At 41.6% G+C, this 72,089-nt stretch overlaps 1 protein-coding gene across 1 annotated transcript; it reads left to right on the top strand.

Annotated features, from left to right (window-relative positions):
- The first annotated feature begins 28,428 nt into the window (after positions 1 to 28,428).
- LOC147460156 (cell division protein FtsZ homolog 2-2, chloroplastic-like) lies at positions 28,429 to 43,646 on the top strand. Its single transcript, XM_086511265.1, has 7 exons — positions 28,429 to 29,366; positions 29,832 to 30,131; positions 30,237 to 30,327; positions 42,396 to 42,520; positions 42,601 to 42,693; positions 43,062 to 43,115; positions 43,200 to 43,646. The coding sequence occupies exons 1-7, from the start codon at positions 28,689 to 28,691 to the stop codon at positions 43,305 to 43,307; spliced, it is 1,449 nt and encodes a 482-aa protein (XP_086367391.1). The 5' UTR covers positions 28,429 to 28,688; the 3' UTR covers positions 43,308 to 43,646.
- Positions 43,647 to 72,089: the final 28,443 nt, after the last annotated feature.

Below are 72,089 nucleotides of genomic sequence, written 5' to 3'. Positions count from 1 at the left end.
TGTAGCCGCCCTTGTGCGAATAAGTCCAAATTGGACCCTCCAATCCGCCCATGTGTGGCCGCCCTTGAGAAGACAAGTCCGCTTTTGAATTCAGCCACCGGCCACCGGCCATTGACTTCCGACCACCGGCCATCGGCCATTGACTACCGGCCACTGGCCAACCGACCGGTTGTTTTCCGACTACTTTTCGGCCGCCGGCCGGCCATAATATTCCGGCGAAAAAAAGTCTCGGGGGCCTCGGGGGAGGCCCCCGAGGCCTTTAAAGTTTCCCCTGATTCTTGTCCGTGAAAATTTTGGTTTCCGGTGAGTGATTTTCCTTCACGCACGATGGCTTCTCCTCATAATGGGGGCCTTACAAATGTGCGCTTTTACCACAGAAAATTACAAGGGTAAATCAGGCTCCATACTTAACAATCTCCCACTTGGAAACTGATCTCCAAACCAAACCTGTGACTGCTTTCCATTCTGGCTTCTTATCCTTGAATGCCGATTGAAGATGAGCAAAAGCTCAACTTCTCCTTGTTGACCACCTTTGTAAACATGTATGCAGGATTTTCACTTGTATGCACCTTTCCTAGCTTTAGTTGTCCCTCTTCCAAAAGAGTGCGTATGAAGTGATATCTCACCTCAATGTGCTTTGTCCTTGAATGAAAGGCTGAGTTCTTCGCAAGATGGATAGCGCTTTGGCTATCACTGTACAAGACACAATTGTCTTGTTTGAATCCAAGATCTTCTAAGAATCTGTGAAGCCACAGAATTTCTTTGCTTGCCTCCGTCATTGCTACATACTCTGCTTCCGTGGTAGAAAGTGAAACCACTTTCTGCAGCTTTGAAGCCCAGCTTACTGCTGTGCCTCCAACCGTGAACACATAGCTAGTAGTGCTCCTTCGAGTATCTTTGTCACCTGCCATATCTGCATCAGCATACCCTTCTAGAAAAATATCAGTTCCTCCAAAATACAAAGCATTTGTTGTTGTCCCTTTTAGATACCTAAGTATCCACTTCACAGCTTGCCAGTTCTCTTTACCTGGGTTGTCCATGAACCTATTCACAACTCCCACTGCATGTGCAAAGTCTGGCCTTGTCCAGACCATAGCATACATTAGAGAACCTACCGCTGCAGCATATGGAACTTTAGACATATAGGCTATCTCCTCTTGTGTCTTTGGACACATATCCTTCGTTAGTTTAAAATGACCAGCCAAAGATGTAGAAACTGGTTTTGCATTTTGCATTGCAAACCTTTTTAGTACCTTCTTGATGTAATCTTCTTGAGATAGCTTTATTGTCTTCTTCGTCCTGTCCCTTGATATTTTCATACCAAGTATCCTCTTTGCAGCACCTAAATCTTTCATTGAAAAAGATTTGGACAGCTCCTCTTTTAGGTCTTTGATGTCCTGCATGTTAGCACTTGCAATCAACATGTCATCAACATACAACATTAGGATGATGAATTTCCCATCTCCCAAATTCTCCGTGTAGACGCAGTGATCCGAGTTGCATCTTGTGAATCCATGATCCAACATCCATCGATCAAACTTCAAGTACCATTGTCTTGATGCTTGCTTTAAACCATACAAGATCTTCTTTAATCTGCAAACCATTTTCTCCTTACCTTTTACTTCATACCCCTTTGGTTGAAGCATGTAGATTTCCTCCTCTAAGTCACCGTGAGGGAATGCCGTATTTACATCCATTTGCTCGAGATTTAGATCATGAGCAGCCACAAGGCTTAAGACAAGCCTAATTGAGTTCATTTTTACAACAGGAGAAAATATTTCATTGAAGTCAATACCTTTCTTTTGAGAAAAACCTTTTACCACAAGCCTAGACTTGTACCTTTTCTTCCCACCTTCTTCTTCCTTTAGGTTGTACACCCATTTGTTTTGAAGTGCCCGCTTACCTTTAGGCAACTCAACCAACTCCCATGTTTGGTTGCGATGTAGTGAGTCCATCTCCACTTGCATGCTCTTCGTCCATTCTTCTTTGGATTCATGTTGCATAGCTTCTTCATATGATTCCGGCTCTCCAGAATCTGAGATCAAGATATGGTTGAAGGAAGGAACAAACCTTTCTGGAGGTCTACTTGCTCTTGTAGATCTTCGGGGAATAGATTGAGGCTCCTCATTTGGTTGACGTTGTTGCACATTGTCACCGTTTGCAGTCCTTGAGTCTTCACCGTCCTCAAGCTCCATGTACTCATCACCTGTTTCTTTTGTTTGTTTTCTTTCCAAGTAATCTTTGTACATATTTTGTTCGTTAAAAATTACATCCCTACTCCTTAAGATTTTACCATCTTCAGGATTCCATAGGCGATACCCAAAGTCTCCTTCTCCATAGCCAATGAAGAAACACTTTTTGGATTTTGCATCTAGCTTTGATCTTAGGCTTCTATCTATGTGCATGAAAGCCTCACACCCAAACACTTTGAGAAATGCATAATTCACCGGTTTACCTGTCCATGCCTCTTCTGGAACTCCCCCATCCAATGCCGTTGAGGGTGACCGGTTGATTAAGTACACAGAGGTACTTACAGCTTCCGCCCAAAGCTCAAGCGGTAGGCCTGCATGTAGCCGCATGCTTCGTGCTCGTTCCATGATTGTCCTGTTCATCCTTTCCAAAATCCCATTTTGTTGAGGTGTCCTTGGGGTTGTCCTTTGCCTCCGAATGCCATTGCTAGCACAAAAGCTTTCAAAAGCTTGGCTGCAATATTCGCCTCCATTGTCAGATCTGAGGCATTTAACCTTGGTACCTGTTTCATTCTCCACAAAGGCTTTCCACCTTTGAAATATGAAAAATACATCGGATTTATTCTTCATGACATAAACCCATGTTTTTCTAGTCGCATCGTCTATGAATGTTACATAGTACAATGAGCCACCAAGTGATGGTGTACTTGCAAGACCCCAAACATCAGAATGAACCAACTCAAGTTTTTTAATTTTTTCTTTAATTTCCTGATTTTTGAAATTTTACCCTCTTTTGTTTACCATAAACACAATCTTCACAGAACTCTAAGTCCACTTCTTTCAAACCTGGTAGAAGCTTCTTTGTTTGAAGGATTTGCATTCCTTTGGCACTCATATGTCCAAGTCGGTAGTGCTACACCGCATTGTCAACTTCTGTAGTTGCTGCACAAGCTGAAGGTTGCGTGCTAACACTACACAAGTAAAGTGTACCGACTTTTTCTCCCTTGGCAACCACCAAAGATCCCTTTGAGATCTTCCACCGTTTGTTTCCGAATGCAATGTTGTGACCTTCATCGTCCAATTGTCCTGTAGAGATCAAATTTTTGCGAAGAGAAGGAACATGCCTAACATCTTTAAGCTTCCATTCATTTCCGTTAGCAGTTTTGACAGAAACTGTACCTTTGCCGACAATCTCACAAGCTTCATCATCTCCCAAGTATACATACCCAAAATTACCTTTGGTGTAGTCTTGGAAATGCTGCTTGTGTGGTGTCGCATGGAATGAAGCCCCGGAATCTACTATCCAGGAATTAGACACATTGTCTAATGAGAGAATTAGAGCATCTTGCTCTACTTTACCTGCCACATTGGCCTCCGATGTTGGCTTGTTGTCTTGAGACTCTGTCTCCTTCTTCTTCTTGGACCAGCAATCCTTCTTGACGTGGCCCTTCTTGCTGCAGTTCCAACATTCAAGAAATGACTTTGTGCGTGACTTGCTCCGCCTTGAGCGATCACGACCCTTTTGGTTTTTGAACCTCTCCTTAGGCCTTCCTCTTGTTTCCACTGATAGTGCAGCACTTGATGATTCTCCTGTGCTTCTCCTTCGCATTTCCTCGCTTAGGAGAACACCCACAACATCATCAAACTTAAGAGTATTTGTGCCAGAGATAGAATTACTTACAGCCATCACAAGGCTGTCCCAACTATCCGGTAGAGATGATAGTATAAGGAGAGCTCGCACTTCGTCATCGAAATTGATTTTCACTGATCGAAGTTGACTTATGTTTGTGTTAAATTCATTTAGGTGTTCTGCAACTGAACCATTCTCTGTCATCTTTAGATTGAACAAGCGCTTCATAAGAAATACCTTATTGGATGCCGATGGTTTCTCGTAGAAGTCGTCAAGTGACTTCATCAAGTCCTCCGTGGTCTTCATCTCCGAAACATTGAAGGCCACCGTTGACGCCAAGCTTAACTGGATTGTTCCCAGTGCTTTTCGATCAAGGACAATCCATGCTTCATCTGCCATTGTTGCGGGCTTCTTCACAAGACCGCCTAGTGGCAAATAGAGGTCCTTCTGGGAGAGATAGTCTTCAATCTGCATCTTCCAATGTTGGTAGTTTTTGCCGTTGAACTTCTCAATCTTGAGCTTCCCTTCCTCCGCCATAACTCCCACTCAATTCAAGGAATCCTTTCCTTGAGATAATTTAGCTACGAGCAAACCTTGCTCTGAAACCAGTTGTTAGGAAATAAGACGTAGCTAAATAGATTTTTGAGTATATTACTTAATGGAGAGAGATAGATTTATATACACGAGAGATTATAGAGTAGAGAGAGAGAGAGAGAGTACACACGATATACGTGGTTCACCCAATGTGGGCTACGTCCACGGGAAAGCAGCCACTCAATGGCTTTAGCACTTCAAAAGAAGAAGTAGTTTACAAAGGGATTAAACCCTTGATAGAGCTCCCGCCTTGCTTCACTCTCACCACCTCACACTCACCTTGTTGCATCAACTTCACACTATGAAATGTGTGTAGAAATGGCCTCCTTTTATAGGCCAAAAGGGCTGCCCTCTCTTATGAGAGACAGCCATGTGTAGCCGCCCTTGTGCGAATAAGTCCAAATCGGACCCTCCAATCCGCCCATGTGTGGCCGCCCTTGAGAAGACAAGTCCGCTTTTGAATTCGACCACCGGCCACCGGCCATTGACTTCCGACCACCAGCCACCGGCCATTGACTTTCGACCACCGACCATCGGCCATTGACTACCGGCCACCGGCCAACCAACCGGTTGTTTTCCGACTACTTTTCGGCCGCCGTCCGGCCATAATATTCCGGCGAAAAAAAAGTCTCGGGGGCCTCCGCCCCCGAGGCCTTTAAAGTTTCCCCTGATTCTTGTCCGTGAAAATTTTGGTTTCCGGTGAGTGATTTTCCTTCACGCACGATGGCTTCTCCTCATAATGGGGGCCTTACAAATGTGCGCTTTTACCACAGAAAATTACAAGGGTAAATCAGGCTCCATACTTAACAAGAAGTGGGAGAAACATAAATTTGCTTGGAAGGCCAAGAGAAATGCCCAAGAAGTGGATGAGTGGTAGGACCAGAGGGAACTAATAGTTTAGATCACTCATAATCTTTGATCACTTAGAGTCTTTAATCACTCAAAATCTAGAGAAAAGAATGTATGAAAATCCAAAATGCTTAAATGCTAAAACCATTCAAAGGATTTTTCCAAAATCTTCAGAAACTCTAGATGAGGAAATCCCAGTTCGTGAATCTGGTAAGAATAGTGCCAAAGTAGAAACCAAACCAACATAAGTCTCAAAGGAATTTCGTGAGAAAAAGGTACGGCATGTAAAGATGGACTTGGCTGAGGCTAATAGACATTATCTAAAGACAAGAAAGGTTCAAAATAACAATCTAAATCTCCACAAAAGGATCCATCAGCTAAGAGATGCAGGAGGCCAATTGAGGCATGCCATTGCGAAGAAATTTTTCGAGATTTTAGATCATCCAACTCAGATAGTAGTTCTAGAAACGAACAAGATTAGATAATTGTCAAAGTGTGTGAGAGAATCCAAAAGCTGACTATTGAACTCGATGACATCAAAAGGACGTTACCTGGAGCTACTAGTGTCATTAGAAGGTAGAGAAAGAGAGAGTCATACAAAATGGCAATTGGACTTTTTGAAATTAAGGATGACAAAGCATTAATCATTCAGATCAATTGCAAGGTCAAAAAAATAGTAGGAACCATTGTCAGGGTCATTCTAAATGGCAATGTTGGAGTCAATATTCTCGGGGAGCATGTCAGAGATAGAGACTAGGGATTCCTGAGATGAAACCTACTCCTTTTTAAATCAAGATGGTAGACAAAAGGATTGTCCAAGCCAGTGGTCTGATTGAGAACCTTTAGATTAGAGTTGGATTAGAAAATTTTGATGTTACCCAAGGATGCACTTGGAGCAGATGTAGCTGCAATGAACATGGAGAAAGCTAGACTCTAGCATAGCAAGGACAAAGGGTCCATGAGAGGCCGATGTGGGGTGAGGATGTTTTCTCGTAGAGTAGTAGAACTCTCTCTCTCTCTCTCTCTCTCTCTCTCTCTCTCTCTCTCTCTCTCTCTCTCTCTCTCTCTCTCTCTCTCTCTCTCTCAGAGAGAGAGAGAGAGAGAGAGAGAGAGAGAATGAATGAAATGAAAAATCTACTCAGAAAGAGCATATTCAATCCAAGCTCTGAGTGGTGCAAGTTGACTTCTAGCTGCACACACACAGAATGAAATAAAATGTTATATTAACATCTTTTCTAAGTGGACTTCCAACTGAGAGAGAGAGAGAGAGAGAGAGAGAGTAAAATGAAATGTTATATTAACATCTTCTAATGATAAACACTTATTATTCTCTCTTATTGCACGATATTGCAGGTGCAGCGACACGTAAGTTGAGGTGAGTGCGCTGGCAATAACCGAGGTGTGCGTGAGGTAACTTTTTTAAAAATTGGGTATATTTTTAATTCATTTACTTTATTGTAATTTATTCAATGAACTATTATATTAACATCCACTTACCATTCTCTTGTTGCAGGCAATGAGTGGTGCAGTGAGTGCACAAGGTGAGGCGAGTGCAGCTATAGTAGTCAAGATGTGCATGCAGCAGCTCAACCCAAGTAGCTTTTTTAAAGTTTGGTTATATATCTAATTCATTTAATTTATTTGATCATTTAACTTAATTTAAAAAGTTACACACACACACGCACACGCGCACACACACACACACACACAGAATGAAATGAAATGTTGCCTTAACATCTTCAAAAGGCCAAATTAACCTATAAGACCAAAAGATTACATCCATGAGTGACCATAAAGGGAAAATACGAGAGAGAGAGAGAGAGAGAGAGAGAGAGAGAGAGAGAGAGAGAGAGAGAGAGAGAGAGAGAGAGAGAGAGAATAAAACACACACACACACACACACACACAAAAGTACACACAGAGAGAAGAGATGAAAATGCAATGAATTTGAAAGGCACATACACACACATACAAGCGTGTGAGAGATGGAAACGGAAAGAGACAGAGAGAGAGAGAGAGAGAGAGAGAGAGAGAGAGAGAGAGACGAAAACAAAAGGAGATAAATCGGTAATAATAAAAATTTAATTATCAAACAAAGTCAAGCTATGATGGTGGTATCAACTTTCACACCTACTTTGCCAAGAATTTGACCTATGAGTCCATAAGGTTATCAACATGTGTGGCCCATATATCTATATATATATATATATATATATATATATATATATAGACAGAGAGAATTAAAAGAGGAGAAACACAACCAATGAGAGAGAGTGTTAAAAAGAGAAACTTCAAAGAAAATAAATAAATGAATATAAAAAATAACCTCAAAGATGTGTGTGTGTGTGTGTGTGTGAAAGACAAAGAGAGAGAGAGAGAGAGAAAGAGAGAGATTTCGACCTTTTTTAAAATTGTTCATCTATTTGAATCATTTTTTTCAATTCAGATCAAGGAAGAGAAAGAGAGAAAATGGATGACCATAAACTTATTAAGCAAATACTCGATTACCTCATTGAGGAAATGAGTTCCCCGATCACTGACAATTTCTATTGGCAATCCATATCTCGTGATATACATACACATATAAGAATGCAACAGTGGTTCTTGCATCATTCTTTCGAGTTGCTTTAGCCTTGGCTCATTTGGTCAAATAGTCCGTAGCTACAATGATATATTGAGCTTGGGAAAGAGCTGTATGACTCTTTGATAATAAGATGTAATGCACTATTTGTCAGTATCAGATCTAAATGTCAGTATAATCTTAACTTTATCTACTTTGTATCTAATGTATACATAATATGTGGTTATTTACACAGAATAATTATCTCTAATTCCATTGTATGGTTCAATAGTTTGTGAAATCAAACTATTGTCAGATTATTCATTCTTAAACACACACAAACAGACACAATCAACCTCTGTCTCTCACTGAAGGCATAAGGGGGAAGGAGAAGAGAAAGAAGCAAAAAAGGTTCAATGTAGCTGGAGTAATCCTAAGGGACCTCGAAGATCTGTGTAAGGAGAAAAAAACAAGTTGTATGGACTATTTTTGTATCCACAAAAATGCACGATAACAAAAAGGGAAAATGTACAGATGAACCTTGTGTGTGTGTGTGTGTGTGTGTGTGTGTGTGTGTGTGTGTGTGTGTGTGTGTGTGTGTGTGTGTGTGTGTGTGTGTGTGTGTGTGTGTGTGTGTGTGTGTGTTGCCTTTGCCTTTGCCTTCATCTATCGCCTTCTTTACCTCCCTTGACCTCTCTTGCAACTCATTTCAACCTCGCCCCTGCAACTCATTCTTTGCGTAAACTGCAACCCTTTGCCAAATACCAAAATTTGCCATAGTTGGATTATTCTACGGTGTTTTCTTAACAACCAGGTTAATTTGATCATTCTTTGTACAATTTCTAAGGTTTCAGAAACTTGAAACCTTATAGGCCAACACTTTTTGCAGATGCCAAAGAATATGTTCAAAGGTGTGATGCTTGTCAACCAACAAAAATGCCAACACAAGTAGATAGCATGCCCTTAAGACCAATGATGGGGGCTAGAGCTTTCGCAAAATGGGGTATAGATTTTGCTTGACCAATACAACCACCTGCTTATAGAACTCCACTTGGGGTGGACTTCATTTGCGCCTTCTACTTGCATGTCTTTTTAGAGTCTTTCCTTGACCTGTAGTAGGCAGCTCTACCTTGATTAAGGGATATGGTAGTGATTGTTGATGCCATTGTGCATTGATTTGGTTGGGAGTGAGTTGAGTAACATTGACAGAGTGAAGAACTCTCAACTCCCAATCCATCGCTACTTTCCACTGCTCATCTGCCTCCTAGGTAACCTTTTCTTTAAGTGCATCTTCCTCAGCTTTTGACAGCTGGACCATTGGCACTTCATCAGCTTCTATGAATGGTACTTGAAATTCTTCTTTGCCACCTAGCCCTTCTGTTGGCTTTGTTTCCATCTCAGCGAAAGAGACTGAGGGAATATCAATGTGTGGCTACTCTGATGTATATGCTTCTTCCTGCGTCTTACTGTCCATCTTGCAATAGCTGGTTGACTCTCTTCAGCTCGGCTATTTCCTTGAGCAGCTCTTCTTCTCTTTGTACCCACATTAATGCAAGGTCTCTACGTTGTGACTGCTCTAGCTTTAGCTCTATCTCGATATCTTTATTCTTTTTCTCCAATGCTTTGTACACTTTGTCTGTACCTTTGATCGAGGCAACTGTAGGATTTTCTCTTATCTATGAATTGACAAAGTTGTAGTTAAGAGTTCGTTGGTAACCTCTGTCAGTTGTTCGTCCTTGGTCTTGTAGGCATCTGTCAACTTCATGAGAAGTTCGCCTAGCTCTTCCATTTCCTTTTGTTGTTTTTCTCTGGCTAGCTGGTGTTGTTCAGATTCAGCTTTCAATTCTTAGGACTTGTTTCTGCAGATATCGGTGATGACATTTAATCTGTCCTCTAGCTCTCCTTGAAGAGCGTCGATCACCATCTCCAATTCTCTAGCCTTGGTGTTGTGGCTAAGTGCTGTTGATCGCAATTTTTCTGTCATCTCCTGCATCTGCTTTGCATATTCATTAACTTGGAGGATTACCTCATCATTTGTCTGCCAGTCTTCAGTTTCTGTGGGCTACCTAGACGTTTTGGCAGTCTCTTGTGATTCCTTTGGCGAGGCTATGGTGGTTGTTTGTGGTAGTGGCCGTGTTTGTTCTTCCCCTTGATGTTGTGCTTTTGTCTCTATTGCTTTGTCTTCTTGAGGCTTCGTGGATGCCTCGGCTGTTTCCTGTTGGGTGGTGGTAGATGGTGTGGTTTCTGATTCTTGTACCTTTGTTTGCTCAAACCTTGTGGCTCCCTCTGGTTCAGGACTTTCTGCCCTTTCCAGTTCTGGCTCCTTTGCTTTGGTTGGTTCGGTTGTTGCTTGTTGTTCAGATCCTGCTGCTTCTTGTGGTCCAGGCTCGTGTTCCTTCGTTTGTTCAGCCTCAATGGATCTAATTGTCAGTGATGGTGGAGGGCTTGGCATGGGGTGGTCGTGTTGTTTCGTAGCAGGTGACAATGTTCTGGGACACATCTCACTTTGTTCGTGTTGGGTCTCTCCTTGTGTTGTTACTTCTTCTGCTTATTTTTCTTGCTCGGATGCATCTTCTCTAGCTTTTATTTTTGCTTCTTGAGCTTCTTTCAGCTTTAATGCCTCTGCTTTAGTGTACATGCATTCTAAAAATTATGTGGGGTCTTTAGCCTCTTTCCTAGCAGGGTGCTTTGTTCTTGGTACTTTTACTTCTTTAGGTACCCATTTATAGGGTTCTCTCCTGCAGCTTGGCGGCTTCGTTCATAAGAGTGCTTCTCCCTTTCAAACCATGCCTTCTTCTGTTGAGGCTCCTCTTGATGCACACCCACTTCTGTTCTTTTTATCTCAGCAATGCGGGCTCTTCTTTTCTCATTGTCTGAGCTTTCGCTGCTATGCCCTTCTGGAGAGCTCTCGACAGATTCTTCATCGGATATGTAAGTTCTTTTGGTGGACCTTGTGGCTCGAGGGGATGGTTGTGCAGACACAATCCATGTGTTCTGATCTGGGGCAGGTGGCAAATTGTCTGCCATGCCGATAACATGGTATGCTATTCTTGTGAGTACTTCAAGTGCTCCCAGATATGTTATCTTACCCTCTTTCTTTGTACCCTTCAGTGTGGATAGAGCATACTGTGCGTGGTTGATGGGTTGCCTGGTTGTCGACTTTAGCACTTCTGTAAATGTAGTCGCAACTGCACGATTGGGTGTTGTGTACCTTGGCGGTCTCTTTGCGAGAAAGTGGCAGTGTTGATGATATAATCTTGTTGGTTCTTCCACTTGCTTCTGGATAAGATCAGCAAAGGTTGCGGCAGCGATTTCCTTGGTAAAGGTACCTGCTATCTTTCTATCTCTAGCCCTCATGGTCATCCCTTCTGTCGGCAGCCTGAGAGCTTCAGCTACTATTTCTTTAGTGATTACCACTTCTACCTTGTGCCCTTGCTATTCAGTAACCTGGGTTGTTCCATCTTTCTTGATTGTGGACAGGAGCTCATAAGCTTTCTGAAAATCTCCACCACATGGCTCTTGGTCGTAGAATTCTCTAAGTCCAAGCCTTCTGTTAGCTTCTTTTGTCTTGGGCTTTGCTACGACATCGTAGAACTCTTTTGGCAAAAGTTGTAGTTCTACCTGATGTCCTTCTTCACTTTTGAATCTACCTGTGAAAACCGTGGTGTTGTTCTCCTCAAGTTGTTCTTTCGACAGATAGGTTGCTTTGGCTGTTTTTACCAAACTAGGGTCCAGTTGGTATGGTGGCAACTCTTGTAGCTTCTCCTTTGAGAGACCCTCTTCTTGGCTTTTTTTGTAGCTTGCATGGCTCCTGTTAAGTGAATAGAGTGTCAGCAAATTTGGCAGATTTCGCTTTGAAATGTCCTTCAGTCTGAATTGTTGATAAATTGAGTCCAATTTGCTTCAAATCAATTTTTGAACATGCATAGATGCATAAAAACATTTAAAGATCAAATTCTTGAAGTTCAAGCAAAAATTTGCACAAAAGTAAATCATTGCGATTATTTACAACTGAGAAATTTTTAACTTTTTGCAATTTTGGCATTATAGGCTTGATGTATATATCAAATAGATACTCTGAGTGAAGTGTGGGCTCATTTGAGTGCACAGGGTGAGAATGGTGCCAGATTTAGGCTTTAGGTCTCTGAAACAGTAGATGTAAAGGAATTTTGGGATTTTGAGCTCCAAATTTTTTCAAACTTGGTTAGTGGGCTTAGGACATCATGTACTTTGGTCCCATGATGGCAAAGTTGCAATTTTTTCCCATCTTGGCAAAAAAGTAAATAATCGTGATTATTAACTTTTTCATCAAAATGAACATTTTCTGGTGCAACTTGGTTTTAGGCATGATGTAGATTGTGTGTATGAGATTTGAGGTGATTTGGATCAAAAAATGTGACTCATAACTCAGAAATTGGTTTGCAAGGACTTCTTTGCATTTTTTGACAATTTTCCAAGTTATCATTGATCATTTTGACTCATACTTGAAATGTGGCATGTAATAGGTGTGTACAAGTAATAGGTGAGATGGCGATACCATTTTCAAGCCAAAATATTACAAAAGTAAATAATCGCGATTATTTATAGCAGTCAACTTTTTCTTGCAAAACTTGAGAATTTTGACCTAAACATATTCTATACACCTAAAACAAGTCCTAAATTGAATTTGGTAAAATTTCATCTTGCCGGCATCACTTCGTGCTTTGTCAACTCTGAAATCACTGATTTTTGTGACTACATGGCCTGTGGAGTTGGTTAGTCATATTTGAATCTATGAACTTGTCCGCTACATAGTCCTGAAGCAACTCATCCAATTTTGGCTCATTTGGAGTCAGTTTGACCTCGTATGTCAAATTTGACGCTTTGTAGCCTTCGAGCTGTTTTCTTCTTTCCGAGGGCTTGGCTTGATTGCTTTTATATAACCAACCATATACATTGTATATATACTTCATATATAAGCTGTCTGTGGAGTCAGAATCCAACTCTGGCATCTGCCAAAAACCTAGCTTTTCTACTTGGGACTCCCTCGACCCTTGCCAAATGGTCAACCGTTGATATAGAAGTGTTCTATTATGTTAGGGCATGATACAGTTCAAATCTCATCTGATTTGGTTTAGCTGACAGGCCGCTATGGTTGATTTTTGGTCATAGGTCTTCGTGCACTGCTCGGATTCTAGGGTTTTTTCTAGGGGTTTAGACTAGCTACCAGCCATACAGAATGGATGATAAGTATAGAACTTACCCTCATGTCTCATGTGAGACGGCGTTGAAAACAGGCAACTGTGGACTCCAAAAACTTCGCGCAAGAAGGTCGAAAAGCTCTCTCTCCAAAGGCAACAAGTGGAAATGAGGTGATTTTAGCCTACCTTGGGTATCTATACTGGGACTTCTCGAACCACTTTTTCCCAAATTCCTCTGTTAGTCCTACTAGGCCGTGAAATCTATGTTAGAGTCAAAAATTTCTCCAATCAGATTCCTGTAGCTCATTCTGCAAAAATTTTGCAACAGTAGGTATGGTCGTTTAATTTAGGCTTCCCGCTTCCATCTGCCGATTTGATTGAAATTTTTTGTGCCTGTCACCTTGTTCTTTTGATCATCATCGTATCTTCAGTTTTTCCATTTGAGCTCATTGATATTATTTATTAATTTTTGACATGTTTATTGAAAAAATCAAAGAAAGAACAAAATGCGCTAAAAAGAAGTGAAAATCCAATAATTAAGAAAATCCATCGAAAAACACAGCTTTATTGTTTTTTTGTTGAATTTCTTCATAATCAAGTCTCAATATCAAGGAAAATGATGAAAATTAAATATTTTTTGATGATTTTTTTATAGTATATACACATTTACACTCATGGGGAGATATTATCAGTTAAATTTTCCCTGTTGATGATTTATGAGGGCATTTTTAGATAATTTTGCAAAAAAATCACACGTTAACATCAATTTCCTCTCTCTTCAAACATTGCCCTTAATTACTTAGTTCCCTTCCACCCCTCTTAGATGGCGTACTCTGGGACGACTGTATGCATGGGTTGAACAATTATGTCTATGCATAGCCTTGGTTGGATCTACCATGCTTTGAAAATCAATGGTCAAACCATTATGCTGTGCAAGAGTTGGATCTTGAGTAATTAACTCAAGAGTTGCTGATGTTGAGGCTTTTTGATGCTGTCTTCCAAAGAGCAACTCTTGTAGCTTGTGTGCTCTTTACTTGATTGTACCATCAGGATGCTTTAGCACGCTGATTGCCTGAGCTGTTGGTATCAATTTTGACTGTTGTCGAGCTTTTAGCCGCCATTGATATCTTAGTTTGTCTTGGTCAGGATGGTGTGGTTGAGTTTTCTGAGACTTAACTCTCCATTGCTTGATCGGTTTTACAGTTTGTAGAGAAGATAAGTGCTCCTTTTTCTTCCAATCCATTTCGTGTTAGGTTCCATGCTCAAAGATGCTCGTCTCTGTTTTGTGATCCTTGGAACCGCCTTTGGTATTGTCGATGATGTTTTGGGTATCCAGATTTGAATCGGCTTATCCTTAAGCTGTGCTTTTGGTACCCAAATTGCCTGACTCCTTGCATGCTTCTTGTAGCATTTGCTTGTCGAGAGGATGGAGAAGATTGATTACTTTGTGGTTTGCTCTGATGGCGACTTCTTTTACATTCCTCTTTGCTTGGTGCAATTGGAACAATGAGTTGTCTGCCTTTAGGTGATAGCTTGAGTTGATTGCTATCCCAATCTGGTACTGCCTTGTACGTCCGCATCCATGAGATTCCAAGAATCATTGTCTCAATCATGTGTTCATCTGGTAAGCATACAAATTGATGAGGACGTGAACATCCATGTACTATCACATTTAAGTTGACTGCTCCCCAATGTTGGTGTTGGGTTCTTGTTGCATCCTTTAATAGTCGCTATTCTTGCTGTCAAAGACTGATTGGTTGCTTTCTTGTATGTGGAATAACTGACTGCATTTACTCAAGCTCCTGTATTGACCAATGCATTTGTGCTATGATTGTTGAGTTGTACTTTGATGCGAAGGTCCATTCCACCTAACCATTCATCATCTGTTTTGACACGGCATCTTTCGGCAATTCCCATTGTCGGTCATTTGTTTCCAGAGTGTTGATAGGAATAGGTATTTGTTGATTCTTGAGAGCAGCTTTTCTTTTGAGTACTCAAAGTTGAGCTTCTTCTTGGGCTTCATCAATAACATGCTGTCGTTTTATCTTCCTTTGCTTAGCTGCATGCATTCTTTCTAGCAATTCATTGGTTAGTGGCAAATTGTACTTCTTTAAACGACATCCGCTAATCCAATTAGCCATTGGTTCACCATCTAGGGTGGACAACTTAACTGCTCCACTTGGAGATACATCTTCAATGATAAACGGTCCGCTTTCCTTTTTCTTAAACTTGGGAATGTGTTGCTTAAGGGAATAGACTAAAACTAAGTCCCCTTTTTTGAAGAGTTTGGTAATTAGATGGGAATCAAAAAATGTTTTTGTTTCCGCTTTTGTGCATAGATGTGAGCTACAACGGTTAGCCTTTGCTCATCTAGCTTTTCTAAATCTTCAAGTCTCTCTGACAATTCATGTCTAGTCCACTCAAGATTGGAATCAAAAAACTGTTTTTGTTTTCGCTTTTGTGTATAGATGTGAGCTACAACAGTTAGCCTTTGCTCATCTAGCTTTTCTCAATCTTCAAGTCTCTCTGACAATTCATGTCCAGTCCACTCAAGATCCTTAGCTACCCTTAGTGTTGGCAATAGAAACTATATTGGCAGTATGGCATCAAGACCATAAACAAGGTTAAAGGGTGTAGCATTTAAAGCTGTTTTGAGTGAAACTCGATAAGCCCATAGAGTTGCATGGAGATTCATTTCCCAGTCTGACCTTCCTGAACTAACCCCTTTAGTTAATACCGAGCTAAGAATTTTATTTGTATGCTCAGCTTGTCCATTTTCTTGTGGGTGATAGGGAGCTGATTTGTTATGGATGACCATAAATTCATTAAGCGGATACTTGATTACCTCATTGAAAAAATGAGTTTCCCTATCATTGACTATTTCTATTAGCAATCCATATCTTGTGAACACATACTCATATAAGAATGCGGAAGTGGTTATGGCATCATTCTTTTAAGTTGCTTTAGACTCGGTCCACTTGGTCAAATAGTCTGTAGCTACAATGATATTGAGCTTGGGTTCTATAAGCAGGTGGCTGTACTGGCCCAACAAAATCTATACCCCATTTTGCGAAAGCTCTAGCTCCCATCATTGGTCTTAAGGGCATGCTATCTACACGTGTTGGCATTTTTGCTCGGTTGACAAGCATCACACCTTCAAACATATTCTTTGGCATCTGAAAAAAGTGTTGGCTACCATATGCCTTCCATTAAGATTGCTCTTGCAGTGGTCTCTCTAGAAAAGCGACCTCCAGCTAATCCAGCATGTGCTTGTTCTATAATTGGAATATACTCGTCTTCATTTGCATAAAGACGCAGATGTTGATCCTTGCCTCTTCAATACAATTGGTTTTTAATAAGATCATAATCTCTTGCTTCATTTTTAATTGCTCTTTGACGGCGTTTACTTATATCCTCAGGAAATGTTTGGCTTGATAAGTAAGTAACTAGATAGTTACTCCACTTAGGAACAGACGACATTTGGAACAATGTTACATGGGTATGGGTGTTTGTTTTTGACATTGAGGACAATTTTTCACAAAACTCCTCAAAGTTGGCCAAAATACTCCAAGTCTCAAGATCTGTCGCATAGTTTGATCTTCTGCAAAGTGAAGTCCTACTATGGTAATATGCATTTGACTTAGATATTGGGATATTGGAGCTGAAGTGAGAGCTTTCTTAAGCTTCATGAAGGATTCTTCACACGCCTCAGTCCATTCAAAGCGTGTAATCAAGCTATACATGGGTTTTGCAATTATAGCGTACATGTAAATGAAACATCTGGAATATCCACAATGCCCCATGAAGGCTTGAACCCCCTTGACTGTTGTCGATCTAGGCAAATCAGCAATAATATGAATTTTATCCATATCAATAGCTATGCCATTTTTAGACACTATATGTCCAATAATTTCTCATTGTCTACCCATGAATGTGCACTTCTCAGGATTTAAGCAAATCCTATAAAGTCTACATTTTTCAAATACCTTTTTGAGGTGTTCAAAATGATCAGCTCGGATTGATGAATGTACGCATAGATCATCCATATATACTTCCAAGAATTTCCTAAGATATTCTTTAAAGACATGGCTCATCAATCTTTGAAAGGTGGCAGGGGCATTAGTTAACCCAAAAGGCATCATCCGATAGGCAAAAATACCCCATTTCGTTGCAAAGGCAGTTTTATGTTGATCTTCTGGGTCAACCAAAAGTTGATTGTATCCCAAAAATCCATCTAAAAAGCTGTAAGCTTCTTTTCCTACAACTCGTTCTAAAACATGCTCAGTGATTGGAAGAGGAAAGTTGTCTCTATTGGTAGCTACATCCACTTTCTTGAGGTTGACACACACTCGTAATTTTCCATTTTTCTTGGGCACTACCACAATCGGAGACACCCAATCTGTGTGTTCTATTTCATAGATGAATTCAGCCTCCTTTAGCGTTCCAATCTCTTCTTTGATCTTCCTGGCAAATGTTTCATTGTATGTGTATGGTCTTTGTCTACTTGGTTTTGCATCATCTCTCATGGGTATGGTATGTTGACAGATTTTTGGATCAACACCCTTGAGATCCATGTAAGACCAAGCAAAAATATCTCGATATTATTTTAGTAAGTTTAACAAAAGCCCTTATTCTTCTTCCGTAAGGTCATTTGCAATGTAGGCTAGTCTAGGTTCTTCTCCTGGTTCGGCAAGATCTATCTTTTTTGCGTTTTCAGACCCTTCATAAGACTCGCCATGTTTTCGTAGTTCTCTAACAGGTTGTTCGACTATGATTTTTCGATCTTGGAGAGTATATTTCTTGTAATGGGTTGGAACACTCATTACATCTTTACCATCTTCTTCAGTGGTTTCTATTTCAGTTGTATATATCTCCTTTAGAGTTTTTTTTAACTCTTGATATCTCTTTTTACGTTCGACTCGTGTCATGGTTGAATCCTTATCCTAATTTTTCTTGAGTTTCCTTTCTCATTTTTCTCGATGTTTTTGTCATTTTATGTTCTTCGTTTAAAGGAAAACTACCAGTGATTTTGTCTTTGACACAATCATGTGCATCTATCTGCATCAGGAACTACTGGAGATTGATGACATAGGTCTAGCTTTCACGTTTCTGATGTCTCTTTTTTGTCTATACCATTTCTGTCTTCTTGGTTTCTGACTTGGAAAGTCAAAAAAGTTTTCCTCCCCTCCTTTCATGAGTTGCTTAGCTCTCACATGTTCTTTTTCCGACCCCGAATCATCTGAAGTAGCTGAATGTTCTTCTGACTCATTTGTTGCATCATAGTAGAGATATGAAAAGACTTGTTGAGCTTTCATCAAGTCCTTGGATTCCAGAATTTTGTCTTCAATGTGGAGGGCTGAGATCATTTGTATGGGAATTATGTCATAGCCGTCCTCATTGCAAAATTGAGTATGCATAGATATATTTACACATACATCCATTGTTGCTAAAATTTGAGTCCACTCAAATGGCTCAAATAAATGCTCTGGAAAGGGTTCAGGTACATAAGCTTTATCCGTGCAAGCCCTTTCTAAGATACATTCTTCTCTTTTTAAGCTCCCGTTTTCTGAAGCTCCGCACATCCAAATAGGAGTGTCTTTGTTCAACCAAGATGGAAGCTTAGTTTCAGCTGAAGAGACTGAATCGAATTCTTGCATGGGCGTTTTTATGACATCTCTATAAGTGTGATCTTTTAGATTAACCCTTGTTATTGATCCCACTTGCTTCAAGTACAAATAATTGTTTCCTCAATCTTGGATGAGTTGTACTTGCCGCACGAAAGGTCTTCCCAATATGATTTCGTAGTTGAGTTTCTTCCCAAAGTCTACTATGGCAAAAGTGTGTTGATATTCAATCCCACAGGAATTTACTATCACCTTTTCAAGTAGTCCTAATGGTCTTTCAATGTGTCCATCAGCCAATTGCAATTTCATTCAAGTTTTTCTAATGGTTGGTTGTCCCCAGAATTCCCATACTGCTTTCATGGCTATGGCTATACCTTCCCCACTATCCAGTATTGCCATGGTTTCTATGTCATTATATTTCACTGGAAGGGTTGTGTTTCCTTCTTTGCCTTCGTAGTATTCTCCAACTTCGTTCAATGGAACATATCGAATCTCTTTGTTGTCCATTTTGTGTTTCAATTTTTCTAAACTTTTTTGCGATTAGCCTCGTTATTCCCACCTCTAGAGTTTTCTGTAGATCATTCCATTCCGCTCTTTTTACTTGAGTGGTTTTACACACTATGGATTCATCTTCTTTATCTCCCAAGTAAGAGGGTAGTGTTTTCAAGGTCAATGGTTTAGACATCCCTGAAATTTCAGATCCGCAATCCCCATACAAGGATTGTACATCCATGTCCATATCAGGAGGTAGATTGTCTAACCAAACTTCCTCTATAAGAGTTGACTTCAGACTTAGGCTCCCATCATCGATCTCTCTAACTTTTTTCCATAAGTGTCCTGACCAGTCTTCTTGTACAAATGGAATTCCGTTTAAGGCATCTTCGTTGTCTGATACTATAAGTTCTGGATCTTTTGTTTCAAGGTGGGGTTCTACCACCATTTCGGATTTTCTTTATTGGCTCTTACCACAGGCTCCTCAGGTTTTGCCATATTTTTGAGCTTGGGTTTTTGTTTTTCCAGCATCTCTTGCGTGATTCTTACCAAATTTTGATAAGCTTTTTCCATGTTTTGGCCTGCTTTAAGACCCGCTTGGTAAGCTTCCAAGGCTGCATTAATAGGCTTAAAAATTTTGTCAACCAAAATTGATCCTCCATATTTCACGGTGTTTCCTTGATTTCGCTTCCAGTTTCTTTCACCTTTTCCTGGAATAGCTTCTTTGCTTTCTCCTTGATTTCAGCCCTTTGTTTTTGTTTTTTCATCTCATACCTTTTGTTTCTGCTTCTTTTGGTCTTTTGAGAGGAAATTTTTGTATTTTTTGAATCATCAGAGGAGTCATGCTTTTTCTTAGCCTGGGCTCTGGTGATTACCTTGATTGGAACAATCGGTTCACTCTCAGATGAGTTACTGTGTATCACTTGGACTACGTTCACTACTGTTTTACCCTTGTTTAAAGGATTTTTTGGACAATCTTCCGAGAAGTGTCCTCCCTTTTTGCAACATTGTATGCAATAAGCTTCAACTGGCTTGAGGTTCTTATCAGACTCTAGACATTCATTTTTCCAATGATCATCTACACCACAATTATGACAGTTTTCAGTTCTTGGCTTAATCATGGGTCTTAGCATAGGAGGTCTGACACCTTGATTAGCTACATAGTACATTGGTGCAAGATCTGGTGTAGCATAAGTCACAGGTTCTTCCATTGGTGGTGGATGTGAATTATACCAATCTCCTTCTACCATTACTGTAGTTGGACTAGGCTCAGCATAGGGTGTAACAGGCACTAGTGCTTGTTCATCTATGACTCCCTTTAGATGCATGTACTTTACAGGCACTGCATATGTCCCGGATATGGAGGTTGACCCAACACGGGTTGAGGTCTTTCCATACCCATCGGTGGTCTTTGAGTTGGGGCCATGTTAGGCTGATATCTGTACATGGGGTTGTCCTTGTGGCCTCATAGGCACGTACTAAACATTCCCATCATACTTTGGTCGGTAATAGCACTCATTGGTCTCATGGTTGGTCCATTTACCCTCAATTGTACATCATTTTTATGACCTAATTGGTTGTCCTTGTTGAGGTATCCCTTGTCCTGGTCCTCTCATGGGTACTTTTTGCATGTTATTCATCATGTCATTCATCCTTTTGAGCATGTCTTCTATGGCTGAAAGTGGTGCTGCAACAACCGTTCCCACTTGTGTTGGTTTAGTGGATGTTGTTTTCTCACTTTGGTTATCTTTAGGGACATCTTCTTCGTTGAAAATATCACAATTGTCTCCTAAGTCAATAGCATCTGACACACACTCTTCTAGGGTTGTATCCTTCTTGCTATACAGTATAGCATGAAGTTCTTTGTTTAGCAGTCCCTCTAGAAACAATGATACTAGTCGTTCTTTTGCAGGTATCTCTAGCTCTGGGCATCTGGCAATGTATTGTTTCATTCGAGTTGCACAATCCCTAACATACTCACCTTGTTTCTGTTTAAAGTTGTATTTGAGCTACCGTATTGTGTTTGATCCCGTTTTGGAACACGTAGCTACAAATCCTTGAGCTAATGTGTTCAAGCCCATGATTGACCTTGGTAGAATGTTTTGGAACCATGTCAATGCTTTTCCTTCTAATGTCATTCCAAACCCCTCGAATTGAGTATGGAAATTGAATATGAGTTCTGCTCTTAGCACTTGCTTAAAGCTTGCTAAGTGGTCATAGGGATCCCCACATCCACTGTATTTTCTGACCCATTTTTGAAAATCAGCTGGTATGAGACGTCTATTTAATTCAACTCCCGGTCTCCTGGCAGTTGGTTCCATTCCGAGTCCTTCAAACAGTTGGAAATAGTGACTCATGTAGCCCTGGATTAGCTTTAGTGTCACCCGGTTTTCTTCGTGATGAGGTGGTTTCTAGTTTCTTAACATTACTCTCGAAAGATCTTTCACGGTGTTCTTCTCTTAGAATAGTTTCTGGTCCTTGGCCCAATATACAATCCCTTATGGAATACCCTTTGTATTTAGTTTGTTCCACCTCCTCAGGAGTCATCATAGCAAAGTTGTTGTTATAACAATCCCTAAACAGGTAGGTTAATAGATCTGCTGAACCCTTATCTTTGATTTTGAAGATATAGATGATCTTCATGGGTGATAGTTGTCCTGATTTGGCATGCAAAGTCCATAGAAGATCTTTGACGTTTCTATCCTCCCAACAATAGACTCCGATCCTAGGATTGTCTGTACTAAGCCGTTTCAAAGGCCCTTCAAAGGCTTCAAATCAACTTGATTGTATCCCTCAAATTCTAAAGTTGGTGGTCCTTTTTTTGCTGCTATACCTGGAATTATGGTATTTACTTCTAACCCCCATTTGTTTATCATGTCAGGGTTTTCAACTTGTAAATACTGAGTTCCATTTCTATCCATGTACATTTTTCCTTGTTTGTTTGCCTCAATTTCCTCTTTGAACTCAATACCATGGTCATCAATGTGAATAGTATACTCTTCATTAGGATCCAGGTAAACCTGAGCTCCATGACAATTAGTCTTTTAAAAAAAGAGTATATACTTATAACGCACTGTCATTCCGGTTTCTGCGTGAGTCGAATAGGAAGACATTTCAGATGTTGATTCCAAAAAAGTGTTTGAGAATTCTTCAAGGATAGTGTCCAAGTGCTCGCCTTGATTAACACTCTCTTCGGTGGATACTCTACTGGAGGTTTCTCCAAATATGCCTTTGTTTCCTAGTATACGACCAGATCTAAGGTTCATAAACACTTGTGAAGCCCTGGACAAAGTACTTACCGTCGGATTGACTTGTTGTCAATTTCTTCCACTTGACTTGATTGCAACTTCTGTCAAGCTGTGAATTCATTGTCTGCAACCTGATTCCTATATCAATTTTGATCAAGTTAGCTATTCTTTCACAAAGACTGTATAGTTTTGCTAACTATTGTGATTGGTGTATGTGTATCACTTCAAATCAAGCTAATTGAGTCATCAGTTGAGACTTTTAGACCCTAATTTTGTAAAAAGTCAAAGGATTAATCTGCAACCTAAAAACTGAGTGAACATGTACCAATTTGGATCCGATTGAAGCCAATATTTCCTGGGGGCCTTGTGTCATGATGGTCTAACACTGTACAAGTTCAAAAGTCAAAACTGGTATCCCTATATAATAGCAGTAGTAAATAATCGTAATTATTTACTTTTCTTAGTTTTTGCACTTTTTGGCTTGATTTGCCAAGTGTACAACCTGTTAAGGTCCTTGGAAAAGTTTCACTAAGTTTGGACAAAATCTGTTCAAGTTTAGCAACTGTTTCGTGTCCGTAGACTTTGATTTCAAGAATCTGGCTTAAGTCTCACTTTTGTGATCCAAATTTCACCAAAATGGATTTGTGTGGTCTACTTGAAATGCTTGACCTTGTGGTACACTCAAATGTGCAAGATTATCAATTTTTGAAGTAGATGTAAATAATCTCGCAATTATTTACTCCAGCTATGTTTTTGCAAGTTTTTGTCCCAATCTTTGACACACATCTGTTAAATATCTCAACTTAAGCACCCTAAACAAGTTTCATCAAGTTTGGATACTTTTTGGTTCAAATGGTCATCAATTTTGTATTTGCAGACTCACTTTGCAAATTTGGTCACAATTTTCAATCCAATGACCAAATCTTACCACATTTGATTTGTGGGCTTATTATAACATGATAAAGCTAGTGGTATGCTAACTTGGTCAAAAAAGTTAAAAAATGGGACATATGAAAATAATCGCGATTATTTACTTCCGACAAATTTTTGCATCTTTTTGGTCAAGTGAGCATATACACATGTCTCTCACATCAATATAAGCCTATGAATCAAGTTTCATTGAGTTTGAACAAAATTTGTCCCAATTTACACTCTCAAGTTCCCGCAGTCAGTACAGACTTTAGTTTTCACCCAGTTTTTGGTCAATTTGGTGATCCAAATTCCATGTGCCTTTACAAAAGTTGTTTGTACACATGCAATGAGTCAGTGGTATCAACCTTGTTCAGTTTTGATTTGAAAGTAAATAATCACGATTATTTACTTTAAGCCCAAAATGAACACTTTTTTGCACTTTTTCAATGGACAGTCTTTTCATGAGCTATTTTAAGCCTATGAATCAAGTCAAAACTTAATTTGCCCTAAAATATCAAGAAAAAGTAAATAATCTGAGTTTTTGCAAACTCTTGAAATTTTTACCTCAATGTGTTCTTGAGCTTACCCACTGGTTCATACAACTTTTAAGCATACTCTCCAATCGGATTGAGTGGTTGGCAGTCTTTTCGTGCTATTTCTGGCCATAGACCTGAAATTTTGCAACTTCAAATAACAACTCACAGTTGATTCTTTCAGAGAGAGCAATGTTCTGAAATCCACCTCATATTCTACTTACCCTACTCTTAGGTTCTATTGCAATGGGGTTGTGGAAAGTGTCCACAAACACTTGCTTTCTTGTTTTTTATGGTTTTTTGAGCCTTGATATTAAAACTTGTTTCGTCTATCAACCATTCTCAAAACCCTAGTCTAATTCTACAATCCTACGATCCTACAATCCTACAATCCTAAAGGCACTCAGCAAGTATGATTACTTTCAAGCTACCTCTACACAACAAAAGACGACAATCTTAAGCTATGCGGCTTCTAAAAGAAAGTTTCTACTATAGGAGATCCTAGAGGAAGTTAAAGGATAACTTCACAAAACGCTCGTGTTTTTTACTAGTTTAGGTCTCTTCGATCCCCGGCACGGCGCCAAATGTGGGGCGGTGTCTAACCTCACTCCTATCTTATTGCAAATGTAGCGAGAACCACGATTAAATTGTCAATCCATGGGACAAAGCTGATTCGACTAGTGCATAGAGGCTACAAGAGGTTGTCAATCTCTTGGAAAACAACAAACAACTCGCATCTAACTCAAGCTACACTCAAGTGACTGAAATCACCAAAAGTCAATCGCTTATCGACAAACAAATCACATCCGTTACAGCATCAATGACATCCAAACGTAACGAAACTTCTAAGACATGTTTATAAGACCTAAGCGCACATGCTTATGGTTTCAAATCCAACTTTAGGTCAAGTGCAAAAATCGCGATTATTAACAACAGTGGATTTTTGACCTAATCATTTTCGACCCAAAATGCATCTAAATGGTTAGCAATGATGCTCCAATACCCCGCCTATGCTTAGCTTTTAATTTTGAAGTGTAAATTCCTACTTATGATGAAATTAGGCAGCGGGTCGACGACGCCAAAAGCTACGAAATACCGTGCAATGCTTACGTCAATGCGTAGAGCTCTTACCTGCGGTTGCAACGCAACAGATACGACTGCAATGTGACAATCGAGGAGGGAGTAAGAAGTGCGAGAAGGAGAGAAGTGAGCGTCGTTAGCTCACGCTGTGTATTTCATCATCCAAAAAACTTGAAAATAACTTACAAAAATTGGCTTTCATACCTTAGCCAAGGTTTTTGGTGGTCAAAACTAATAATCTAGGAGCTCTAACTAAAGATGGGTAAAGACAGGCTGATACAATCCGGAAGCTTGTAGCCCCGGCTCATCAATTACAAAGTTTATTCGGAAAGTAGGAGTTACAATATTCCCAATTTATCAAAACAATAAGTGTTTTTACAATGAGAGCTCCAAAAAATGGTATCTGAGTTAGCTTGCTGCTAACAAGTTCTCTGTAATTGTACTAAGATTGCTAAGCTCATGGCGGTGCCAACTAGCTCTGATACCAACTGTGGGAGATGGAGGGTGTGTGTGGGTGTGCTCAAGGAGGTTTGTGTGTGTGTAGAGACATAGCTTACACAGTTAGAGAGAGAGAGAGTACTCGTGATTTTGACTCAAAAGGTATTATATTAAAGTACACACCATGGCATAAAATATGTACATAGAGGGCTTTATTTACAAGCCTAGAATAGATATCCGGTTGGATCTCCTCATCTTTTTGGCTTATACACATAGCCATACTAGAGAACCTTTCAACACATAGGCTAGATGCCATATAGTAAGCTACACAAGTATTGAGGTGTGTCCCATGGTTACAGGACATGCCTATCCCAATAATTTTTGCATACAGAATCGTAGTGGGACGAGCTTGGTGCAAGAAGCAGCCGGCCATCATCAACTATGAGGCACATCCATGCCGGTCACCTGTCCCCTTCATCGTCACAGAGGCGGTGAATCCGTATCATGTGCGACGCTTGGAGCCCTGTGTGTGTGTGTGTGTGCGCGCGCGCTTTATGGGCACCCACATTGAAGCCGTGATATTGCTTCAAGCGCCATGCTCCCTCAACCTTCCCCATGAATGATTTTGATTGTTTAACAAGAAGAGAGAGGTGGGCCTCCGCCAAATAATTTGCAAGTCTTTAGGCTACATTCGTGTCAAGAGATTTTGTTCTTTATTTCAAGCATTCATTTTGACCCTTAAGGTGACCAAGGATCTCGTACACACATCTTTACCTCACTACTTAATGCATGCATGGATGAAGTCTTTTTTTTTGAAAAATCCCTCACAGGCATTAACATAAGAGGCATAAGGCATCTGTCGAGCTTGAAATTTCGGCACTCATAGCCCCTATTGACTATGCAGTTTGTGACCGTCTTTTGCAAGCTTTACATTTGAGAGCTTGAAATTGAAAGATTGAACGCACGCAGATCTGTTTTGCTTCAGAGTGTCGTGCGGATCGAACATACTGAGATATATATATATATATTCTTGTGGAATTACTTTAATGTTCTGTTGTGATGTATATGGAAAAAACTAATGATTGAAATTTTGCTAGCAGCGTAAGAATAAGAATTTTTATTTTTATAGATTTATTTTTTAAAAGTAAAATTATTTGGTTTTATTTTGTAAAATAGGGATGGAAAACTTAAAGGAGAGAGCTCGTGAAGCAAAAACTAATGTGGACATGGAAAAGAAACAGAGAGGGAGACCAAAATTAACAAAAGAAGAAAAATTAAGTAGAGAGGCAAAAAAAGCAACTAAATTGTTTGAGCTGAGCTATACCATATCAATTGGAGGTATCGACGTAGATATAGGATTTTTACCGAAGCTAGAAGAATTTTTTAAGAAAGAAACTTTATCTGGAATGTGCTCTGTGGAGAGAGGTGGAACAGTCTTCCACTTACATGTTCAAATGATAATACAGATTGTAGCTACATCAATAATTGCAGTAAATCACAATTTTATTTTTTTTGGTTCCGACGTATTGTGTAGAGCATTGCAGCAGAAGAATATGCATACATTTCAGGGTATGATTGGCTATTGTATGAAGGATATTGACAAGCCTCATTTTCAAAGCATCTTTTACAATATCAGTGCGAAGGGCTGATGATTTAAAAAATACGGTTTGCCTAACTCATGCAAATATATTTGATCGAGCCTTAATGTAGTGGAGATTTCTTGTCCACTCTTCATAAAATGATAAAGAGCGGTAAGTATTATCCATCCTCATCATGGATAACATCATTCCAAAGACAAGGGATGCCATCGAATAAAATCAAAGCATTATGGAGATGCATGATTTTTCCTATGGATGCCACCTTCAAAGATATCATGGATATTTTTGTCATGGATGAACAATTAATAAATGTTGAACCTCGCAATAATTGGTTTACAAGGAGATGGCAAGAATCTCAAGTGAAAAAGTGAGTTAACTTATTTTATTTATAGTTTAAATTATGTATATATTTTAAGTTTCCTTATAGTTTTTTCTACATGTAGTGAACCGGTTGCAGAGGCAAAGAGAAAGCAAGATGATGTTTTGAAAGAATTGAAAAAAGATAACACTGACAAAAAAACAAATTGAAACACTGTAACATTAAGTGATGAAAGCAATCATGATAATGTTATCATGATATCCGACAGTGATAGTGATGAAACAACACAAATTAGAGATGATTACATACCAATATTTTCTAAGAAAAACATAAACATTGTTGCATTGTAAATCATTACCATTTCAATATTTGGTTCCATGAATATAATTGTAAAGTTTGTCTCTTATGATTTATCAAATTGTAAAGTTAGTCTCTTATGGCTTATCAAATTCCCAAAACAAAAAATTGTTCATGTTTAGATCTCAAGAGTACTTTAAATCTTAAGTATTTGAATATGATTGTAAATACTATCTCTTATCTCATCAAATTCTTTTTGTTTAGATCCCAAAATGGAAAGTCAAGAGAACTTTGAATCTCAAGTATTGTTAGTACCATTGGACGATACAACCATGCAGAAGCTTTGTGAATGTTTAGAAGAGATTTGAAAACAGCTTCGTGGATCAAATGTTGAAGATTCGACATCTTTGAGAGACTTTGTCATTAAATCATTTGAATCGTTGAAGTTCTCAATTGATAATTTTCAAGCAGATATTTCAGATGTTTAAAGTTCTAGATTAAAAGAAGAGATAAACCGACTATCTAAGAAAGTTTCATTATAAAAAATACAACTAAATAGGTTAAATTCTATCTTGTTAAGAATTAACAATGTAATGGACATATCAAAAAATGTTCAAAAGTAAATTTCTACACAATCTATATTGCATTGTTTATTTAATTGTATTTTGCAGAGGGATTTAATTTCTTATTGGAAGAATTGTGTTTATGTGTACCAAAGAGTTTCAAAGGAATCTTTGAGTCAGAAACACCTTTTAATTTTTTTGAAGCCATTACGAACACCTCTTAATCTTTGAGCTACTAGAACTAGAATATAGTACGAAGGATGTTTGGCCGTTGAATGAATTTGCATCGTGAATTATTCTTTTAGGTTAGTAATCAAATGCAAATGGCGCCGTCATAAGCTTTAGAGCGGGACCAGCGAAAGAAGGGGCAAGACACCCGCCATAGCCTCTCAGCTTACAATGCTGGGTGGAATTTGAAAGAGCAGATCACGCTTCTCTACGAAACTCCTCACTGCGTCACCCGCTTCTGCCGAACCCAACGTATTGATCGTCGCGGGCCTTCCATGGCTTGCTGTCTCCTGTGACCTATCGGCATATTTCATCACTGCACATTTCGCATTGTAATTACCGCTCGTCCTCGAAATGTGCAGCCGCATGCTTCTCTCCGACTCCTTGTCAAAGCTTTGCAGCAACAGGATTGCTTTACCTGAGCTGGAATGCAATCCTGGTCAGGGTTTAAGGAGCTCTGTCGAGGTTGAATCTTACTATGGGCAGAATCCAAGAGCCCTGGCGCACATGCATTGTCCAAGGTTATCAGCAACGTCATCCAGGGTTTCCAGCAGTTATGATTTCGCCTCACAAGTGCATCCCAGAAATGTCAAAAGGGCACCTTCGAGCATTTCATCTTACTCTGTTGGGTCCGAAAGGTATGCTGGCAGATGGCAAGATGACCGTGCAACCAATGCTAGGCACACCTTTAGTGATATGGAAAGGGAGATTTCTTCCTCTAATGAGTGGCTTGAATCTGATCTGTACAACGAGGCCAAGATAAAGGTTGTTGGGGTTGGAGGAGGGGGCTCCAATGCTGTAAACAGGATGCTGGAAAGTGATATGAAAGGTGTGGAGTTTTGGATTGTCAACACGGATTTGCAAGCACTGAAGATGTCCCCATTGCCAGCTGACAATAGGTTGCAAATAGGTTCGCAGCTTACAAGGGGACTTGGAGCAGGTGGGAATCCTGAAATTGGCATGAATGCCGCAGAAGAAAGTAGAGCTCTTGTAGAGGAAGCGGTTCGAGGTGCTGACATGGTCTTTGTGACGGTATAATACTACTTGCAGCCTTTCTCGGTTAAAAGGTCTTTGTATGGACCATTGTTCTTGCGCGTTCACTTTGAAATCTATTTCAGGCTCCATCCTGGTACCATCTTGTGGTGCTTGCACTCTTTATACAGTACTTATTGCCAGATTATACCTTTTTAAGCAAAGAGAGTAAGACTGCTTACCCTTGTGTTGAATCCTTTAAGACTGCTTACTCTTGTGTTATGAGTCCTTTTCAAAATAGTCCATTTCCTAAGAGAAAATATGGTGGCCTTGACTTTGACAACGAATTCTTGTAGCTGAACGGTTCTTTACCATTTTTTTTCGAAGAGACCCAGCTCTGTGAAAAGGCAGCTTTTTTTTCTGGACTTGTTGGGCTTGTCCCGCATGATTAACAGCTTGTCATCTTTACATTTTCAATGTTCAGCACATTTCTGTCCATTTTTCTGAAATTTGTGTGATTGGCAGGCTGGCATGGGTGGTGGAACTGGTAGTGGAGCTGCTCCTGTTATTGCTGCTGTGGCAAAGTCACTTGGAATTTTGACAGTAGGCATTGTGACCACCCCCTTCTCTTTTGAAGGACGCAGGAGAGCACGCCAAGCACAGGAAGGGATTGCAGCTCTGAGGCATAGTGTAGACACACTAATTATGATTCCTAATGATAAGCTGTTGACCGCAGTTTCACAATCTACACCTGTTACTGAGGCCTTCAATCTGGCGGATGATATTCTTCGTCAAGGTGTGAAGGGTATCTCAGACATCATTACGGTATGCTTTTTGAAAAGTGTGCTGGTGCGGTGTGTGTGTTTGTGTGCTTGGTGCATGATTTTTAAGTATTACATGTAATATTTCCTGTTGTTTTCTTGATTGCAGGTGCCTGGACTTGTGAATGTGGACTTTGCTGACGTTCGAGCAATCATGACTGATGCAGGCTCATCTTTAATGGGAATTGGGACTGCGAGTGGTAGTTTTCAATTTATTGCTTAACACTAGATTTCTGTGGTTCTTACTTGTATGGTTTGTTGAAGTGGTGAAGACCTGCACAGGGTCTTGAGTTTATGTCGTCCACGAGATTATCTAGGCACAGTGCTTGTCATGTTTTATAAAACCCTGTTATTCTTAACCTTGAACTGTTGAAGGGGCAGGGGAAAAAAATGAATCAGGGATAATGACCATGTCTGCAACTGGTGAAGAAGACTTTCTCGATCAATGGGCAGCCGATGACTCAGACGTGCCGCAATGAAAACCTCTTCTAAATCAGTCCAGTATGGCGGGCAGCCCTATGCACAAGTACTAGAACACTAGGGCAGCCCTGTCTTGCGTGTAACCGCACCACACAGAAACCTTACACGGGGAAGTGAGAGCAATGAGAGAGAGAGAAGATCACAAGCACTACAAAGATAAAGAGAGAAAACACACACTGCAGTAGACAGATGGCTAGAGAGAGGAAACACCACAGGAGAGGGGAGAGGGAGTCTGCAACCAAAAACAGACTGCATACAGCGCTTAAAAAACACAAAGGGGGGCTGCCTATCTGCAAATGGCCGACCCCACAGAAATACTCCACAACTTGTAAATGGGGAGGCCGTTGGAAAAAATCACCACAAATCTGCCACCTGGTATATCAGTGTGACGGAGACACTAAGCCCTGCCGCATGCTAGGCTACTGGGTGGGCACATACATGGCTTGTTCCACTGGAAAAGGTACATCTATCTCTCATATGGCCGGGCACAGTCATAAAAGCCCTCACTCCCTTATTTGCTTCCGAGAGATATTAGTCACTACCGGCAAGAAGTGAAACTTGAACAAGGGTTGACTTGTTGAAGTCTTATATCTCTGACAACAAGAATCAAGGAAACTTGAGCTCCCACCGATCATTTATTGCGAGCCATACACCATCATTCATTAGCTTCTTCATCGACTTGGTTTCACTATTGATGTCCACTATGAGCTGCAGAGAGGGTGTTAAAGTTTAGGCATCTCAAGTGAACTGCCCTATGTGATCCCATTATTTAGTTTGGCTTTTAGGTATTTATTTTACTTATTTGTCAAAGTCTTGGGTAGGGCAATTTATTAGGATTGCTATATAAGCAACCCCTTGCCTGCATTGTATACACATTTAGTTATTTATTGCCAAGGTTGATTGGTTCAAGAGACTCTCTCTCTCTCTCTCTCTCTCTCTCTCTCTCTCTCGTGCTCACTTCCCTTGGTCTCTACGCTTCCGCATCGTCGACTTTGACAACTTCATTGCGCATAGGGCACGCTCCCATCTTGATCGCTCTGTCTTACAGGGCATAAGCCATAAAGATCACTTGCAAAGAAGGATTAAGGATTCTTTTCGAGCCGTTGTTTTTCTCAGAGGCAATGCCATGCAGTGGTGGATGTTTATAGCTACCAAATCGTACACTCCAAGAACTTGGCAAGCTTTTAAGAAAATTTTTGCCCGAAGTTACATGCGTTCCGACATCTTCCTTCGGATTGCAACTTCTGGCAGAGTCGGGTATCTTGAAATGCTTGCCATGGAAACCTTAGCAGATTGTAACTTGAAATTTTTTGACATCTTTCAATAGGTGTCTCTTCTGGAGCTGATAACCTTGGAGGTCCAGTGTGATTGCTATGTCCTTGGGACTACCATCGCCGCTAGAGGAACACTATCTATCCAAGAGATGATGCTACGACCTTATGGAATTTAACCCTAATTTTTGGTGCAGGTTTCATGATGGAAAGTCAATTGACTTTTCGAGCTCGATTGATGTTGAGATTGCGTATTAAGTTTGAATTTTGTTTAAGAATCTGTTTGAGAACTTGTTTGGTGATCCTGTATGGAATTTGTTAGAAATGGACGGTGTCACAAGACGGGCACCACGTGCCAGTAGAAAAGAACAGACTGAACAACTTTAAGCATTCCAAATAACAACTGAACTGAAAGAGATGCACGACACGAGACAGGGAGTGGCGAAGTTTCACCCCAAGAGAGCATTGGCCTCTCTCTCTCTCTCTCTCTCTCTCTCACACACACACACACACACACACACACACACACACACACACAAAGCTATGGTGTTTTCAAGGGGAGGATATCATGCATGAAACCTCTCCTACACTGAGTAGGAAGTCGTGCACAAAGAATCTTGCATGACGAGTTTTGACACACCTATTGCGGGATCAAACCCTTAGGAGGGCTTGACAATGGATCAGAAGAGGCAAGAATCCTGACTTGAAGGGAGGGGAAGCCACAATAAAAAACTACGAAAGTGCATGTAGGCAAGGTTGTTGTGTGCACGTTGCAGTTTGGCACCTTTCATGTTTCTGTTGTGGGCCCACGATCGATGCTTTTGGGGTGAGCTATGTCGCCCCTTTCGGTATTTCTTTATTATTATTGATTCGCAAAGTACAACAGCCAGGGAGCACCTCCTCTGCGATCTGCGCGCTGAAGAGGTGCCAAAGAGGGCCCCCAAGGCTCATATTTAAGTGCCCCAAGCCTAAAAGCATCAAATATGAAAAGCCGACCCCAAAAACACTTTTCTAAATTTCGGGATTTTCCTAAAAATCCGCCGCGAATTGCGGAACATCCGTACAGGTGCCACGTCATCATATTTGATGTGCAAAGTCTTCTGAGTGTGTTTCTGCTTTATAGTTAATGCCTTTATATCACTTGGGCCCCATCGGGTCCCGTATGTTGGTGGAAACTCTTCTTTAAAATTAGGCCACTTGTCAAGACTTTGTAAGTCTGTAAAACTTCTTCTTCTTCTTATTAGGGTTTAGGCCCCTCGGCCGTGATCTGAAGGTTGGCTCTGTTCTTCAGTGACTTGACACGTCAGCAGTTTGTGACATCCCCCCTTCTTGAGAGAAAGTAATTGTCCGCGATTACAGCATATCTGCAAAACAACTCAAGCTAGCTCGAAAATTTCCGAGGGACAATTAGTTTGCTCTTTTTGTTAAGGAGTTGGCTTCTCCTTTCGGCTCGTTTGATCAAGGAGTTGGCTTCTCCTTTCGTCCAGATTGGAACTCTTGATATTCCGGCGTAGTAAAATTAGCCATCACACCCAAACCGCATTGATCTTCCACAGGTGTCTTGATGCACTAAAATTACATACCCAGGAAATCTCATCCAATTAGGAATATTCAGTGGTTGACACATCACAATGCAACACAAATGCTCACATATGTATGGTACAGACACAACAATCAGTGCCGCTGAGCACTTCCCCGAGACAAACGGTCTGCGGTATGAAGCTACTCTATGAAGCTACTCAACGACTATCTCGTCACTCCCCTCGCAAATAACCTAAAAAGGTTCGGGCCATGAGCTCAGAAGACTGTACAACCAAACGCTCCCCAGACCCTCGCTTGGAGATTCAAGCATACAACCAAACGCTCCCCAGACATCGGCTTGCGTCGTTTGAAGGTTTTCTAGCATACAACGGAACGCTCCCCAGACATCGGCCTGCGTCGTTCCGAGATTTTCAAACATACAACAAAATGCTCCCAGACGCATCGGCCTGCGTCGTTCCGAGATTCAAACAATACCAAAATAGTATTTCTCACTACACCACCCGGGAGTAAAAATCACCAACCATGATGAAACCGGTATCAAAACTAGAGTTTTCAAATCTGCACCAAAACAGGTTCAAAACAGATGCCATTCATTTTAAACAAATTTCAAACAGGATTACCGAACAAGTTCTCAAACAGATTTCAAACTTAAAAAGCAATCTTGACATTAGTGGAGCTCGAAAAGTCGACCGACTTTCCATCCTGAAACCTGCATCAAAAATCAGGGTTAGGTTCTTTCCATAAGGTCGTAGCCGACCACAGCATGGTCCATCAGCTCTTGGCTAAACAGTGTTTCTCTGGCAGCGATGGTAGTCCCAAGACATAGCAATCACATCGGACCTCCAAGGTTATCATCTTGAGAAGAAACACCTGGTGAGAGATGTCCAAAAATTTCAAGTCGTAATCTACTAGGGTTTCCATGGCAAGCATTTCAGGATACCCCTCTCTGCCAGAAGTTGCACTCCGAAGGAAGATGTCAGAAACCATATAACTTCGGGTAAAAATTTCTTGAAAGCTTGCCAAGTCCTTGAAGAGTGCGGCTTGGTAGCTATAGACATCAACATCTGCATGGCACTGCTTATGAGAAAAACAACAGCTCGAAACAAATCTTGGATCCTTCTCTTGCAAAGTGATCTTTATGGCTTATGCCCTGTAAGACATGAGCAGTGAAGACGGGAGCGGGAGCGCGTCCGATGTGCGATAATAAGTAAAATTCGAATAGACTTTTGGAAGCGACGGTTTGCTCTGTCTCCTCTTTGGTAGGACCGGTATGCTTTTAGAAAAGCACACATCTGATGCTGTGATACCATTGTCACAAGACAGGCACCACGTGCGAGTAGAAAAGAACAGACTGAACAACTTTAAGCACTTCAAATAACAATTGAACTGAAAGAGATGCACGACACGAAATGGGGAGTGGCGAAGTTCCACCCCAAGAGAGCACTGGCGTCCCTTTTGGTATTTCTTTATTATTACTGATTCGCAAAGTACATCAGCCGGGGAGCACCTCCTCTGCGTTGAAGAGTGTCAAAGAGGGCCCCCAAGGCTCATATTTAAAGGCCCAAAGCCTAAAAGCATCAAATATGAAAAGCTGGCCCCAAAAAAACACTTTTCTAAAATTTCAGGATTTCCCTAAAAATTTGCCGCGAATTGCGGAACATGCCACATCATCATATTTTGATGTGCAAAGTCTTCTGAGTGTGTTTCTGCTTTATTTTTAATGCCTTTATGTCACTTGGGTCCCATCTGGGTCTCGTAAGTTGGTGGGAACTCTTCTAAAAGTAGGTCACTTGTCAAGACTTTGTAAGTCTGTAAAACAACTTCTTCTTCTTCTTCTTAGGTGTCACGTGACACATCCCAACCCTATGTGTCCGTGTGAAACCGGCCTGTACTTTCAAAAAGGGCGGTAGACTTTACTTTAAACCTTGATTTAGCTTTCACCCATTATTAGTCGTCTATTTTACCTGTACTTTCAAGACACAACAAAGGGGAGAGGGATACAGGCTGCTAGATTGCACCTGTATGAGTAGACAGACACCAGATTGGCCCCTAACTTAGGCGCCCCTTTCGGTATTTCTTTATTGTTCAAAAGAGGGAATAAACGTTGTGGTTCCTACAAGCTGCCCCGCACAAACTCGGCTGAATTTCCACTGTTCCAGCCCGATTTCGGCAGCATAACTGTACTAGAACCCTTCACGGTCAGTATCCCCACGCATTGATTGACTTTCCCGACGCATACGGGCACTTTGCAAAACCTGGCGAGAATCTGCAGCACGCTGAATTCTCTGTTTTCAGCCCTGAAAATGCGCCAGATCGCCTGTACAGCGGTCCCCTTGCGTCCCCGAACCTCCTGGGGGTATTAGGGTCCGTTTAGGGCCAAAACCCTAAACCTGCAAAAATACACAGCAGGCTGTAATTCACTGTTTCGGGCTCCGTTCCGCGTGCCGGTCGCATCCCTAGCAAGTCCTCGAGCTCCCGCACCTGTAGGGCTACTTGCCCTTTGAATCGGACGAGATTTCTGGCGTGAAACCTCTCCGAATTCACCTGTACCTGCGGGGGGATTAGCCGCTAGCTAATCCAGTACCTGTGCAAGAGGCTCTTGCCTCGGCAATCGCGCATGAACCCACACAACTGTACATTGGTCAAATGAAGAGCCCACTAGAGGGGCATAACATACTGCCAAAGGGGAGAGAGAGGGCAGTGCGTAGCGTGCAGGGCATCACTCCTGGCACCGCACTGTGCATAAGAGGGAAAGCAAGCACTCCATAGCTCTTAACCTGTGACAAAATCAGCAAATGAGCCCTTCTTCCCTTCAAATTCAGCGCCAACTCCTTCTTGCATTGGAAACTGCACCAGAATGTGCCACTTGGCACATTTACAAGCATTTTCCCATTTCGGGGTTGCCGCCTAAAAATATCCCAACCGGTTGCCCAGTTGACTTCACGGCAGAGTAAGAAAATGTTCCCTTTGTCATTCCGGAGGTAATGACGCCAACACATTTTCAGGTCCCAAAATAGCAGTTCCCTAAATTTTAGGAGATGCTGCCATTGTATCTTTCTAGGTCATCCGACCCTCTTTGTACACTGCGGCCACATCCCAAAACTGAAATGTAGCCTCTGTAGCAAAGGATTCCACTTTGGCTAGTCAATGACCCCACTTGGCTAACCATAGTCCTTGTCCAACCTTAGTGCTCTCTTGCCCTCAGGCCTGGACTCCCTCTGGACAGTTCCACACTAGCTATGCAATGCAGGGCAGTTAGATTTCCCGAGGGGTGTTTCCAAAAAGTGAAAGTAAATAGATAATAAGAAAGAAATCAACAAAAAGGATAGATAGTAGTCACACGCTGGTGACATACCCCCCTCTTGAAATCTCAAATGTCCTCGTTTGCATCTATGTCGTACATGCTTACTGTCAACACTGATGTATTCAACACCTGTCGACACATATACGACACATACATGCTCATTGTCAACCCTGGTGTATTCAACACCTTGTTGACTCATGTATTGCCTGCGTGTGAACCCTGTCCCAATGACATAGTGGTAGCTGCGCACTCTGCCATTGCTTTGAGTCACTAACTTTCCAATGACAAAATGGTAGCTGCACATTTTGCCACTGTCTTATAGTACACGTTGGATCCCGTAACACTTTCGAGCATATCCAAACCGACAGTTTAAGAATGCAGTTACACATGTACTCTTCAATAGAAACAATCACTGTATCCTTGAGAAACTGACAAGAAATACTCACTTCTATAGCACTAATCAAACTTTTGGACATTCCATAAGAGCAATTGCCAAAATCTGACAATCTGTACAGCTCTAACATTCATGTAACAGGTATTTGATTTGAGCTCACTTTAAATACCATGTACATCATTTGTTTCAGAAGCCATTGTCACACTGACAATCCATGTAGCTTTGAAACTCAAGGGGTCAAGGTAGGTTGCAAATCAAAGGCTTCCAGGTAAAGTGATAACACAGTTGGTGACTCTGCAAGTTCACCTTCTTCCATCCACTTAGCATCCATTGGTGGATAGTTTCTGAACTTTACCAAGTAACGCCTGGCAACCTTGCCTTTCACTTTCCTTTCTTTGTGTGCCAAAATCTGTTCAGGGACCAAGATCTCGTCAAGTTCCTCGACTTCCGGCTGATCTTCAGCTGGCATATCTTCTGGCACATCACCCACATAGGGTCTGAGAAGACTCACATGAAACGCATTGTGAATCTTCCAACTGTCAGGCAATTTCAGCCTATATGCAACATCACTGATTATGTCGCATACTTGAAAAGGCCCATAGTAACGCATGCTGAGCTTTGGAAACAGTCTTTCCTTGCCCTTCATCTTCTTTAACCTTGCCTTTTCAAAACGTAAAAGCACCCAATCACCAAGTGAATATACCACTTCACGACGGTGACGATCAGCTGCTTTCTTTTGCTTTGCCTGAGTCCTTTCTAAGGCCACTTTGACCTTCTTGTACATTTCATTCATGTCTTGAACATACTTATCTGCTTCAAATATCTTGTCCTTTGTATGCAGTATGGGAGGAACTTTCTTGCCACCTTCAACTATCTCAAAAGGTGCCTTGCCAGTTGATGAATGCACTGTATTATTGTATGCATACTCCACCAATGGCAAATACTGCTCCCACTTTCCTTTATGCTCTGACACATAGCACTTCAGCAGATCTAGGACAGTAGAATTTGCCTCTTCTGACTGCCCATCTGTTTGAGGATGAAATGACGAAGAGAATTTGAGCGTGGTGCCCATATTCTCAAACAAGCCTCTCCAGAACAAACTTGTCATGCGTGGATCACGGTCGCTAATAATCGACTGTGGCATGCCATGATACTTGAAAATATTGCTCATAAACAAGCGTGCCATCTGATGTGGCTTTATCTTCTTCCTGACAGGAATAAAATGAGCCTGTTTGCTGAATCTGCAAATAATGGTCCAAATACCATCATTTCCTGTCTGCGTTCTCGGAAGATCAAAGATAAAATCCATGATCATGCTGTGTCACGTGTGACGTGTGCAACCAGAGGATATGCATCTACTCTTAAGTGTCTGGATATGCACGGTCTGTGAACAGACTCACAAAAGTGTCAGAACACGTCCTAATCTAACCGAACTGAACCCATGTCATGAAGTAGCTTGTCCACGTACACATAGGGTTAGATGTGTCACGTGACACTGGATGGTTATGTGGGAGGAGTATTAAGAAGTTTGAGCAGTGGTTACTCTCAGCACCTCCAAACGACGCAGGTTGTGGTCTGGGGGGCGTTTGGTTGTAAAAGGCCTCTATATCTCTCGGCCAGGACCTTTTTAGGTTGTGCGAGAGGAGTGATGAGGGAGTCGTTGAATATCTCCCGGCCTGGACCTTGTTAGGTTATGCGGGAGGAGTGTTCATTGGCGACTTTATGTTTCTATGTCTTGTAACATGCATATGTGAGCATTTGTGTTGCATTGTGATGTGCCAACCACTGAATATTCCTTATTGGGTGTGCTCTCTCTCTCTCTCTCTCTCTCTCTCTCTCTCTCAAAATTCAATTGTTATTGAAGTGCTAAAAATCTGTTCAATCTGTTTTTTTCTATTGGCACGTGGTGCCCGTCTCGTGATAAGAGGCTGATGCAAAAACGCCAAGGGCTGATGGTGCTGATGACGACGGCTAGTGGGCTGCCAAGGAAACTCTAGGTACGTGTCCTTCGGGTACTGGAGAGGCTCCCTACTACTCCTTTGCTTGATACTGGTGCCCCAAGGCCTGCTTATATAGGTGTCTAAGACTGGGTCGAGTAGCATGCCAATAAATCCCACGATTCTGGAATACCAAGGGGTCATTTAATTAAATAAATGCCTAGTAAGTGGTTGTTCACGGGCGGTTGGAAAAAGAGTTAATATGCAATGAAAATGCTTATGTTTGGTGCTAGGTATTGATGCTAAATGCTAATGGGTTGTGCAATGAGAGGCTACGCAGCTACTCTAAGTGCTTGGACATGCATGTCCTGCGTACAGGCTCACAAAGGTGCCAGAACACTTCCTAGACTGTCCTAAACCCTAGAAATAGGAGTTATAGCTTGTCCACATGCACATAGGGTAGATGTGCACCTGACACTGAGAGTGCTTTTTACTCTTTATCAACTGATTGACTTTCTTTTCAAGAGCGTTGTCAAACTCTTCTTGTGCGAGTACAATTACTACTTTTCTGCACCTGGCTTTGCTTTTGTCTTGATGGATGAATTGAGAGGTGAGTGGATGGCGTCTTGCCATTGTGATTAAATCTTGTCAGGTAGGTGATTCTTCAGATTCTTTACGTATTTCGGGTCCGTGGAGCACTTGATGATTTACTTGGCACACGTGTCGACTTGCAATTGACGGCAGAATTCAATTCTATCGAGGTAATCTGTTGGAAACTTGCCCCGGTCCTTGCGCGATTCCTCGGAGGGAGCTTGTTCCAGTTGGAATTTCTGTTGGTACCTCCGTTCTCAAAGTGGAATTGGCGTCTTCCCGAAGTGGGGTCGTCGGTCGAACACTCTCCTCTCTATTGAATTCACTGCTAGTCTCTAGAACCCGTGTGTGCTGCAGGGAAAAGGATTGGATCCTCTGTAGGAGAAGAATTGTCTGGGCTTTGATACCAGTGTAATAGGCTTGGACACTATAACAAGCAAGAAATCAATAGCAACACAAGTGAGAAACTGCAACAATAAAACTTGAGAGAGAGAGAGAGAGAGAGAGAGAGAGAGAGAGAGAGAGAGAGAGAGAGAGAGAGAGAGATGAAATGAAATGTTATATTAACGTCTTCAAAAGGCCATAATGACCTATGAGACCCGAAAGTTACAAAGTGGTGGATCTGATACAAAGTCAGAGTAACAAAATAACCTAACAACAGTACAAAACAAAGATATGTACCATGGGGTCCTAAGTTGATTGATGTGAACCAAGCAAAAGACTAAGCAAAAAATGGGCGGGTTGTTGGGATAGCTGAATCACAAGAGATCTAGCATTGGTCGTTGGCGAATCTCATCAACTTCCTCCATGGTTAGTAGTCTGACTGGGCATCGTGCATGCCTGGCCAGCGTGCTCTGAATTTTCTGTCGTAGCCTCCGTCGATGCTGTGTAGTTCTTCGCAGTCTCGGGCGCCTGGATTTCCCCAGTTCAATCTCTCGGTCAATCAGTGTGCCTCTGGTGTGAGACGAGGGGGAGCTCTGTTGTGGGAGTGGCTCTTGCGGCTGTCCCGTGTCTGCTCTGAAGAAGTCTGTGATCCGTCTTTGAGACTGGTTAGCGTCGCCATTCATCAGGCTATCTCTGTGTCTGCGCAGCTCGAGCAAGAACAAACCCAGACATCTCTGGTCTTCGTATCCATGACTCTTGAGAGTGGTCCAAAACCTTCTCTGAACAAGCAATGGAAGCGGCCTCGTATCTCGTAGTAGACGGGGCAGCGACATGTATAGTGTAGCTCTCTCTCAGGTTCCATGTTACACAAGGGGCATGTCCTGTCCTCTGCTGGTACTCCGCTGTATCTCCCAGTCTCAATCCGCAACTGGTGAGAAGATGTGCGTAACTGGTGAAGAGAGAGAGAGAGAGAGAGAGAGAGAGAGAGAGAGAGAGAGATGGGCGAAGTGGCAAAGTTCCCCTTCCATATGCACTGCCCCAAAGATTGGCGCCCCTTTCTGTATTTGTTTCTTTATTGCTTCACAAAGGTACAACTGCTGAGGGTCCTCTCTCTCGCGATACTTCCAAGCTAATCTGCCGAGAGAAAGGCCTTGATTACATATTTAAAGGTACCAGAGGGCCCAAAAACAAGCGCCCCCATAAACTATGCCCGGAAAAGCTCTGCTGACGGCTGTCCATACAGCCACGTTTTGCGCTGCGAAACCTGGGCCATCTGTACTGCTGCCACATCATCAGATTAATACGCCTTCATGGTCTGGACCCCTTGGCCGGTAGGTTTGAAGTTTGTAAGGGGTTAGGGATTAAAAACCCTAATCCCCTGTCCTCTATGTGTGACCTGGCCTCTCTTTTATAGGCACCGGTCCAAAAGCCCTAAAAGCAACTTAAAAAAGAACAAGGTATATTTACAATTGCGGAAAAGCACCAATCACTTTATAATTCTAAGTGACACCCCAAAGCACTTCAAAATCATCTGCTTTCGTAATTGAGACAAAAAACACACTAGTGCAAATTTGCCACGTCAGCCCAGATCCTTGACAGTGCCATGTTTGCAATCCTGTAATTTGTGGCATGATCTGTGCAGCATTTGATAGCCATCTGTGCTCTGACTTGGGCCCTGTGACATGTATCCGGTTGGAGTCTAATTTCTCTTCCATTTGGGCGAAGTTACGGAATGGAGAACTAGAGCAAAAAAGAGTCGAGACTCTTTTAAACAAAATGGTGTGGGAGGCATGGGGTATATTTTGAACATCTTCACACGGTCATGTGCTGACTGACAAATGACAGCAAGCTTTAGGCTTTGTAGTGACTGCGATCGAAGCTACAAGGTTTTAAGGTGGATACCTGCAGCACCTGTCCCTGCTTCATCATGTCTATTGTACATAAATGCAGGTCTTCATTGAGCACATGCTAAACACACATTCTCTGTCAGCTCCCCAATTATGTGTAGAACGTTGAATGTAGGGCGTCTGTCTTATAGATGCTCATCATAATTGAGTGCATTATGTTATTTCCGCAAGACACCCAGTATTCATGCAGCTCTAGCATTGTGTCAGACCAGCAGAATGCTTTTCTTAGTTTATGGCGGAGGCATGTATAATTAACACCATTACACGGGGATATTTGGAGAATATATAGCATGATGCATTTCACTTAATACTGGTGTGAACTACCCCAGTAAAAATATTGTTGTTTGGGCTTTCATAGATGGGTGTTTGCCACTACCATTAGGTTAACCTTTGGGCTTTTAAGATATGTGCTTGCCATCAGGGCTAAACCAACTTCATATTTGGTGGCTTTGGAACAGGCAAGTCCCGGGCAAGAGATGCAGCTTTGAATGCTATTCAATCACCTCTTCTTGATGTCGGCATAGAGCGAGCTACAGGAATAGTTTGGAATATTACTGGAGGTTCAGATTTAACTTTGTTTGAGGTAACTTGAAGAATCCACCTTGGGGTCTCTTTGTGTCTGTTTGAAACTTTTGTTTGAGCGTGCTCTTGATGGTCGTACAGGTAAATGCTGCGGCAGAGGTCATTTATGATCTTGTTGACCCTAATGCAAATTTAATATTCGGTGCTGTTGTTGACGAATCTTACAGTGGCCAGGTATGTACCGAGTGTGGTCTATGTTCCTTGGGACTTCTGCCTCAGAAGCAAGATTTGTTTGCGAAAACACCATATTTACTTTCAAAGCCCCAACAATCGAGAAAATTTCTAGAGGTTTTGAAGGATGCAACAAGATAATAGACTAAGCCTTTGTCTTCCTCTACATAATAACTGTTGTTCTCTTCTTCTTGCAATCCATCAGAGACCAGGTGAATTGTGGGCCATGTATGAGCATTGAACCAAATATGAACCTAGTTTTCCGTCTGTATGGGTCTGGGTGCAATTGTAACTGCGGTTATTGTTCTCTTTTTGATACACCCTTGGGATTTGAATCGCTTACCTTCAAAATAATTTTTTGTACTTCACAGGTCAGCATCACACTGATTGCGACAGGGTTCAAAGGGCACGTTGAAGGAGAAAGGGTAACAGTAGTTTGGTTGCTTTGCTTTTGATGATTGAACTAACTTTGTGTTTAAATTTGACCCCTTTGTTTTCCACTAATGCAGCAAGTATCGCTTCCATCCATCACTCGCCCACCACAAACTTTGGGGAATGGTGCTCCCATTGATGTTCCGGATTTTCTAAAAAGGAGGGGCCGTGCTCGAAAAATCTGATCTTCAAATTTGCAGTGGAATGGGGTCGTATCGCTTAGTGTAGAATAGTAGGCTGAGATGCTGGCAAGCTGCAGCATATTTGTTGGGTACAACGTCTAAGTGAACAATTTTTCTGGGTTGTCCAAAATTGAGTGCTAACTGAAAGGATGTTGTAAATAATGTGACTTAATGGTCTGTGTAGGTTTTTAAGAGAGTTGTAAGGCAGGAGTCATTTTAGGGAGCGGGCAGAGGTCTCTCTCTCTAAAGCTGAGTATTTGCCTGTTAGTAGTAGAGGTGTACCTCATCCGTATTTGTACTCTCGGCTTCAAGTATTAATTATCTGTTTTTTTTTTACAGTCAGCTCTGACATGAAAAGGGACATATATTCATGTCAATTTAAAGTCCGAATCATGAATCCCATCCTAGCCTTGGATTGGATTTTCTCATTTTTATGATTTCTAACTTAATTAGCTAGTTGCACTACATTTTGTGCTGGATGTTTAACATTTTGCTGTACACTATCTTCTGTGTATTATTAGATTAATGATATAACTTATGCAGCTCAAATTAGAATTTTAAATCCTTCATGATCGCGCAAGGAAATAGTACAGTTTGCAAAACAGTTGTTTGAAGACTTCTCATTGCTGTCATTCTCCTTTCGCATTTTGTCATGCTTTCATATTGTCAAATTGTGCAGGGTAAGGGGAGAGGAAAGAGACAATGGTACTTGAGAGAGAAAGACAGATGGAAAAGGCCCAAGAACTCCAGATGGAAGAACTCTATGAATGATACAAGACAAAGGACAAAGAGCCCCTAGGACAAATCCTTCCAACTTCCTTCAGGACTCGACTTTTTTGCAGGCCTGTGGCACTTAATTTACGACCGGTGTTTATCTCAGGAGCAGTTTTCAGAAGTCACTCATGTGAAGAAAAGAGGAAACCGTAACCAACATGGCCAAGTGGTTGATCCACAAAAAACTGCAAACATCCTTGTTAACAAGGCAAGTCAGACTTAGCAGTTCGTGCCATAGAGGGTACCGTATGTTGTAGCAGTCACTGAGGGACGTTAGGGACTGACACCTTATGGTGTCCTTTGAGTAGGTAGAGTTCTCTAGGATGAGGGAGAGCGAGATTGAACAGTCTGAAGTCGGAATCATCCTCTATGAGAAGAGGGGCAGATTGCGTTGCGATCATCGTTTGAGAGCGAGATTGAACAGTCTGAAGTTGGAATCATCCTCTATGAGAAGAGAGGCAGATTGCGTTGTGATCATCGTTTGAGAAGGTGTAAAGCTAGATAGACTAAGCGGTCTACGTTATGAAGAGCCTCTTAGAAGAGGGTTGACCAGACCAGGTCACTCTGCTTGTATCTCCCTTGCTTGTATCCCCTGCCTCTCAATTCTCGTGTCAACCAAGGCACGATTCATGCTAGCAATGCCACCAAGTCGGAACTTGGTGTAGCTCTCAATTGAGCTGGGAGAGAACACTTGCCAGATCCGGGGATAAGTGTGTTGTGAGGTTATTGAGTGAGTGTAATCAACTATGAAAGTATCACGAGGGTAGAAGAGCAATTGCATTGCTTTGGATTAGGGTCGACATGTCCTGTCACGTTGTCGGGGGATGTGTTTGAAACGTGAGCCGGGTAGGCGTGGGGCCTCTGGCTGTGAGAGGTGTGAGAGAGTAAGAACAACTGTGAGAGGTGTGAGAGAGTAAGAACAACAGGTGCAAATAGCTATGTCAATCACCATAAACGTCAATTAATCAAGTCAAGCTTAAAGTTCAATTTAATCCATAGCCAAGAAGAGTTGTTAAGCAGCATCAACACTTGGATTAATTGACAAATAGGAGTTTAAGATCCCTTTATATGATTATGTGGGTCGTTGACGGCTCCAAAGTTGATCAACATGATAAACAAGCTTGAGCTAATGAATATGATGAAGAACTCCTCTGTGGTGGTCTTTGTGCTTTCCTCTTGCGTATGATCCACGAGAGAGAGAGAGTGAGATCCTCTTGCTACGGTTCTCCTTTCTCTCTTGGTCGTCAAAAGTTCTCCTTTCTCTCCCTTTGCCGAGAGCCTCTTCTCGCCTTCATCATGAAAGCTCTCTTGAGTACTTGCTTCAAGTCCTTAAACTCTTTGAGAGACTTCGTCGTTAGAGCTTGTCTCTAGTACTTCGGTCGTTCGAAGTTCTTCTTTCGTTTTCTTCAACTCTTCGAGAGCCTTCCTTTCCTTGTCCGAGCTCCTTACCCTTCACCTCTTCTCGACTCTTCTCTTGCTTCTTTCCATGAGAGAGAGAGAGAGAGAGAGAGAGAGAGAGAGGAGGAGAGAGAGAGAGAGCCTTCCTAAGTTGAGAGGGAGAGATTCCGAAATTTAAATGAGAGAGATTTTCCCTCATGCTTTACTTGATCGAGAGAGAGCAAGACCTTCACTCCTCGCTCCAAGAGAGAGAGAGAGAGAGAGTTTCTTCCTTCTCCGCCTTCCTCTTCTTCGAATACTCTCTCCTCCTCTTCGATCATGCAACAACCGTTGCCCTTCAACCCTTCCTCATGCCTTGCTCGTTTTATGCCACAAAGCCCTCCCTGTTTGCTAAAAATAATTTTCCCCTTTTCTTAATGGCCCTGCTCAATTGCTTGTCACGGCGGCGTGACAATGTGCTTGATGACGTGGTAGTTGCTTGTGGAGGTGCACAAGGGTGGTCGTTGAGGGCACCGAATAGGACTGCGATGACCTGATGATGATAACTTTTCTTCTCTACGAGGACCCCATCCGATGCCCGAGCTGCCCAATGCAAGCTACTCTCTTCCCTCTGCGCTCTTGCGTTTTTCGCCTGCATGCCATGGCCTTCGATTTCTTCCCCCATTCACATTAAAGTCTTCTTATTTGCTCTGGGTGGCCTTCTTGCCATAGTGGGCGGCCATTGGTTGGTCTTTGGGCAGCCATACCCCTTTCCTTTGCTCTCATATCCACCAAGCCATTGCTTAGCACAAGACCTTGGCTAAGAATTGTTGAGCACAAGGTCGGTCCTCAAACAGCTACCTTACCATTCCCATAATGGGCAACCAATGTGCTCCAAGAGATGACATTTTTGAACTGAAAGTTCATCGAAACTTAATGTGCCTTTGTCCTTGCATCACACTTGGCATATATCAACCAAAGCATTGCTTGTCACAACACATTTGACATACATCTCGGCTAAGACACATTCTATTTCACCAGCCTTGAACCGGCATTATCTTTGTGAATTTTATTGCTCATATCAGCTTCTTCGATAGCGCCATACGTCTTCAAGATGCAAGTATAAGTAATTGCATTTGGAGAAATGCCTTCCCTTGTATTTAGTTAACAAGCCAGAGCTTCTTTGTCACAGCCATGTTGGACATTCCCCGCAACCAATGATCTCTGAGAGACTAAATTTTTGAGCTGAAGCTCATCAAAAACCTTATGTGCTTCCGTACGGGCGCCACATTTAACATATTTAACTTTCAAAGCATGTATGTCTTTATTAGCCATCTAGCATTTAACTCAACTAAAGCACTACTAAGCATGACATTGTTTTTCGGCATTCCTTGGTTGAAGCTTAAAAATTTTCAAATGGCACACCGACTGAACCGACCAAACTGATACGGAATTGATCCCGGTGAAATTTAATCTGGCGATATTTTGGTAATCGTAACTCCGATCGTTGATCTGAAAAGACGTGCTCCACAAAGTGAGCACTTCAGCCCCATGCATTCACCTCATCTCAAACCTCTCAGTTGTAGTTGCCCAATTGACTCAAACTTTAAACTGCCATAACTTCTTCACCGTAGCTTCAATTGATGAGCCGCAAAGACAGGTCGGTAGAGCACTTCAAGCATTGTAGATCTAGATCATAATCTCCCATCTATGATCACTTCAATCATACTCCTTTTTAGCATCATTAAGGCATCTGTTGGCCCTTTAAAATCGCATCTGACATACATAAGTCGTAAAACTAGCTTGTTAGCAAGCTTTGAACACTGAGCATTAATAAGGTAAGCCTCAATTAAGCTCTATGTGTATCTTCCTGGTATTTTTCGTAGCATGGGAGCGGAGCTGCACGATAACGAACCATTAGTACACATACTGGATGTGCGGTACTAATTGAACTTCAAGAAGTACAATGTACTGTGCGTTACATATGATTAAAAATAGAATTCTTCGTATTTTAGCCCGGAGTCTAGTCTTTATTGAATGAACATGAGGGAAAAGGGGCTACTGGGACAAAGGGCTATGAAGGCTAGAGTCTAAACACATGGAAGAAGACCAAAATGCAGCCCCCAATGTTCTTAATGGTCATTTTGACTGGCCATCAGTAGCCCCAATTCTGATTTGAAAGCTAGTAAACGAGTCCATAACAAAATGTACTAGTTCATGGTATAGAACATGACATATAAGTTGCCCTATATGTAGAACATACAAGTTTCCTTGTATGCTGAACGTGAACAACCTTGCTCTGGATGTAGTGATAACATACCTGATCTTCTGGATATTGTAGGCAAACTCTCGCCAAACGAGCCCAAAGCACTAAAGTCATAGTCTAGTATGTAGATTAAGGCAATGAACTTGTCGCATGCAGAAAGTGCTACTATAGGGTGAGAAGAGATCACAAATTTTCTCCCTAAATCCATGATAAGTCTCCTCCATAGGCAAGGGAATTGTCTCGCCAAGGTCGGTGGCCCAATCGTACCTAGCTAGGTATGCAGTGCCTCCCTCGTAGAAGCTCATGATGTTGAGCATTGTATGGAAAATACTGACAAAGACTCCGTTTTCCTAATGAGAAAATTTCTAAATCTTCTTGTGTACCGGCAAGGGAGACAATCTAGCCTTCAAAGCACGTTTATACAACACTGGCATAAGCTTTGTCAATAGAAATTTCAAAATTTGAAGTGTTCAATATCCACAAAGCTGGTTTGCGAGCTACAAAGCTGGAATTTAAAGGGGGTTTATAGTCCACCATCTATATCATGCGTCAGGACTACTTAACTTGAATTTGTCCAAAAACTTGTGTCAAATTGGTAGTAGAATAGATCACTGCAAAAACCATCTATTGTGGTTTTTAGTGCTTTATGATTTAATGCTCCTTTTGAAGGATAGGGCATATTCATGATTGAGCACTTGAAATCCCCTTTTCTCAACACAATAGTCATTATATCAACTTGAACGGAGGTCTATATTATAAAGATATGCCTTGATTGAATAGGTGTCTCTCAAGACTTAGAGAATGACTCAAAGAAGGCAAGACTTTGAAAATGGTTTGAAGAATCATTCAACGTCGGTTGATCAATAAATAGAAAAGCTAAGGTGTTGTCACACGGTCCCAATTGCTCCATGTGAGAGTGATTGTGACAAAGGGATGCAGTCTGGCCTTGATTGTGCCCTTTTGTACAACATGTTTGCTTTTTTTTTCCCTACACACTAGAGGCCCGCATGGGAGGTACTTATCCCTTCCAAATATTAGTCATCTTACATGTTTGGGCAAGGGTCACATACCATCGGGCAAGAGCCGTGTGTAGGCATCACCATGGCCACCTAATTGATGCACCACGTGCTGGCAACGACGGAGAGAACTCATAGCAACCAAGTAGGAACCTCCTCCTCGGGTGACCCACCCCAGGAGGAGGATGCACTCGAACGTCCAATGGCAACAACCCTAACAGCGTGAACACCATGCGTGTCCCTCTAGAGTGTGACCCAACAAGGAATTTGAACCCACAACCCGTAGGTTGAGAGGCCAAAGCCTTACCACAATCCGCTTTGATGGATCCTATATCATCAATTTGGACATGAGGGGGCTCTCATTGCACCCAAAATAGTATCTAATCTGTTCATTTTAAAAATGCAAATGGAAGAACGGAATAGTAATTGGGCACAAAAAGATCAACCAGGTCTCGATCGTACTCATTTATGTATAAATGCACTCATGTATTGGGAGGAGCTTGTGAGTTTTACATGGTAAGTGTTAAACCCCTTCCAATGGAATGGACATATCTTGCAAACAACCCATTCCAAGAAAACAACCTAAAGAAACTTTGCCTTGTACATGTTGGGTGTTATTGTGTAAGAAGTGTAGAGAGAAAGCTTAACAATAACTTGTGGTGCCTTGATAAGAGCACCGTGTTTAGCATACATACACACCCACCTAGGAGGTCCAGAGTTTCTTATTGGAACAATCCAACTGCTTGTCTTGCCCGTATTCTTTTACACCAATATTTCAGACCCTTTAGAGATTCTTGGCTAGATGCACTTATCTATAACTTGAAAACAACACATTCCAACAATCACATTCAAAAGAAACAAACTAGAGTTGGTTTTCCTTATGCAAGTTGGATGTATTTTGTAATAGTTGCAACAATCAAAGAAACACCATCCTAAAGAGGAACCTTCACAAAGTCTCGTTTCGCATTAAAAGAGTACCACAATTGGTGTACATTTACATAAAATTAATCTAGACCATCATGATTCTGGCATCAGCTTGACCCACAACTCCTTTTGTCGTTTCTCTCGTCACTTAAATATAAAGAAATGTGTATCACAACAAGAGAAGAACATTTGCATCATACTCTGTAACAAGAAAAAAAACTTAGCTTAGGGTATGATGAATTCCTCCATACGGTTCAAGTCTTGAAAGAGGAAACAAGAAACCATCAGTATTAGTTTGTTGATGTTGTGTCACATTAAGAACTAGTCACCTTTTAGCAACTACCTGTCTCTAGTATGGTCTTATTGTGTCATATTAATTCATGCATGAGAGCTCATTCAACATATCTACAATGATATTGAAATGCTCTCAAAGGATATGGGGCCGACGATTTTGCCTAAGTATATTGGATCTAGTATGAAATGATACATTAGCATTATGATTCTTTCCAATTCACATGTTGTGATTATATAGTTAATTGATAGTATAACAAACAATGATATTTGAAGCTATACCTATGTGGCTGCACACATACACACAAGCACATACACATTATCAATATACTAGAAGCTAATAGCTATTTCTTGTTACACGACCTTGACCCTTACTTCACATTGCTTTGCAAAAAGGTTGCATGGCCTTGATAGGAGCTCCTTTGAGTTTTCTTTCCTCAAATCTTGGCTCAAATTATGCCATGAAAATTAACTTCTAATATTTTAAAATCATTTTTCATCTCAAATTGGCCACTTAAGTTTGGAGAAAATAAAAGAGAACAAGTGAAATTGATTAAAGTGCTTACAAACTTAGTTTGCTCAAAGGTTTGGGACCAAAGGAAAGAAGTCTATTAAATAGAAAAGATAATTGCCATTTTATTATCCCAAGTCAAAGGTATAAGTCAAGGAAGGATAAGTTTATTTCGAGCAACCTTGATCAAAGGTACAACACAAAGGGGACTAATTAGAGCAATTATGAGTCCAAAAATAGAAACAAGTTGTGTAAATTTTAAGTAATTATATTTATTCATTAAACTCCAAGAATGAAGTCTGGGAAGCCTAAGAGTAAAATTTTAACTTGCAAGAGATAGACTAAATTTAGCAGGTTTCGGGACCAGCTTCATTGAACCTCCCAAGGATTGTGCTAAGGTTTTGTATAGGAGGTAAAGCTTCAAAGCCTAAGGATAAGTTTAATTTTACCAAAGTCCGTCCTAATTTAGCAGGTAGACTCCAACTTAGATTAGCCTCATAAAGCCTCCAAAGGATACTGCAAAGGTCTTGCACTCGAGCCATTAAAATTAAAGGTAAGTCTATGGTTTTTAATTAATTCGAGGAAAAATCAAAAGCCTAAGGTTAGATCAGCCCAACCACATTTGGTAAGTTGACTCTAGTCTCCCTTTACCAAGTTTGTCTAGGTCACATATCTAAAGTAGCTTGCATATACTTAAATGAGAAGTGGGCAAATGTATGCATGTGTTCAATTGCCAAAATGAAGTCAAAAGGAGGGGGTCGGGGGGGTTGTTCAAGAATAGCAATGAAGGGAAAATACATTTGTTCACTTATGCATCGAGTTGCATTTGAAGTCTTCACTTCTCATTGGTCCGTGTACTAAGCATTCCATTTGAGAATTTTGACAAGTGTGCAAGAGAACCAAAGAGAGGGTTAGTAGGGATTTTGGGAGTCTCTCTCTCTCTCTCATGGGAGCTCAAGAATGGGATTCTATGCTCAAGCTGTTGGATATGGACGCACATCCAAGCAAAGGAATGCATGAAAGATACTCTTCCTCTTCTCTATTATTCTAGCTATGCTTAAAAATTGCCCATGGAGTAAGCATATTTAAAATACTACGTCTTTGCTTAAGAAGTACTTCTTTTACCGTTATGAACCTCTTGCCCCGCAATTCTTTCTTCCTGCTGGGGTGTTTATGGCTTGGAAAGGAGGGTTACACTATGGAATCATGAATTTCATCATCTTCTTGGATCAAGGACAACTCTACAAGAGCACAAGCTTGTAAAAGCCTGAGCTCTCATTGAGAGAATTATAATAAAAAGTCCTTTTGGAGGGAAGACTGGCTCTGAGAAAATCCGGTCCTCAACAAGTTGTGAATCTTAATTGTCTGATTCTCTTCAAGTTACGTGTATGAATTGATGTTCTAGTGTGTATGGTTTTAAGAATTAGGGCATGCATAGACCATGGACAATGGCCCAGGAATAGAGGTTTTCCCCTTCCATTTCACTCCGCACATTAGAGTAAACATCACAATTAGTAGAAAAATCCATTTTCAACAACGTATGGTGTTCATGTTTGGTGCCCAAAGAGTAGGAGAAATTCTCGCGTCACCAAACTCTGTCATCCTACCTCTTATTGATTATCATAGTCATTTGATGTGAATATTTTTATTTTATTGTAGAATAGATTGCAATTTAGAAAATATTATTGTGTAAATATTTTAAAGAAATAAAAAAACAAAAACGTGCGTCACTTTGAAATCAATTCAATGGAGAGCCAACGCCAAATGTCTAGATATCATCTTTTCTTTGGAGAGCCTAGAGAGGATGCAGAATTATTTTTAGCGAATTTCAAGATGTCTTGCCGTATCAAGAGGATAGTAACTGATCAAGAATGTGTAGAAATGTTTGAGGTGGTCCTTAGGAAAGATGCTAGCACTTGGTTTGACTCTTTGCCTGAGGAAGTTAAGGGGAATTACACAGAAGTTTTGAATCGTTTCAAGAAATACTTCTTTGATCCCCAAAACACTCAAAAACTATGGCAAGACATTGTTTCTCATAAGCAAAAAGACTACTACTTGTACAAGTAAGAGTTTCTACGTCTTTGGGCTCTATGGATACGAAATGTTGCTAACCTTGGTGATGGTGTAGAATTTTTAAAGAAGGAGAGGTTCATAGCCAGACTCTTTCCTGACCTTAAGGTAAAAGTTGAGGTGGGTGCACCTGCTACCTTTGATGCAGCTGAAACTAGGGCTGCTGAGAAATATAGAAAACTCAAGTGCTTAAGGGGGGAGGTTCCAATAGAAGGTCTTAGACCCAAAGGTAAGTCACAAGCATCAACATCTAGGGAGCTTCCTGAGGTAACGACGGAAGTGATTGAGAAGTTAAATGAATCTTTAAGCAGCCTGTCAATTCACCTTGCACAAGCTGTAGGTCCAAAGGGACAAGCAAAGAAGTCTGAAGAGCGAGATCCACGACTAGGAGAGTCTTGCAATGTTGGAATTGCGGAGAGTCTGGACATGGGATGTAGAATTGTCCTTGGCCCCGTGGGGAGCCAGGGAGACCTAACTTGAATTACCCAGTGATGAATGCAGGTGAAGGAACTGGTCAACAACTAAGGCTTCTACAAAGACCAAATGGACTAAGATCACCTCCACAAGGGGTAGAAGGAGTTCCACCTTTGCCAGATCCAAATGTGCATGTGGTAGAGGTGACAAACTCAAATGAGGTTGACATGGAAGCAAATGGCATTAAGCATGGCCGAGGAAAAGGTAAAGAGAAAGAAGGTGTCACATCATAGAGTGACCATGGACGAGGCAAGAAGGCAAAGGAGACCAAGGAAGCTAAGAGGACTCGACGTCGTATCAATCTCCAAGACTTCCCTCTTGGACATGGTATGGCTCCATACAACCTGTTGGAAGACATGCGAGGTAAGGGTCCTGATATCTCATGGCCTCAGTTTCTTGCATTATGCCCACAAGTTAGGAGGGATTTAACAAAGGTAGTTAGCACTAGGAGAAAGGTAAAAGAGAGTGTTCCTGTTGTAAAAATTGCACATGCTGAAATGAACGAGGATATTACACCTGTGCTAGATTGTTACATCAAAGGAAGATTGGTTAGGAAAGGTCTAGTGGATGGGGGTGCACAAATTTGCATCATGACAGAGGGGCTCTTGCAAAGACTAGGTATGCACATCCATGAGACACCTGAAATTAAAGTCAAGATGGCAAACAATAGAAAGGCTAGGTGCGTAGGCATTTGTAAAAATGTTTTTGTGGAGGCCTTTGGCATTAAGAAGGCAGTGGATTTCTATGTCATGTCTACCAAAGGAAATGGTTACCCATTTATCCTAGGGAGACCATGGCTAATGAAAATGCGAGCTTTGCAGGATTGGGAGAGTGGAAAGCTAATTTGTAGGAATGACAATCATAAGAAGTTTGTCTTTGACATGAAGGAGCAACGCCACAAGGAGCTCTATGAAGAATCATCTCAAAGTGAGACGGAGGAAGGCTGGACCGATAGCACTTCAGAAGGAGAAAGTAGCGGCATCATTACTGAAGAGGAGTCTTCCATCAAATGTTAGAAAATAAGACGTAGCTAAATAGATTTTTGAGTAGATTACTTAATGGAGAGAGATAGATTTCACACACAAGAGATTATAGAGTAGAGAGAGAGAGAGAGAGAGAGAGAGAGAGAGAGAGAGAGAGAGAGAGAGAGAGAGAGAGAGAGAGAGAGAGAGTACACACGATATACGTGGTTCACCCAATGTGGGCTACGTCCACGGGAAAGCAGCCAGTCAATGGCTTTAGCACTTCAAAAGAAGAAGTAGTTTACAAAGGGATTAAACCCTTGATAGAGCTCCCGCCTTGCTTCACTCTCACCACCTCACACTCACCTTGTTGCATCAAGTTCACACTATGAAATGTGTGTAAAAATGGCCTTTTTTTATAGGCCAAAAGGGTTGCCCTCTCTTATGAGAGACAGCCATGTGTAGCCGCCCTTGTGCGAATAAGTCCAAATCGGACCCTCCAATCCGCCCATGTGTGGCCGCCCTTGAGAAGACAAGTCCGCTTTTGAATTCGGCCACCGGCCATTGAATTCAGCCACCGGCCACTGACCATTGACTTCCGACCACCGGCCATCGGCCATTGACTACCGGCCACCGGCCAACCGACCGGTTGTTTTCCGACCACTTCCGGCTGCCGTCCCGCCATAATATTCCGGCGAAAAAAAAAGAGTCTCAGGGGCCTCCGTCCCCGAGGCCTCTAAAGATGCCCCTGATTCTTGTCCGTGAATATTTTGGTTTTCGGTGAGTGATTTTTCTTCACGCACGATGGCTTCTCCTCATAATGGGGGCCTTACAAATGTGCGCTTTTACCACAGAAAATTACAAGGGTAAATCAGACTCCATACTTAACATCAAAGTCATGGGGGTAAGGTTTAAGCCAAACAACCAGGAGACCTCTTCCAAACAACCAGGTTTGGAAGAGGTAGGTTCCCAAGAGAACCAAAAAGTGGCAGATGAAAGAATGCTAGAAGGTATGTTATCTACAACACTTACAAAGGATGAAAGAGAGGAACTCAAAGGTGTGTTAAGAAAATTTCGTAGGCTTTTTGCTAAAGACTACACCGATGTGCGTGGAGCAGATGTTGTTCATCACAAGATTGAGTTGAAGCCAGAGGCCACACCTAAGGCCCAAAAGTTAAGGCTAGGAGTCATCAAGGAGCAGGCTCTACTCAAGGAGGTAAGAAAGCTTCTAGCAGCAGGTTTCATTTATCCAGTGGAGATTCAGAGTGGGTCTCTCTTGTTGTTGTCACTCCTAAGAAAAACGGCAAGTGGAGGGTGTGTGTGGATTACCATCCGCTTAATGAGGCAACAAAAAGAGATCACTTTCCCCTCCCATCTCAGGATGAGATACTGAATGAGGTAGCTGGTCATGAGAAGTACACTGTGTGTGATGGCTACTCATGCTACTTTCAAATAGGGATTGCTTTGGAGGACCAATTAAAAACAACCTTCATCACTCCTTGGGGTTGTTATGCTTTTAGAGTTATGCCATTTGGCCTGACAAATGCTCTTGCAACTTTCCAACGTTTCATGAACATGGTGTTTCAAGCATTCTTTGGAAAGTCAATCAGGGTGTTCATTGATGATTTCTGCATTTATAGCTCAAAATCATTGCATCTACAAAAGGTAGAAGAAGGTTTAAAAAAACTTTACGACATGGGAGGTCAACTCAACCTTGACAAGTGCCACATAGGTGAGGATGAAGTGATCTTGCTTGGTCACAAGGTTTCCTATAAAGGTATTGAGGTGGATCCAGCAAAGGCAAAAGCTCTCATTGAGCTACCATCACCAAAGAGTCTTAAGGAGGTCATCTCATTCATTCAAAAGGTGAAGTATATGTTACGCTTCATTCACTTAGCCTCGGAGTTACTTCACCCTTTGCAAAAGTTGACACAACAAGTAGAATTTGCATGGTCTGATGATCTTGAAGAGTATTTTTGTAATATTAAAGTCATTCTGTCAGAGCTACCAACACTCATGCCTCCTTGTTGGGAGTACACATTCTTTGTTAGCTCTAGTGTTGGGAAGGAAACGATTGGTGCAGTTTTATTACAACAAGATCCCCACAGTACCAGGATGCGACCCATCTACTTTGCTAGTAGGGTCATGAATGCTTTAGAGAGAAGCTACACAGAAGCAGAACTCATGATGCTTTCTCTCATGTTTGTGGTGAGAAAGTTTAGATCCTACCTGCTACCAAAACCTTTTGTAATTCTCACTGCAGAAAATTTGTTCCCTCGGGTGTCATCTCAAATGAATCTTAATACTAGGATCTCAAAGTGGATTATGGAGTTGCAAGAGTTTCAATACTCTTTCAAGGTAGAAGATAGTGTGCGTGCACAATTGGCAGGGATTCTCACTTATAAGGTACATGAGAAGGAAATAAAGGTGCCTGAAGTAAAGACCCTACCATTGCCATCACCTAAAAGTATTCCTAATGCTTTTGCCTTGTTCTTTGATGGCACTTTTTGAAGAGCCACAGAAAAAGTAGGGGGAGGGCTAGTGTTTCTCAACCCAAGTGGAGAGGTGGTCGTGAAAGAGAAGGTCAATCTACCAGGTTCAACTAGCAACAATCTACCAAGTTCAACTAGCAACAATGAAGCAGAATATGACACACTACTTCATGGTTTAAAGATGTGCATTGGCCAAGGTATACGACGTCTCATGGTAAAGGGAGATGCACTTCTCATTGTGAAGCAGATTTTAAGCATTTGGACATGCAAGAATAAAAACCTAAGGACAAAAGTTCATGCCATTCGTAGGTTGTTTAATCGCTTTGAAGAAGTGCAACTATATCATATCCCTAGGAAACAAAATGAAGATGCAGATTCACTTGCACAAAAAGCAGTTGCATGTGTTGAGAGTGAAGTGCAGGTCATCATGGCAGCGACAATGATAAAGCAACCAAGGTACCAAGGGATAAAGTCATTGGCTCCCATTGTGAGCTACATTTTAGAGGGCGCGTTTCCAGAGGGCTTCACAGAGGCTCAAAAGCGGAGGCTCATTAAGAAGGCGAGTTCATATTTGTTTTTGGAATGTGCCCTTTGCCAAAGGGGAAAAGATCAAGTTTGTAGGAGAATACCAACAACCAAGGAGATTCCAGCCATTCTTGAAGGTTTGCATGAGGAAGCGTGTGGTGGTCATTTTTCACAAGAACTCACTGCAAAAAAGATTTTGCTTGCCGGACATGTTTGGCCAAGCTTGCACATTGATGTTCAACATTGGTGTAAAAGCTGCCACAATTGTTAAATTAATGGAAACAAGCGTTTGTTACATGGTCCACGTCAGTTAGTCCTTGCAAAAGGTCCGTTTGAAAAATGGGGCATTGATGCTATGGGTCCATTGCCTAGGACTAAAAATGGAAAATTGTATATTTTGGTGGCCATAGACTACATGACTAGGTGGGTAGAAGCTCAAAGTGTGGCAAGAGTGAATGAGAAGAAAGTTAGCAAGTTTGTGTACACTCACATTTGTTGCAGATTTGGCACACCTTTGGAGATCGTTTCGGATAATGGTCCAGGATTTAGGAAGGTCTTGCTCACAGAAGTTTGTAATGAGCTTCACATTCTACATCGGCATAGCACACCCTACTATCCTCAATCAAATGGTTTGGTAGAGAAGGCTAATGGCATCATTGCAGGAATCATCCGAAAGATGGTAAAGAACAAGACAAAGCTATGGGATGACTTCTTGGATGGAGCATTGTGGGCCTATCCGACTACCTACAAGAAAGCGACAGAGTTCACACCCTTCCACCTAGTCTATAGTCAAGATTCTTTGCAACCCATCGAGCTCAACATTCCAACAATGCGACTTCATGGAAAGGTGGCACAAGGCGAAGAAGCAGCATGGGAAGATTGACTTCTCACCCTTGCAAAACTAGAATGGAAACGGGAGGTGGCATATGAGTGCTATAAAAGAAAGGCTACGCAAATAAAGGACAAGCTCGACAAAAAGGTGAAAGACAAAGGGATCAAGGAAGGAGATTTGGTGCTAAGGTACGATAATCGCCTTGACAATCGCTTTGATGTGAAGTTCAATACTAGATGGCAGGGTCCCTACATTGTAAAGAAGGCCTACTGTTCATGCTACTATCAACTCATGGATTTGGATGGCAAGGAGCACCCCAAGAAGGTGAATGGGTATCGATTAAAGCCTTACTTGAGTCGAGTTCTACCAGAGGATCTACAAGAGCATGGAAAAGCTACAATACCATGTAAGTCTTTGATCTTGGTACTACAAGATAAAGATTCAACTAAGCCACCAAATATCATGAAGGATCGAACACTCTCATTGGAAGATATGCCTTTTGATGGTACATGAATGTACCATCATCTAGGGGAGGGCTAAATGATAGCCGTTTTTCGGCTCTCATAAAATAATTTTAAGAAGCCACTTCACCCCACAAAAAACACCCTAGCACAATGACTAGGCTTGCTTTTTCATTATAAATCGTGTGCGTGCGTTTAAGTTTTTATCATATTTTTTTATATCAAATCATTGAGCGAGTCATTGGGCTAGGAGACCAAAAAAATAAATTTATAATATTACGGTCCTCTTTACATGTAAATATTTTTTATCAAATAAAGGACCTAAGTATAAAGGTTTTTTTTCAAAATTTTTGTATTTATATAAATACATATTCCTAGGTGTGCGTTATCAGACCTAAGTGTGCATTTTTCTAAATCTCTTTGCATCCTCTCATGGCATGAAATATTTCTATGTTAGTGTTTACATACCCCATAATATTTATTTTTACAAAATAAACCCATACATTTCATCCCGCACCCTCGTGGAAGTCGAAATTTGTTTCTACACTGTCACTCACTTTCACTAGATATTTTCTCACTTGCATATTTTACTCTTTCACCCAAAAAACAAAATAAAATACTCCTATCATGATATTCCTTCATGGGTCTTGCACATATTTTTTTCCATACACCATGTGCTCATAAAGACAAGGGCTAGGAAAAATCCAAGCACTAGGTCTATCATGTGCAATTGTTTTTTATTCTTCAAAATTCATCATCCATGCATGTGGCAAGGGCCACTTGGATTCCTTAGGTCATGGCATGGCTCATGGGGGGCTCACCTTTGGATGTATAAAGATAATTCAACCAAAAAGGGTCCCACATAAGCACCTTTGCAGTCCCACAATACACAGCTTTTTGGGCGACTTTTGGCACCCTTCTATCATCCGAATCAACAAAAGTTGTCAACATACAAAATGAAGCTCGTGAGCTGAATTATTTTACATAAATATTTCAGCATTTTTGGATATAAGCATGAATTTTGGTGAATTGTTTTGTGTGACGCAGTCTGCCCACTCTATGTACACAAGGATCCTCTGACTCTTCTCTCACATTTTCACACTCCCACCCACATACACACTCATCCCTTTCCTTCCCACTCCCAAACCTGCAACTCCCATGCCCTAATTCACCCTCTTCACCATTGCCACTTCTCTCACACCTCCATAGCCTTCATCCTCCATTTCTACACCCCTAGGTGCTCCCCTTTCTCTCTACATATACGTCCATATTACCATACTCTCTTTAGCTTTGTAAAGAACTTCAAAAAATAAAAAAAAATCCAAGGTTAACCTCTGCAAATGAAGGCTTTTATCATGAATTTTCCAAGGTTTGAAGATAACATAGCTTCATCGACACGCGCTACTTCGCCATGTTGACCGCTTCTTCTACCGGTGTTGTAAAGAGGTGAATGCCAACTTCTCCAAAGATTCAACCTTGCTTTACAAGCTTATCCCTTCTCTAACTTTTCTCATCATATATCTCACCATTTGGTGAATGATTTTGTAAATATTATGTAGTGATAATTAGTAACTACTAACCACTAACCTTATTGTAAAATGCACCCTCTACTAGAGTAGGCACTCCTAAATTATTCACTCAATCCTCTCTCCTTTCATCCTCAATAATTCTCTTCCCTTGAGCCCACATCCATGTGACTCAAAGGATAAGAGAGGCCCACCCTCATTTAAAAAAATAAAAATTTGCATAATCTTTGATTTCTTCAAATAAACTTGATTAGGTCTAATCCTAATCGGGCTTCTAAAACCTATAAATAGAGCCCTTCTCTCCCTTATAAATTATCACATGATTACACTACACCACACCATTCTCAACACATAACACGCCACTCTTCAAGCCTAGTTATGTAGAGTGTGTACATAGGTGCATGGAGAAGCTCGAAGTTAGTTATGCCATCTAGAGGAGTGGAGTGATGCCATACTCTTCATCACCCTTGTAGCCTACTCTTGTGCATAAATAATATTTATAGTTTTGGGTGCAATTGTATGCTGCAACTACAACTCTTCTCTCCAAATTGACTTGATAAGTTGGCTCATCAGGTGGTTGAAGGTATATTGTCCTTGAAGTCTGTTGTGCCATTTCATGCTTGGTGGTTTGAGGGCTTGTTGAATTGTTTGCCTAAAAATGCAATTGTAAGAGGGTGCTCAGTGAGAGGACTCCCGTGACCCTAAGACAATTTGTGTATTGGCAACAAGGTCAAGTTTTGTGCCGTCTCTCTGTTTCTCACTAAGCTTTGTGTGCATCTAGTCTTTAAGGCTAAGACTGAGTTGCTCAAGTTGATTTGTGCTCTTTACCTCTCTCTGGCGTGGTGAATGTTTGTGTTTGGTGTGTGTGTCTATGTTTCATTCCCCTCCCTTTGTGTGTTTGAGTACAAGGAGATATCGCATGTGTCTATGTTTCATTCCCCTCCCTTTGTGTGTTTGAGTACAAGGAGATATCGCATGCGTCCTAGTTCGCATCTACAACTAGGTGGTGCCCCTTTCTTGTTTGGTTTGTTGTGGGTGGTTGTTGTCTTTGATTGTGCTTGCCCCAGCCCAATTGAGCAGCACGGGAGCCTCGAAGGGTATCTAGAGGCCGCTCTTCTTGTTGCCCGCCCTGGACCGCCTCAATTTTGGTGCCCCCACTGAGTAGGGCTTGTGTATTTTTGTGTAGGATCAACCTTTAGCATAGTCAAATAGGTTGCATGAATCACGAGAATTTGTATGATCCTTTTATTCCCATTACAAGGCAAAAGGTGCACATAATTGTTAGTACTAAGTTGCAATTTCAACGAGTAATTCGTAGGATTTTAGGTCCTCTTAGGTTGGCTGAGATAAACGCTTCAGTGAATCCTTTTATTTTGCCAATCATTAGATACGACCTTAGTTTGGACGTGTATATTAGACACAATGTATGCTGGAGCACAAAGTGAGTCAAGATAAAACTCCTTATTCTTATGCTATATCAAAGAATAAGGTTAAATGGATTAGGTTAATAGTGCACGCATGCTGGCTAGTTAACTTGAATCCCAACAATCTCCCACTTGAAGGCCAACGTAGCCCAACTGGCTATATGTGTAAGTATGTACATTTGTACAATCGTGAAGCAATCCAAGTGGCTTCACACTATACCCATCATCTCCATGCTTTGAGGGTAGGCTCTTCATGAGAGCATTTGTAGGGTTGTCATTCGTACGAACCTTGACTAGATCAAATGGACTTGCTAACCAATATGTCACGTATCACATGATAACGGACCTCTATGTGCTTTGACTCTTGATGTGTGTGTGAATGAGGTGACCCTGACTAAATTTTGTGATGAAGAGGGGTCTGATGTAACTCCCTTGTTTACGATAAAGGTGTTGAAGGAAGCTAACGAAGGTTGTGAGTGTGAAAGCAGAAAAGGTGAAACAGATAGCTACATCATGGAGCATGATGCCGAAGTGCACATGAAGGAAGCAGAGCAACAACAAGAATATGTCATCATTGACATACCTGGAGAATCAACAAAAGTTGTTTCAAAGAAGTCCACTCCAAAAAAAGTGCAAATGAAAGTAGATGAAGGAGAAAAGCTTGCAAGTTCAACGACAAATCTTCAACAAACGCAATATCAAAAGAAGAACAGGGACAAGGAAGAAGATCGATTGTCTCCTACGATGATCAAATTCAGCATAAGCAGGGAAACATGAATCAAAATCACATGTTCAGCTGTGATAGATCGAGAACCAACAAAGAATCTAATGACATATGAAACTTGGATCATGATGGGAAAGCCGCCAATCACAAAGCTAGAGGAGATCGTGTACACAAGTTCAAAAATACCGACACCTAGCTTTGGCATGCAGAAGCTGTACTCAAGTTGAGTACCGGAGGGTATAAGGATACTTTCCACATAATCGATTCCCATCACATCAAGGAGAGTCTAGTCTTGACAAAAAGCTGGAGGAACGTCTTCTTTCGTCAACAATCAAAATCCGCAACAACAACACCATCAAAAGCCCCAAAATCACCTCAATTCAATGCAAAAAAGGAGCAACCAACCATCACGGAAAAAGGTAAAGCAAAGGTAAACATTCAAGTAAATCAACCTTGCAAGACGACTTTACCTTCAAGGAGCCTCCATCAGACTTCTTGCGAAGCCTCTACATCTGTTGCCATATACATGTGGTAGTGATGTGTGTGAACACACTAGGACCGCAGGGGCATTTTTTCCCTCTTTAGGAGGTTTTTTCCCCCGAGCATTGTATATACGCCCATCACTCTAGGGCTATCTATCTTTCCATTGCACACTAAGTAACACACTCTCTATTGTGTGCCTTGAGCTTCCTTCGTCTTCTCCAAGCTGTGTGTGTTTCTCTGCAACCCTAATTCCAACAATTGGTATCAGAGCAGGTCACGTCCTCCCGGGCTTAGTCGCCAGCTGCTCCAGCACACGCCTTCTCACTTTCTCCAATTTCAGTGAGCTTTGGCGAGCGTTCGCAGGTCGACAAATATTTTGGGTAAGCTCGAAGAGCTTGGTCTGCTCAGAATTTTGATTTGGGCTCATTTCGGCCTCCGTTTCCACTACAAGCAGTACTGCACAGGCTATTTCGTCATTTTGTGTAGAATTTCTGTCAGTGCCGTTTTATGCATAACAGGTGCCTTATAGTCTTCTACGGTTTGTGCTATATAGCACAGGTTGTTCCTGCTCCATTTCTCCTATTTTCAGGCAGTTTTCACATCAGGTGCAGCATTTACCATGGCTGACAACAACAACACAGATGTGTTCAAGATGTTTGCTGCTGAGGACAGGTTGGATGGGGACAACTACCCTATGTGGGCTTATATGATGCAACATGTTCTTGTGTCAAAAGGTGTCTGGAACATTGTGCAGGACATTGATGTATGTCCTGGTTCTGAGGATGTAGGCGATGTTGAGGATGTTGCAGGTCTTGCTGCAAGGATTGCAGCTGTTAGAGTTGTTTTGCCTACAACAGAACAAGCTCGTTGGGATGTTAAGGATGCGCAGGCTCATGCATTGATTGCGTTGTCTGTGAAGCGCACCATTGTTCCTCACATCCGTTCAGCAAAATCAACAAAACAGGCTTGGGATATTTTAGCAGGTCTTTATGCAAGCCGCAATGAGGCTAAAATTGCTTTGCTGCGTAAAGAGCTGGAGTCGAAGATTATGCATGAGGAAGATGATATGGACACTTTCCTTGCTAGTGTCAAGGATATCAATGAGCAGCTTATTTCTGTAGGTGAAGTCATTTCAGACAGTTCCCTTGTGCAGACTGTTCTTGATGCCTTACCAGATTCCTACCAGACTTTTGCTAGTACTTGGAGACTGATGACCCAAGGAAATCCTGAAGTTGTCAAGTTTGATGCATTATGCACATTGCTGTTGCAAGAGTCACTTTCCAAAAAAAACAGGACTAGGCAGCGTGCAGTTGAACATGCTTTTATTGCTTCTCAAAGAAAGGGTGGTAACAGCAATGCAGCCACTTCTTATGGTTCTGCTGCGAGTGGCAAAAATTATGTTCCTAATGCTTCTGCTGGCAGTACTTCGTCTGGCAATTCTGGTGATAAGGGCAAAAAGAAGATGCGTTGCCATTATTGTAAAGCCAATGATCACTTGATCAAGTCGTGTCCTAAGTTGAAGGCCAAAGAGGCTAAGAAGAAAGAGGGTGGTTCCACTGCAAATGCTGGCTCCACTACAAATGCAGCCATTGTTGAGTCTTCTGTGAAAGGAGACTGTGTTGCTGATGTTGATGCAGAATGGGCTTTTAGCGCAGAGTGCACTTACAATCCTGCTGTCAATGATGCATGCTTGTCAGTCGTTGCTGTAGATTCACATGTGTGGTATTTCGATAGTGGTGCTACAAAGCACATTACCTCACATCGTGAATTGTTTACCTCTCTTGAGTCTGTCCCTCATGGGAATTCAGTCACTTGTGCCAACAACGCGTCTTATCCAGTTCAGGGAGTTGGAAAGATTGTGCTCACTGCTGCTAATGGCAGTTCCTTCACACTTGTTGATGCACTTTATGTACCTTGGATCAAGAAGAATCTCTTGTCTGTATCCGCACTTGCTAGACTTGGACTTGTAGTCAAATTTGTGGATGACAGATGTATAGTTCATGATCTCAGTTTTGGTGATGAAATTGTTGCATCTAGCCTTTTGTGCCGTGGGATGTATAAGCTCACTTTGTATGACAAGGGTGGACAAAATTTTGCAAATGCTGTTGCAGATTCAAGGGCTATTTCAGATGCAAAACTTTGGGATGCACGTTTTGGTCATCTGAATTTTTCCAGTTTGCTGCGTTTGCAAAAATCTGATATGGTTGCTTCTTTGCCACCTCTTGAAGCACCTGTCAAACATGATTGTGAAGGCTGTATTTTGGGTAAGATGCAGCCTTCTAAATTTCCAAAGGATGGTTCAGTTCGGGCCACATGCAGGTTGCAGCTTGTGCATAGTGATGTTTGTGGGCCCATGCAAACTCCGTCCTTGGGAAATTACCTGTACTTCGTGACTTTCATTGATGATTACTCCAAGCATGCATGGGTATTTCCGCTTAAAGCGAAGTTCGAAGTTTTTATGTGCTTCAAACAATTTCTGGCTATGCCTGAAAATGTCTCGAAATGTACTATGGGCACCCTCCATTCCGATCGAGGGGGGGAGTACGTGTCTCATGAATTTAATGCATTTCTGGCTAGTCGTGGGATAAAACACCAATGTAAAGTGCCTTATACACCTCAACAAAATGGTGTTGCTGAGAGGAAAAACAGGTCACTGACGGAAATGGCACGATGTATGGTCAAAAGTCAAGCTTTGCCGCATTCTTTTTGGCTTGAGGCCATCATGTGTGCCACTTATGTACTTAACAGGTGTCCTATGAAAGCTTTGCAGTCTATTACTCCATATGAAGCATGGCATGATAGAAAACCTTCTATTGAGCACATGCCTGTTTTTGGCTGTTTGGCATATGCTTTGGTGCCACAAGTGCAGCACAGAAAATTGGATGATAAGGCTGTCAAATGTATTTTTGTTGGTTATAGTGCTGAAAGCAAAGGTTACAGGTTGTATCATCCGCAAACAAAACGTATTCTGGTTTCTCGGGATGTAGTGTTTGTGGAAGATTCTGTTCAGCCCTTGCTGTCATGTACTAGAGACAGTAATGTAAGCTCACAGGACATTTATGACACTTTGTTGCCTCTTTTCAGTGGTGGAAATATGAATGTAAGTTCCAATGAGGCAAATGTACAACCTATGGGGGTTTCTGAAAATGTTTTAGATCAGCCTATTACTGATGCAGATGTACATGATGTACTTGATGAGGAAAGGGCTGAAAATGAGCAGGCTAGAGGTATGCCAAAATGGCTGGTGCACACTTTGCGTGAGAGTAAATTGGATGCACCTTTGTCTAGTCGTACTCGTTCAGGCTCTCGCCATGCATCTTATGCATCAGATTGTTATGCTTTGGCTGTGTCTAGTTTACATGATGTTGAGGAGCCTCTGTCTTTTGATGAAGCACAGAATTCAAAAAATTGGATGGCTGCCATGCAATCAGAATATGATGCACTTATAGAAAATGACACATGGAATTTATGTGATTTGCCTCCTGGCAAAAAGGCCATTGGTACGAAGTGGATTTACAAGTTGAAACACAAGCCGGATGGTGAGATTGATCGCCATAAGGCTCGACTTGTTGCAAAGGGTTATGCACAGCAAAAAGGCATAGATTATGAAGAGACTTTTTCTCCCACTTGTCATATGACTACTGTGCGTTTTCTATGTGCATTGGCAGCTCATTTTGGTTGGGATGTACATCAATCAGACATTGTTACTGCTTTCTTCAATGGTGACATATTTGAGGAAGTTTATGTAACACAACGGTTTTGTCATAAAAGGACAAGAGGACAAAGTGTGCAAATGTAACAAGGCTTTGTATGGGTTGAAGCAATCTCCTCGTGCTTGGTATGAGAAAGCTGACACTCATTTGGTCAAACAAGGCTTTCGTAACAGTCCAACAGAAAGCACATTGTATGTAAAGCGTGAGGGTGATGTATTTCTCATAGTGGTTCTTTATGTTGATGATTTGCTGATCACTGGACCAAATGAGAGACATATTGCTGAATTTAAGGCTGATTTGAATGCTACTTTCAAGATGAAAGATTTGGGGCTGTTGCATCATTATTTGGGCATACAGTTTAAGCAGTGTGATGGTGGTATTGCCTTGTGTCAGAAAAGTTACATAGAGACATTGCTATGTAAGTTTGGACTTGAGGATTGCAAACCTATTGCCACTCCCATGGAAACAGGTTTGAAGATGAGTCTACATGATGCTGGCGATCCTGCTGATGTCACTCTTTACCAAACTGCTGTTGGCTGCCTCATTTATGTATGCAACACGAGGCCGGATATTCAGTTTGCAGTCTCACAAGTCAGCAGATTTATGCATAGCCAGGGTCTAAGCATTGGCAGGCTGTCAAGAGAATTTTCCACTACCTTAGTGGCACTTTACATCTTGGCTTGTTTTATCCCAAGGGGGGATCATTGCCGCCAGACTTACATGCTTTTTCGGACTCAGATTGGGCTGGTTGTTTTGACACGCGAGTGTCCACAAGTGGTTTTTGTTTCATGCTTGGCAGTTCATGTATATCATGGCTGAGCAAGAAGCAACCTACTGTGGCCACTTCGAGTTGTGAGGCTGAGTACAGGGCAGTCTTCACAGCTATGGTTGAGTGTGTATGGCTCAGACACCTTATGGCTAGTTTGGGTGTTGGACAGGACACTACCAACACTATCTACACTGATAGTCAGAGGGCATTGGCAGTTGTGAGGAACCCAGTTTTTCATGCTCGCACAAAGCACATTGAGGTGCATTACCACTATGTTAGGGAGAGGCTCTCAGCAGGAGAGATCAGCTTGGCTTATGTGCCAACAGAGGACAACCTTGCAGATCTTTTCACAAAGGCATTGTCTCGTGAGAAGCTTGAAGCTTTCCGCAAAGCTTTGGGCTTACTCCCCTTTGTGGACTGATCCTGTCCTCAGGGCATGGCACTTCCCTTTACTCATGTGCCAGCTCTCGTTCACCGCATCACTCCAGGGGGGATTTGTTACCATATACATGTGGTAGTGATGTGTGTGAACACACTAGGACCGCCGGGGCATTTTTTCCCTCTTTAGGAGGTTTTCCCCCCCGAGCATTGTATATACGCCCATCACTCTAGGGCTATCTATCTTTCCATTGCACACTAAGTAACACACTCTCTATTGTGTGCCTTGAGCTTCCTTCGTCTTCTCCAAGCTGTGTGTGTTTCTCTGCAACCCTAATTCCAACAACATCAAGAGCCAAACCACTAACAATGCAATGGAAATCAAAACAAAAATTCTATCAATCAAAGTTTCCATCACAAAAAAGCATCCAAAAGAAGCCAAAGAAGGTCAACCAAGTGTTGGTATCCAAAGAGCACATCAAAGTCAAGGACCCAGTTTGGATACATGAAGCACAAGTTTAGCCTCAACAAAAAAGGTGACAGGGTGGGTAGCATCAAATGAGTCAATCACTGCTCAAGGCTACTTCAAAGGAAACATTAATGTTTGGGCCAAAAAGCCTAAAGTAACAGCCTAGATCTACTCGCCTCAACCAAAGAGTTCTACAAGGAGCAAGCCAAGCTATCAATACAAAAAACTCAGGCAAGGGAAAGAACAACAACAAAAGGCAGACAAAAAGACCTTCCAAGCGGGCAACAAGAGAAGTATGGGTGCTAAAGTCAGACCTTAGTCGAGTTACCCAAGAAAAATAGGTAAAGCAGCGGATGATTCCAGTGAAGGTACTCAAAGCACAAGGATTTATGAAGGTAACACTCAAATATGGTTACCAAAAAGTGTAGCTCAATCTGGAGCAACCAAGAAAAATTATGTAGAACAAGCTTCTACCCCAAGGCAAGCAATGATCACCAACAACCAACAGAAGCCAATTGCAATGAAGGTTGCTACAATCTCTAGATGGATACCTCGTCATCAACTACAAAAGCAAGGCTTCTAAAAAGGAAATCATCACATCTGGCTACCGAAGCCTAGTGTCCATCAAGTCATCGAGCAAAAGGAGCAAATGCAAAAGACGATCACACACGGACCAAAAACAAAGTGGGTTGCCAAAATTTCCACTAGAAACTAAATCACAAAAAACCCACACATCTCGACAACCGCTTCTCGTGCAAGATAACGCAAAGGCTACATCAAGCCCTATCAGAGTTGAAGGACTTGTTCCACAAAGCAGTGTGAACATACGACAAGCAAGTCAAGAGGAGCCAAAATATGCCAACCTACTCGACAAAATGGTGGCATCCAAAGACCAACACAATGGAAGAGGCCTAAATTTCCAGAACTTATGGAATTGGGTTTCTGGCCTTGAACAGGTAAGTCCAAGTCGCCATTAAAAATACATGGCATAAAAGTCAGAGTCGGACAGCTAAGTCACTAATGAGCGAGGTGTTAGTCCCAAATCTTCATGTAATATTCTCGGTGGTCTAAGCGTCTTAGTTATTTTAGATATTTCTCAAACTGGAAGAGTTGAGTATAATTACGTTGTGTTGCTCATGATGGTATAGGTGAGCATAAGAGTCAAAGTCATTGTAGTATAGTGGTAAGTGAAGGAGGAAGTCCGAAGGACACTGAGCACTCAGCACAGTGAGGAATGAGTGGAGAAGCTTCTACATCGAAAACCCTTCTTGGAAACGTGGAAGCTATGGAGACGTCCTTTGATGTCACATGTGCTACATTTGTTCCTTGAAGCACCCATCATGTCCATCTCTTACACTACATGCTTTTGTTTGACAAATTTATCATAACCATATAAAGTGTCCCATAATTGGCACTTGCATTAGACACTTTTCCTTTATTTCTCCCAGCACTCACCTTGCATGATAGGTACTTCAATTCCAAATGCTCAACTCCAATAAGAGCATATACCAAAGGCACTTTTTTCCCCTCCGAGTTTTTTCCCTTTGGTCATCCAGGTTGTAAGACCCTAATCTAGACCTCATCATCAACTTCTTGTATATATTCCTTCTACATCAGCAATAAGGAAATTACTACCCAAATCAATCGACAATGACCTGGAGCAAAAACTGCAGGTCTCCATATGCTTATCAAGAAAACCTTTTATCTCCAAGGTCAACAACAAAGCTCTATCAAACAATGGCAAGTCAAAGAATGGCCTACAGCATACAAATTCCGTGAGAGAGTCATCAACAACAATCAAAAGTAGCTCACACAGTGCCACACCGGCTACCTATTGTGGAAAACTCAAATTGCAGTGGACATGGAAAGCAAAACCAACATAAAGTCAGCAACACAAAGAGGCTCAGTTCTACAAACTCAAAAACATGAAAATCCCTCTTCATGGTGGCCAAGACTGGAAACAAAGAGGCAAATGCAGAACAAGAAGAAAAGTTGTCTCAAAAATCAAAGATAAAATTATGTATCAACAACATGGCAGATATGAGTCACTCAAGGAAGGGGGGAGTGTGATCAACGACAAAGCACTTCCCAAACTCAAGACCAACCTTGAATACAAAGCTGAAGACAACCCTATGACAAGACTGCACAAGGTCGTGTCAAGGGACGACGCAAATTAGAAATGTTTGAGGATAAATCAAGCGGGCTCCCAACTGGTCGGACACCTGGCCGGAAACCACATTTGTAGTCTATTATTTTGTCTAAGCTAGTGTATTGATACTCTGTGTAAATCCTGATTCCAGAGTAATGGATCAATTCCTTGAGTTGTAATGCTGTAATGATATTTGTAAGGTCCATGTAAACCAGCCACTGGCCATTTAGAATGCCCTAGGTATAAAGGTCAATAACCTTAATGTGAAAGGAGGCTTATCTTTGGAGAAATAAGGGAGCTCAAAAAACGTACGCTCAAGCTACGAGCTGCTCCAAACTTGTAATCCTCGCAGCTACTGATTTGGTAATCCATTTTCGGTTCAAAAACTTGCATTGTGTTCCTCTCTCTTTGCTCTTTAATTCAAGTGTAAGCATTTTCAGTTTTGTTGTGGTTCACGACTACGCGTCTGTGCGCTATAATTGCAAATTTGAGTGCGTAAATCATTGTTTATAGTCGTTTTGACCATAGGAGAGTGTTCCTAGACCATAGGGAGACCTTTCTGGATAGTTTTGTTGTTGCAGTTTTCAAGACCTTTTTCATGATGGATCGTGATTTTGGTACCTTGTCGGATTGCGACCAGATTGCGACCAGACTTGCTAGGATAGTGCCCCTAGGTGTCATAGACCTCCTCCTAAAGTTTGAAATGGCGTGATGACCTAGAGCTGTGAGAAAGGACATAAGAAAATTTCCCTGATCATTGAGTGTTGGTTTGCTTGTAGAGTTGTTGTGTTTTCTTGTTAAGGTTCACTTCGTGAGATTGACGATCTCATAGAGTCTCCGTGCCCCATCCGAGTCACTTTCCCTGAGTATTGAAATTATGTTAGTGCCAGAAAGCTATGTTGCAGACGTCCGTCGCGGTGACCCGCGGACACGTAGCCGGACACCACATTTGTAGTCTATTATTTTGTCCAAGCTAGTGTAGTGATACTCTGTGTAAATCCTGATTCCAGAGTAATGGATCAATTCCCTGAGTTGTAATGTTGTAATGATATTCGTAAAGGTCCATGTAAGCCGGCCACTGGCCATTTAGAATGCCCTAGGTATAAAGGTCAATAACCTTAATGTGAAAGGAGGCTTATCTTTGGAGAAAGAAGGGAGCTCAAAAAACGTACGCTCAAGCTACGAGCTGCTCCAAACTTGTAATCCTTGCAGCTAATGATTTGGTAATCCCTTTTTGATTCAGAAACTTGCATTGTGTTCCTCTCTCTTTTCTCTTTAATTCAAGTGTAAGCATTGTCAGTTTTGTTGTGGTTCGCGACTACGCGTCTATGAGCTATAATTGCAGATTTGAGTGCTTAAATCATTGTTTATAGTCATTTTGACCATAGGAGAGTGTCCCTAGACCATAGGGCGACCTTTCTGGATAGTTATGTTGCAATTTTCAGGACCTTTTTTTATGATGGATCATGATTTTGGTACCTTGTCGGATTGCGACCAGACTTGCTGGGATAGTGCCCCTAGGTGTCGTAGACCTCCTCCTAAAGTTTTATTGCATTTCAAGTTCGTTCGAGTGCCAAAATGGCATGATCTAGAGCTGTGAGAAAGAACATAGGCAGATTTCCCTGATCAAATGAGTGTTGGTTTGCTTGTAGAGTTGTTGTGTTTGCTTGTTAAGGTTCACTTCGTGAGATTGACGATCTCATAGAGTCTCCGTGCCCCATCTGAGTCACTTTCCCTGAGTATTGATATTATGTTAGTGTTAGAAAGCTATGCTGCAGACGTCCATCACGGCGACCCACTAACATTCTTCAAATCAAGCTTCAAGTATTTTAGAAAGAAGTGATGAAATAAGTGCGGTCGTTGTCATTGATATGATAGAAGGCTTGGAGACACAAGAGGAGGAGATGCAAAGTCAAGACTTGGGGCTTGGCTCCATACATGAAGTTGATGAGTCTCTTGCTCCACAAGAGGCACGCTTACAAATAGTGTCGTATGTTGCAAGAGATGAAGTAGTAGTAGTTACATAGAGTTGGGGGATGAGCACAAGCTCTAAATGCATCGAGGACAGGATATTCTTCAATCTACTTGCATTTTCAGTTGTTTTGATTGTCCTCCAATTCCTTTATGTCGATTGATTCCCTATGCAAGGGTGAGAGGTTTAAGGGATGATGTTAG

The sequence above is a fragment of the Adiantum capillus-veneris genome, chromosome 4 (genome assembly GCF_014529385.1).
Source record: "Adiantum capillus-veneris isolate H3 chromosome 4, ASM1452938v2, whole genome shotgun sequence".
In the NCBI taxonomy this organism is placed as follows: Eukaryota; Viridiplantae; Streptophyta; class Polypodiopsida; order Polypodiales; family Pteridaceae; genus Adiantum; species Adiantum capillus-veneris.
The sequence above is the reverse complement of the archived record's forward strand: the minus strand, read 5'-3'. Positions and strand labels throughout refer to the sequence as shown.

Excerpts from the sequence above, each read along its gene's own strand:
- LOC147460156 (XM_086511265.1), top strand. The coding sequence starts at position 28,689 with ATGTGCAGCCGCATGCTTCTCTCCGACTCCTTGTCAAAGCTTTGCAGC. Across the intron at positions 30,328-42,395 it reads GGGAATTGGGACTGCGAGTG|GCAAGTCCCGGGCAAGAGAT; the intron begins GTAGTTTTCAAT and ends GCTTTGGAACAG. Across the intron at positions 42,694-43,061 it reads ACGAATCTTACAGTGGCCAG|GTCAGCATCACACTGATTGC; the intron begins GTATGTACCGAG and ends TGTACTTCACAG.